This window comes from Diplotaxodon limnothrissa, linkage group LG10 (genome assembly GCF_057381915.1).
Source record: "Diplotaxodon limnothrissa isolate DT_005_m linkage group LG10, D_limnothrissa_male_GT1.1, whole genome shotgun sequence".
In the NCBI taxonomy this organism is placed as follows: Eukaryota; Metazoa; Chordata; class Actinopteri; order Cichliformes; family Cichlidae; genus Diplotaxodon; species Diplotaxodon limnothrissa.
Genome location: NC_140605.1, coordinates 4,112,340 through 4,184,428, shown reverse-complemented (window position 1 = coordinate 4,184,428; position 72,089 = coordinate 4,112,340). Strand labels below are relative to the sequence as shown.

General features: G+C 40.2%; 4 protein-coding genes and 1 pseudogene across 5 annotated transcripts in view; all 5 read left to right on the top strand.

Moving 5' to 3' along the window:
- Nucleotides 1–12,638, top strand: part of LOC146623759 (RNA-binding protein Nova-1-like) — a 20,302-nt gene extending 7,664 nt beyond the window's left edge. Inside the window, exons 3-4 of one of the 2 annotated variants that reach the window (XM_085363344.1) lie at nt 11,080–11,246; nt 11,619–12,638. In XM_085363344.1, coding sequence (XP_085219470.1) covers nt 11,080–11,246; nt 11,619–12,638 — 1,187 coding nt within the window. Of the gene's footprint in view, nt 1–11,079; nt 11,247–11,528 lie in introns of both variants that reach the window. The other variant, XM_085363343.1, reaches the window with a different exon arrangement.
- A 24,273-nt stretch (nt 12,639–36,911) lies between these two features.
- Nucleotides 36,912–43,951, top strand: capns1a (calpain, small subunit 1 a). The gene is made up of 11 exons (XM_085363342.1): nt 36,912–37,002; nt 37,969–38,025; nt 38,124–38,160; nt 38,260–38,352; nt 39,684–39,741; nt 39,875–39,939; nt 40,971–41,039; nt 41,486–41,564; nt 42,585–42,701; nt 42,800–42,858; nt 42,967–43,951. The coding sequence occupies exons 2-11, from the start codon at nt 37,979–37,981 to the stop codon at nt 42,991–42,993; spliced, it is 651 nt and encodes a 216-aa protein (XP_085219468.1). The 5' UTR covers nt 36,912–37,002; nt 37,969–37,978; the 3' UTR covers nt 42,994–43,951.
- Nucleotides 43,952–49,285: 5,334 nt separating this feature from the next.
- LOC146623757 (uncharacterized) lies at nt 49,286–50,448 on the top strand (annotated as a pseudogene).
- Nucleotides 50,449–53,902: 3,454 nt separating this feature from the next.
- LOC146623756 (uncharacterized) lies at nt 53,903–56,352 on the top strand. The gene is made up of 5 exons (XM_085363341.1): nt 53,903–53,967; nt 54,556–54,773; nt 55,032–55,460; nt 55,646–55,699; nt 55,774–56,352. The coding sequence occupies exons 2-5, from the start codon at nt 54,647–54,649 to the stop codon at nt 56,214–56,216; spliced, it is 1,053 nt and encodes a 350-aa protein (XP_085219467.1). The 5' UTR covers nt 53,903–53,967; nt 54,556–54,646; the 3' UTR covers nt 56,217–56,352.
- A 10,835-nt stretch (nt 56,353–67,187) lies between these two features.
- On the top strand, nt 67,188–70,847 carry dlb (deltaB). Its single transcript, XM_085363340.1, has 7 exons — nt 67,188–67,238; nt 67,325–67,564; nt 67,712–67,769; nt 67,862–68,119; nt 68,982–69,343; nt 69,736–69,952; nt 70,150–70,847. The coding sequence occupies exons 1-7, from the start codon at nt 67,188–67,190 to the stop codon at nt 70,845–70,847; spliced, it is 1,884 nt and encodes a 627-aa protein (XP_085219466.1).
- The last annotated feature ends 1,242 nt before the right edge of the window (nt 70,848–72,089 follow it).

Sequence of the window (72,089 nt, the reverse complement as noted above, 5' to 3'; positions counted from 1 at the left end):
GAAACCGTTTTGTAAAATCATTTTCCATATTTCTTCTTGATATTCAAAATCTACCAGGTCACCAGCAGCTCATATGATTAGGGTTTGTTGAATGCTGACTCCTTTCTATAGATAATCTGCTTATTTGAACACCCAAGAGGAAAAAGATTTTAACAAACAACCCGCAGTGCCAAAATGATTTTATAAGACTTTGTTAACGTCTGCAAATATTGGAATATTTGCTTATTTAGCATGTGGCAAAAACACAAATCAAACATAACCCTAGCTTGATTGCAGGTGACTTAATGGATGTTTAGAGGATATATTTTTAATTGTCTAAACTGTTTTCACTCAGTCAGGCACGGCTCTGTTTCTTTTAAGTGGGGCTGTATGAGATTCTGGTGCACAGTCAGTGTGTCGATGGCAGGGGCATGGACTCGAACAGGAGCTAAATCTTTGCTACAGATACTGCTTTAGTCTATTAATAGAATCAATAACAGTTTCAGTGTATGTCTAGAAAAGCTTCACAGTTTTACCTACTGTCAGCTGCTTTCCATGAAGAGGTTAAGGTTAGATGCATAAAACATGGGAGTTGATTGTTTGCTGTTGTCTCACCTTGTGTGACTTCGGTGTTTTAAATGGTTCGTTTGTATCCAAATGCATGAAAAACACAAGTCACACCAGCAGCCCCTGTTTTCTGTGAGGTAAGAATAGTTATTTATTCTTCAGCGATGTCCACTGGCTACTAGCTTCTTGTTTTTGTTCACATTAACCCACGGCATCAAACTTTGAGTTATTTCTTATTGTCGGAGCGGCGCTGTGTGTGTGTCCCTGATTGCTACAGGAGAACTTTGTCAGTGAAGTTAAAGCAAAGAGATACTGAAGAGGGCAGTGAGACGAGAGCTTTACTGTAGAAAACGTTTTATGTAATGTAACATAAAATCTCTAATATTGTCCCATACAGGCAGATTTTAAAAGTCTCGGGTGTCCCCAGAATAAAATTCAAATATCAGCCCAACATACTACACAGATGGTCGTTTTTTTTTAGTCTTTTTTTTTAAAATAGCTGTTTCAGTTTCTGTAGACTCAAATTGTACTGGAACAGCTGCTGCACCTGTCCGTTTCAGGAAGATGTCTGTGAATGACAGAGAGGAGCAGACAATAGGAGCAGTGCAGTCGGTTAGTAGACGACATGGCTGCCGATACAATCCTGAATAAAAACTGTCCACGGCTTCTTTCTCTCTGAACGATAACTTAACATGTAAATAGAGCCACATTCTTAGCGCAGTCTTTTTCTTGTATGTGAATAAGTAGCTTGTCAGATAGTGTTACAGTTACAAAAATCCAGATTTTAGCAGTGCAGAGCAGCACGTCTGTGTCTTGAGTGTGTTAGGTTCCGGGCCACATTTGATTCAATATTTCATAGTAGTTAAGAAAAAAAATGTGGCCATGAAAGTAGACTTTGAAAGTAGACTGACGCACATAAAGTACCATCACAGATAGTAACACACACTCACTAGTTCACTATTTGTTGTAAATTGTTCCTTAAACTTTGTACAGGTCAGGGTCTTCCTTCATCATTTCATTTTCCCTAGAGCGCTAACCTGTGTGCATACAGTCAAAGCTAATAATTACATTAAACACGCAAGCCACATTAGACCCATGAATCAACAACGGGATTGTCGTGGTCCACTGGAGACAGGTGTTCAGGTGATGGGAAAACATGAAAGTGTCTACTTATTGGCTATTTTAATTTTCATTACTTTATTTGCTGTCACAGATCCTCAAATCTCGGGGTCAAGCCCCAGATGCCACACATGACTCTGTGGCTTATCTCATGCTATACTTAAAAATGTATCAGAAATCTTTTCATATAAACACGGACAGTATTGCATGTAGGGCCTTTGGGTTTGTGCTACGTAAGTACAATTTTGCTTTCAGCAGCATCTGGTTGCTTTAACCAGCTAGAATGGCTTCAGGTCCTGGTATAACAAAAACACAAGCCCCCAAAACACTGTAAGTACACCCTACAGTTAAACTGATAGTGATCTTTGTTGATAAAAATTTGCTTTGTTGCATATCTAGCCAATCCCTGTTAGCAGCAGGCTATGATCCTCCACTTTCACTGACCTCAGAAAAAGTAAAGAGTGAGTGGGCAGGACTATGAACGAATTTTAGCTCAGCTGCTATTGGTTACTTAATCTCTTTATAGAAAAAAAGAGAAGATTCTTATTGGCTTGTAACACTGGAAGGTGGTTTGTTGCCAGGGTCCCAGACGAATGCTGACATTAGATGATTTTAAACTTCAGAAATCTTATAACACCATAAAAACTCATTCTCATGACATTTAACCTTTTTAAAATATCGATATCTCGCCCAGCTCTATTATTGCAGGGAACAAAAGTCCCGTTGCTGGGAGGTGAACCAGGTTCAAGAAATGCCAAGCTTTCTCGTATTCAGCGCGGTTACATAGCTAGCAGGTTGCGCATTTATTTGTTATATGTATTTATATCATTGCAATACATCAACTGTCTCACACTTCTGGAAAAATTATGCAGGGCTGCCATCTTGTTCGCCTCCTCTGAAATGCAAGTGCAAATGCTGTGCTGCAGAGGAGATGCATCCAAAGCATTAGCTGTGTTGGAGGGTGTCACTCAGACCAGGAGACGGATGTCCGTGCAGCTCACTGACCCCTATCATACGGAGGTCAAAGCTGAACCATCTTATCCTCCAAACACAAAACGCCTGAGTTGTAGAGGAGTCTGGCTGTTTGTCCTTCATACCTCAGAGGACACTTCAACCTGCTGAAAAATAACAGGTGCTTAGCGTCTTGCTGCTCATTAGGTCCAGATGTTTTCTGTGATATCTGATGCAAGCAAATAATCCCTGTGTAGGAGTGTACTTTTAGTTTAGATGTATTGAAGAGCAAATTACCTCTTTTGATGGGAAATGTAGGTGTGTAGATTTGTGAGAAAGTCTCCAGATGTGTTCACATTGGACTTACAGACAGTTCTCAAATTGCTTTTAGCAGCTGCTACATGCTATCCTCAAATTTTTTTTTGGAAGTTTTGAACACTGAACACTTTGTATTAGGTTATTTGCTTGGTGACAGCAGGATCATCCCAAGGTTCCTTTAATTTAACTACACGGTATCGTTTGAATGTGGCCTGTTCCTTTGGGACCTGGATGTGATATACAGACCCTGTGCACGAGAAAATGCTAACTTCCTGGTTTGAGACCGGATGTGGGGTTGTACATTTCCGGTAGCTTTACTTTGCGGTCAATCGCTACTGCGAAGATATACTCCAAAATCATGTCCAAAACTCGGAAACGGAAAGATCGCGTTAAGTTACAAAGAGCAGAAGGTGGGAACACTCACCACTGTTGTGTCATAAAAAAATCTAATGATCAATTTTGACATTTAAAGAGTTTAGATCGATCAGTTGTTTACATCACTCAACACAAGCAGAACTGCATTACTGCAGCAGAAGACACATCGTCCACATTCAGAAGCACATCTCTGTATAGTGACTGGTCTTATGATTTAAACAGGCAAATGTTCAGCATTCAAACTACAGGTGAAGAATAGTCAAACCAGATGTTTCCCCGTTATGTCGATATCAGCTAGTCAAGTACACACCTACACAGCATGTTAACAAACCGTGAAAAAAAGCCACACAAAAAATGAACGAATGCTGGTAACGGTTTCTATACATTAGTATGTACGAAGGGTATGTTGTGATTTGCCTTCAAAATTACAGTGGTCCCTCGCTATAACGCGGTTCACCTTTCACCTCGCTGTTTCGCGGATTTTTTAGTGCAAGTTTGCATGCTTATTTTCACGTCACATTGTGTCCTGCGTCCTGATCGCTGCAGACGATCTCCTCCGTGACGTCTCTCCTGTACAGTACAGAATCGCTGCATCAATCGTTAGCAGTGTGACTCTGAAGTGCAGTGCTGTATATCCACGATGTCCACGAAACGTTTTGCACCGTCAAAAAATAAAGTTGTCTACTTGATTTCACCCATCGCTGGTTATTTTTAGAACACAACACCCGCGATAAACGAGGGACCGCTGTTTACAGATACTGAGAAATATAACATTTGAATCCATTTTCTCTTTTGCTCTGAGGCGCGGGGGAAAAAAATATCGACAAGTCGATGAACATCATTTACAGATATATTGGGTAAATGCCCAAGACATCTATAGAAATGTAAATCGCCGCTTGATTTATTCATTTGCTTAACTTGTTTTGGACCGTAAACAAGGCGCGAATAGGACACCGGAAACAAAGCTCCCCACAGGAGTTTCCGCACCGGAAGTAGCATATGCTAACGTGCACATAGTCTATTGGATGTACTGGACTGCGGCAAAGAATTACTGAACGCTGGGGGAGAGGAGAATGAGGATGTGTTGGGAAATATTTTTCCACCGTGTTTCTGTTAACCACGGTGAGAGGATACATGTTTGGAGGGCATGGCTTGAAATTCTCAACAAAGGAGGCCAGCCATTTTGAGGGAATGGATTACAGCTACTACTCAAGCACTGGAACAAATGAAAGGAGTGATATGTATATCCTTATTTCCCGCTTGGTCTCTGGATGTGCTCATAGGCCACCACCTGCTCTGCCCATCCCCCTACTCATCATCGTGTTGAGTGAGAAGAAGAGTTCAGGGAGAGGGAGCTGGCAAGAATTTGATTGGGTGGTTGTTCTGGCCCACACAAGTCAAATTAGGACTGCTACTGTACAACAGTTGAGAGCGCTGCTTTATGAAGTAGCCTGTGGAGACTAAACGATGCTGATTTAATTCTTCTGGATTCCTAAACTTACGTGCCACATCTGTGTGACCTTCAGTGATGAATCTGCTGCATTTTGGGTTAGCGTAGCATGCTAATGCCATTGCACACAGTTCACACCATCGTTGCTCACCCACCAGCAGACTGAGCTCGCTCACAACGCTCAAAATTGCATCCTAAAGAAACCAGTGCAGCCATTTTCTTTTGCAGTTTTCTCTGTAGTGGTTTTCACCCTCCCCACATCACCCACCCATCAGTGGACAGCTTCAAACTGTGAATTCAGTAGTCTTGGAGGGGATCTGTACAACCGGGCCCTGCTGCGGCCGACTGTGATGGATGACCGGAGATAGTGAAGGGAGTGGATGATGCATGATTGTATGTGAGCGTGGGGACAGCAGGGCAGGCCCAGAAATAGCCTATTTCAATCTCTCTCTGTGGACTTGACCCCTCCCAGCTGCACCCGAGCTTCTCCAGCACGCGCCAAGTTTCCCCTTCCCTCCTCTCCACACACTGTTTTGTTCAGATTTGGTTCCTGGTAGTCAGGAGAGTTCGGGCCAGATACCATGACATAATTCTTTAGCTAAACTTTAGTTTGCGTGCTCACTTTTTAACACATGAATGCTGACTCTTTAATGACCTGCCAGCCTCATCTGAGATGTTCCTTGATTGTATTACTGAAGCCTGTATAAATGCTGTACACTATGCATTAAGCACATATACATCTCTGCTTGCACCTTCTTTTACACACACACACACACACACACACACACACACACACACACACACACACACACACACAAGCAGCTGCAAAGAGACCCGTGGGAGTTTGGGATTTGAACATAAACTTAGAGCCAGATTTCAACCCTTTACTTTGTGCAGTTGGCCTTCAGCCAGCATCTTAATTTGTACAGCACAGAACAGATGAGGTTGTCGTGACGTCGCTGAAGTATGTTTTTCATTGTCTAATCATAAAGAAATCATGACATCATGCTGGAAACCACCACTATTCCACAGAGTATAAGATGAGGTCTTTTCTTCAAAGAAGAGCAGAAAAAGAAACTGTGTTAAAGTAAACTTTCTGTTTTACTATCTATGTGCATCACATACTCATGCACCCATATGGACAGTGTCACTATAGGTGAGGATTTCAAACTGATTAAAACTGGAACTTTTCCCAGGTTTATGGCTGTGCCTCCAGTGACTCATAATTGTGTGCTATTGTGTCTGTGCTGTTCTACTTTCTGGTGCTAATATGATGCAGAGAGCAAGATGACCTGAGCTGCACGTACAATACAGGATGTATCATTGCATTAAAAAAAACAACACAATCACTGCTGTTCTTGGTGATTGACAAAGGTCAGCTGATTAAAAGGACACCAGTTTTACACTCAGAGGTCAGTTTACTACAGACCCCCACCCCCCTGTTGGGTTTTGTCGAGGGAAAAAGAGCTGTGTGTAAATTTGCACACATGGCTTAATAAACCGTGAATAGAAATTTCCATGCACAGAGTTGCAGTCTGCACACAGATTTACAAATGACGTTGTCCTTCACAGGACTTCTGTGCAAGCCTCAAACTGAAAGGTTGGTTTTGGAATGAAGAGTAAAGTAAATATAATGTTACACCATGAAAGCTGTGAAATGCCCCGTGCAAAACTAATACTAAATGTTATAACTTAGTATTAAACCCAACGAAATAGACATTTTTAATCAATGTCAGTCAGTGCAGCGCTGGTTCCAAACTGGTTCTGTCTTTTGAGTAACACCCTACATTACAGCAGTGGTTTAACAATTAAAAATTATGTAGCACTACAAGCAGCAGTTAAGGTAATGGATGCATACAATCTGCCTCTCTATGTCAACCACTGCAGAATTTATTTTTTGTTGTAGCCCCTCCCATACCCACTAGTCACTGGTTCGAAGCTTGGGCCCTCCAGGTTTTTTGGCACCAGTCTTTTTTTTTTCCTGGGTGGAAGTATGTGGAACTGGCCGTGGATTGGAGACTGGTACAACTGAAGGATCTTGTTATATTGTAAGGTCAGGTATTGTTAGACCTCGACTTGGCTGTAACACACTACCTTTTGTGCTACATTAGCAGTTGGTCTAGTCACTTGTTAGTGACCTTATTTATTTGACAGTACGCTGAAAGGTAATTTCTTTTTGAACCTCCATCTGAGGTTCTGCTACCTGCAAATACTTTATTTCTTAACTTTTGTACTTTTATTTTTTGAGTCATAAATGTCATGTAGCATAAAACTATTATTCTCATTTTCAGCTTGGATTCTATTAGAATAATTTGCATAATGTACAGTTTGAACAAAAAACATGAAAACAAACTCTCCCTTTAAGGTAGTGGTTCATAAACAGTGTGGGCACCACTGGTTTGGTGGGGAACTGCTGGAGATATGCAGTAAAACTAAGGCAAATGAATGTGATCTGTTTAGGGAACAAGAGTTTTCTGTTGTTATCTACTAACCTCAATTTCAGTAAAAGACAACTTGATCCTTTTTAAATAATTGAGAAGACATTTTCAGTGTTAGGTGTTTAAAAAAAATGCCACTGCTTTAAGCCAGCTTCCTCCTGATTAGCTTTCCATTGCAAACAAAAGGGTGGGGCAGCAGGTGTGTGGGGTTCCTGTTCTCACAGCTAGTGTTGATATGACCATATTTGGAATAGCTGCTCTTCATGAAATCAGACAGAATCTTTTTCTTACAGAAATCCCATTAGTGCCGACAGTGAGAAAGAGGGACTACTTGTCTCATAGTGTCCTAGAACCCAGTGCATTGGTGTCTAATTTAGTGGCTTATTTTGTTGTGCTGGATGTGTTTACTGTGTTTTTTAAAAGATTGACAGTGGGATTGGCTGAAACTTTTGGTCAGGCAAAAATGGAATATTTGTGGATATCAATGGCGGATTACAAAAAGATCCCCGCATTTAAAATCAGTGTTTACATTTTGGAGAGGCATGCCATGTTGCAACAACATGGCATGAATATATTCAGAATGGAGCTTTCCAACAAAGAATTTTCGGCTCAATTTGTAGTGTGAATAATTACTTGGAAAATCTGCTGATGTGATGACAGTAATTATGGGTGATATTTTTTGTGTGGCAGGCAAAGAGTCTAAATAAATCAGGCAAACGATTTGGACCGGCTAATGCAGATGTGTATTTTCTGTCAACTAGAGAGAAACTTTGAAACTTTCTTACTTTAGGATGGAGATAGAAGACCTAAGTCACTGGTCTCGTGGGGAAAGCTGAAGACTGAGATGTTTGATCTCAGGGGCACTGACACATTTCTCTCTGTTGCTGCCGGTCTTACTCTGTGACTCGAGTGGAGCTTTTCTTACAACACTGTCATCTGATGCACACAATCGAGGATGTGAAAAGGGTGGGGGGGAAAATTCAGATAGTTTCACATCCTCTGTATAGTGACTCATTAGTGACAAAAGTTATAGTAACACATCATGAGATGTGCTCTTAGCAAAAACAACCGTATTGATACGGGAGCAGAATTGTCAGTCTGTGAAAACCTTTGCAGAAGCAGAGACGTTTAACTGATAACTACTGTAGCAAGCAAAGCAGAAGGACCTCTTCAGCATTTAATGCAGAAACAACAAAGACTCGGGGCAACGTATCTTCTAAGGATGCGTTACATCACTTAAGATGGCCTAGTTTATGGGGCTTTTTCAAGGAATGAGGTTGCTCAGTCTAAAAAATTATAGTAAGTCAGGCTAAGGTGAATTTATTGAAGTCGCAGTTCTGTGTGGGTGTGATTCAATTTTGCAAACAGACTGGTTCCTGGGATTTTGTCCTTGTTGTTCGTATCCTGACTGCATATTAAAGTTCAATTCATACACAAGAATTAATCTTTTTACCATTTCCTCCAGCATACTTGCTATTAATAAACGTGATAGAGAAATGGAAGCAATTAGGCTTAATAGGGAATAACACCCACTGTTCAGTCACAGATTCATTTTCTAATGGCTGGGCTTTTCCCCCAATGCAGCATATATCTAGAAAGTATTGTGTGTTTTATATAATGAATGATATCCATTATCATTATGAAATATTGCTAATAGTGTTCTGTGATACATGTGCTGACATAAGAGTCTGCAGCCAGTGAAGCACTTGCACGCACAAGCTGCAGTCTGTCACTTTGTTATTTCATGAAGGACAGGCAGGTGCAGCAAAACACTAAGAGATGCCAAATGAGCTTTTGTTGCCACTGGTGCTAATATACTATAACTGTGTGAAAAAGTATGGTGGGAGTTAAAAGAGTAAGAGTACAATGATTGTGAAATTTAGCTTATTCCTGTTTTTGTGTGTGGAGAACAAAAACAACAAAAATCTTCATTAGACATAAGTAGGGCTGCAGGGTGCAATTTATGTGACGAGTGTGTGCGTTACCGCTAGGTTAACACTGTACTTATTAGCATCTTGAGCTTAATTCTTGCTGTTTTAAACAGAAAGTGTAACATATTCTGATTTTTCTCCACTTACATGAGTGAGCAGGCTTGTTTTAGGTTTAGCTGCTGTTGCTGACAGATGCAGATGGCAGTGAAGTTGTAAAAAGCATCTGCTTGTTATAAAACTTTTATTCAACCCAAAATGTTTAAATATACTAGTTTTGATATGTTCAGAATGGAAGCTTAAAGCTTGGAAGATTACATTTGGTGGGATATGATAAATGGAGTTGTACTTGCATAGTGCTTTTCTACTCCAATTGAGCCCTCATATTTTTCTTTACCACTTTTCCCTCCAGTGACACAGTACCTTTATTCTATGCTTAAGTGCTTTGCCTAACTGTCAAACACACATTCATGATCTGTTAGACGTGTCGGGGGAAACTCGGAGTTCAACATGTTGCCCAAGTGTACTTTGACGTGCAGACTGGAGGATCCAAGGATCAAATCACCAATCTTCTGATTAGCAGACAACCTGCTCTACCTTCTGAGCAACAGTCGCCTCATTTGACAGACATGGTAACTTAATGTTTTTAGATATGACTTGTTGGTTGATGAGCTGTGATATGGAAACTGCTGCACACTTTATCTGCCTTTTGGACTTCTGTCAAAATCCAGACACACCTGTGATTTCATTGACATGGTGTCAGTTAGTTTGGAGCTGACTCAAGAGTAGAATTTCAGTCAATCTCTGGATGGGTTAAGTGATTGCCTTTCTCCTGATGAGAATAACACTGTCAACTGTCTGACCAATAAGAATTTAGTTGGATGAGATGATATCAACAATCCAGTCGATTCTGAGACGTAAATTAACTCTGATGTGACGTGGGCTGATATAGGTGGTTGATCGATGTATACACACCTAATAAAATGTAAAAGGACCAGTCTCCAGCCGTTTCATTTATTGTTCTGCTTACATGATGCAATACTGAATGTCTGTTATCAGGAACCCAAAAGAAACAAAGGAAATAAAGTCTAGTGCAGTACATGTGAACTTTTGTCCAATTAGATTTTCTTGATATGCTTGGACTGACCTATTGACTGTCTAAATACATTATTTGACATGTCTGTGGCATGAAGCTGATAACATGTGACATATTTTCACTAAGTATTTCCTAAATTGCTGCAGGACAGATGCAGATATATGTATAAAATATTGAAATTTAATTAAAGATGGAAATGCCAACAATGAGGCTCTTCAGCTGTTCTTATCATTGGTCATGTTGCTTTCATTGTTTACTCAAATGTAATCCGTGTGTCACGCCGGCAAAGGAAATCGAGAGACATTTCAATTTCAGCCAGAAAACAGAAAAGCAGAGCAGGAAGCTTGATACAAAAGGAAGAGTGTTTTAAAAATCGTGCAAGCGAGTATAAAGGACTCACTGTTGCATCACCTGTTTCCATGGCTCAGCCCCTTTACCATGGCAACAGAATGCCGGTTGGGTCATCAATGTGGGTGTAGAAAAAAGTCCAGAGGAAGGACAACTGTGTGTTTAGTCTATTAGAGCTGCAAGGCAAGGACAAGCTGAGTGTTACAGCACTGAAAGTATTACATCATTCAAGAGGAATCCTTCTCCCCCCCCATGGCTTGCTAACCAAGCATGGCTCAGTCTTTCAGCTGTTTCTCTATTGATTGGATAAATGGAGGAAGCGAGCAATAGCTTAGTAATTGGGTGTCTTTGTGATATGTCAAAGAGCAGTCTTCATTGCCAAGACATCTTAACATAAATGTAGATTTTAGTTCAGTCCAAATCCCTTAAATCTGCTTGCCAAGTACCCGCTCAGAGCACGTTAGAGTAACCATTCTGCTGTGTTTGTCCTATCCTGCTCCCTCGTAACAGGAACAACAGAACGAGTCTGTCTGATACAGGGTACGGTCGAAGCCCTCAATGGTGTCCACAACTTCATTGCGGAGAAAGTTCGCGAGATGCCCCAGAGCGCCCAGAAACCAGAACCAGTCAGCATACTGCAGCCACAGACCACAGTCAACCCTGACCGAGTCAAACAGGTGAGATCCTAGGCAGTTAGTGGGGTCATCAGGGTGTGCATTCACTGTGTGATAGTAACACTTCATTTCCACAACACCTCGTTTATTAGTTGTGAGTAATAGTTGTGCTCTGGGCCATGACCCACAGTCTGGTAGGGTCAGGAAAATGTGAGGGTATATGGTTATTTTTACCTCCAGTTTTTCATAGCTAGACAGAGCCGTGTGGCAGCTGCAGCTTAAACCCCTGGGATTAACAAATCGCTGAGTAAAGCGGGGGCTGGTATAGTACTCTGACTCACTGAGAGACATCCCTCTTTCTGTCAGCCATTTGAGGCATGGTATATTCCTCATGTTATCTTTTATTGCTACCAAAGTGTTTCTGTTTCTCTACAGGCTAAATTGATTGTGCCCAATAGCACAGCTGGGCTGATCATTGGCAAGGGTGGAGCCACAGTGAAAGCGGTGATGGAGCAGTCAGGGGCTTGGGTGCAGCTCTCACAGAAACCAGAAGGCATCAACCTGCAGGAGCGAGTAGTAACCATCAGCGGGGAGCCCGAACAGAACCGAAAGGCCGTGGAAATCATAGTGCAGAAAATTCAGGAGGACCCTCAGAGCAGCAGCTGCCTCAACATAAGTTACTCCAATGTTTCAGGCCCAGTTGCCAATTCCAACCCCACTGGCTCCCCCTATGCTAATACAGGCGAAGTGCTGCCCAATGCAGCTGCAGCGGCTGCCACTGCCTCTAGCCTTCTGGGTCAGGCCGGATTGACAGGAATGGGCGCCTTCCCTGCCGCCATGTCCAGCTTATCCGGTAATGATCTGCTGGCCATCACCTCAGCTCTCAACACACTGGCCAGCTACGGCTACAACACTAACACCCTCGGCCTGGGCCTCAACCCAGCAGCTGCTTCAGGGGTCCTTGCTGCAGTAGCAGCTAGTGCTAACCCGGCTGCTGCTGCTGCAGCTAACCTTCTGGCCTCCTATGCTAGCGATGCCTCCAGCAGTGCGGGCCACCCTGCTACAGGTCTCGGTGGGTTTTCCTTGGGGTCTCTAGCAGCTGCTACTGGGGCTTCCAACGGTTACCTAAATGCTTCATCCCCACTGATGGCCTCCTCCCTATTGGCAACAGAGAAGCTGGCAGATGGTGCCAAGGACGTGGTTGAGATTGCTGTGCCCGAGAATCTGGTGGGTGCCATCTTAGGGAAAGGAGGGAAAACGCTGGTAGAGTACCAGGAGCTAACGGGAGCCCGCATCCAGATCTCCAAAAAAGGAGAGTTCATTCCTGGTACTCGGAACCGTAAAGTTACCATAACAGGGTCGCCAGCCGCTACGCAAGCAGCACAGTATCTGATCAGCCAGCGGATCACCTACGAGCAGGGCGTGCGCGCTACCAACCCACAAAAAGTGGGCTAAAAGGAAAAAGAAGAGGAAAGAAGGAAAGGATGAAGACAGAGATAGAAGGGAATTGAGAGAGAGTCATAATGGATAAGGAAGAAAAGAAACGTCCAAATATCTGTTCAATATTTCAGTATCAAATGAGAGAATCACAAAGGAGGAGGTGGGGGAGACAACCAAGATAAGTGTGTGTGATATGTGAATGTGTTTTTAGGACTGACGTCCTGATGTTTTTTAAAAGTTTGTGTCGAGTCCTTTTGATGATGGTGATCAGAGTAAGCTGAACTGGTCCACTGCCAAGCTGCAGATTCAAGGGTGAGGCCAAAGGGTTTCACCCTCCTCCAAAACCTCATAGCTTTTATTTTATTTCTTGTGTTTGGTTTTGTTGGTTTTAATTTCATTGCAAACCTCGGCTCCCGGTGAGTTGAGTGTGTCAGATGAAGTTCCAGCCAGCTAATAGAGCTGTTTTACAAACCTTGCTTGTTGTATACAATGCAGAAGGCATTGTGAACAGGGGTGTGGTTTTATGACACGCACCTGAGGTCATCTCAGTTTATGGGGAAGCAATCTGAGAATAATTTCTAAAAAAAAAAACAAAAAAAACATCTTTGTTGACATATGTTCAATTCTGGCTCATATCATAATTGAAGTTTCTAAATCTGGGTATTTTATATTTTCATCCTTTATTTATTGACATGGTCTCATTCAAACACAAATAGATTATTTAAACCTGTGACTGCAGGTTGATCTGAATGTAAAAACATTATTAGACTATTGCTATTTTTTATTTACAGGGATCAAATATTGTGTTGCAGTGAAAGAAATGTATAACTCAAACCCAGTCTGAACTTCACTGTTGCTGTTCGCAAGTATAGTTCAGGGGTTAAATAATCAATGTGAGAGGATAGAGGAGACACACAGGAATGTATAAATATATTTTACACGAACACACATAGACGATGCTCCCACAAACGCACAAACACTGAAACATAGTTGCATATTCAGTCACAAAACATGCAGAAATATGTCATTTAACCCATTTTTGGTGCTATAGAATTAAGTTGATATCTCCTTTACCATGGAATCAGAATCTCTCTGTGGCGACTAACCTTGCGACTTATTTTAAAAAGAGCTGCTGTCTCGTCCAGCCATTAGTAGCCCATTGGATCTGACGCAGCCTCTCACGTAATGACAAACGATCGATTTCAGGATCAAAGATGAAGAAAGCAATCCAGTCTTAATAATTAAATCCATTCAATGCAAATCTTTTGTTCTACCTTAGACATTTGTAACTCCCTAGATTTAACTGAAAGCTCAGACTACCTTCAAGCAGTGTGTCTAACCAGTTCAGTTCGCAAAAGGAACAAAGCACTACAAAAGCATTTTGATAAGTAAAGCTGTATGAACCAATGTCTGTGAACAAAGAAACTATTGCCTTTACATTAAGGGTACCAAATAGTCAAGAGACATACACTAATGAAAGGGAAGTAAAACGACACTTGAAATAAAAAAAAAAAAAGAGGCTTGGATTCACTTTTTGTGTGAGCCGTCCTTGCCAATTTGCATTAAGACAAAAAAGGGAAAAAAGGATGATTCTGCAGTTCATCCAGGCAGCCTTTTATTGTTCCCAAAACATGTTAACGCTCACTAACCTTAAGTGAAGCACATATTACAACATAAAATGTTTTGGCATTGTTGTCTTTTATGGGCAATTGTTTGTCTGAGGCAGGCAGGCTAATTGTCTTGAGTATTTCCAAGCACTCGAAGATTACCTTGGCTTCCTTCTGTGCTGCTATCCATAGTGTTCATCCTGAGTACACTGGGTCTCTGAAGACTGCACTGTGAGACATTAAGAACACAATGTAAGGTGTGTCTATCCCTGCTTGGGACATAAGTATATTTTAATGTGCACATGTATGTCACATACACAAAAACTACCAATACTGACAGAAGGGATATTGCCACAAGAGCATTTATACTCAAGCATCTTGTGACGTTTCTGTTTACCAATGCACTGCACTTAAATTAGCAGACATTTTTTCCCAACGACAAATTATTCCCATCGCATTTTCTTGCACAGTCCTGTTATGTCCACACCCCCCCACCACCCAGCTCTAAAGGCATCTTTCAATTGTTGTCCCCATCAACCCAAGCTCTATGATCAGCTTTCTGAATACACAGCTGTGAGGGTTGGTGCTGAGTTATGTCCAAGAAAACCAGAACCACACCCATGTTTTGGAAAAATTTAATGAAGAGCCTTTTCATTATCACGAATCATGTTTGAAAGTCAAATGGCTATGAAAGCATTCGAAATAACTCTTTGTGTCTGAACATTGTGCGTGACAACTGCAACAGCTGTGAGCCTTCTTAAATCCTCCTGTGTCTGGAGGGCTTCGCAGTCATCCATTAATCCAATCTGGCCACCAGTGAATTCACAGCATAGGCTAACCTTTTACTGCCCAAAATTTTAGCATGTAATAAGATACAAGCACAAAACAAGGATATGTTCTATCAATGCAACTGGACTGCTTGACTGCAGAGAGCTGTCCTTCGACGGCTCTCTGATCGATACATCGTGCCAAACGCTATTTCTCTCTGCCCCTCATTAACTTTCCTCTTTCTCTCAACATTTTATTCCCCTGCATGCTGTCGTTTCTCACTGTTCTGAGATTCCTCCTGTGTCCTACTCCCTGTCCGTGCTTCTTCCTATACTGTGCTCTCCCCCTCTTTCTCCTTCCTCCTGTCTTGTCTTCTCATGGGTGGTGTGTTGGATGTGCTGCTGGTGGGCAAGTTATGCACTGTAGGTCATGAGGGTATGAAAATATTTCTGCGGGCCGCAAAGTTCACAAGGCTAACATGCATAGAAAACACCTGCCTCCAAAAACTGTGACACCCACCAAGACCAACCAGCAGCGTCAGCTCAAAGTATCAGATTTCCTCTCTAAGAAGAACAAGCAGACAGGTTTAGATAGTGAACTATGGCCTTTCAAGGGAAGAGGAAGCGTTGTTTTTTTCCCAAAAGAAAGCGAGTCAAGGTCGAATAAATATTCATACACTGGCTGAGCTCAAGTTACAGCCTCCAAAAGAAAGCATAGTACGGACAGAGCGCATAGGTTAGCGAGAATAAGGTGGGAACTCGTTTGTGACCTCAAGCCGAAACAATGACATCCTTTATGCATATCCTCTTATCTGAAAATGACTAGACTTCATTTCTGTGGAATACAATATGTCATGTCATATGATCTATATGTACTTTATTGTAGCTATTCTAGTTTGTAGTCCAAATGCAGTCCAGCGTTGTCGATACAATGTGAAACTATGTTATATTTGTGTGGATGATGAGAGTGCCAACTAAGCCTGATTAAGATTAGCTTCGCGATTTGTTTGTGCATTACGATGACTCATCATCGACCGGTGGTGTCCATATTTCTGTCATTGATGATTTAGTTTGACAGTAAGAAAATGTAAAGAATATTGGAAGCAATATAGTAGCATGTTGTCCTGTTTTGTGTTTTATGTCTGTTGTATGAACCTTTGAAATTACTAAGATTTTGAATGAATAGGTTTACATGTACTTTTTGTAAGTTATGAAAATGCTGCTATTTGATAAGTAAACTATACAAAATATTTTAGTTGAAAAGATGTCTGGTCTGTTGATTAGAAACATGCTCTAAAAGGCTGGAGCATAAAACGAGGTGTATAGAATACTATACAGTATTGGTAAGATAGCAAAAGTAATAATAGACTCCATAGTACAACCTGTGCCAAACTAGACCTCTGCAGCTTCTGAAATTGTAGATGTGCGATCAAATGTTAGATATCAATAACTTGTTTAGAAGTGCTGATCAAGTGCCAATCAAACACTGTCTTTTAAGTTAAGAAAAGATAATCAAATACATGACTTAAGAAAACAAAGGACAAAGAACTTTTTGTGCGTTGTTTTATCCCATAGGTACATAGAGTAAGAGTTAAAGATTGTGATTTTTATGGATCCATGTTGTTTTACACTCCATGCATCCCTTGTGTGTTTGTTTGACCTGTGGCTTAAGTACTGCTGTTTTCTCACAAATGTCTCTATAGGCCAGCATGGACTAAGCATAACATGTTATAAGCATTCATAACATAGCCATTAACAATCAAAAATGTGTTTGTGGAGTTAGGTGTTATCTTTTTGCACGTCTTCTATTGCATGGTATCAAAGTAAATTATGGAGGAAAAAAAAACGTACAAAAGTTTGCGAGGTGTCTCGCAAACGTTCAAAGACATAACGCTGCATGCAGTCAAATGTAAAGCACTTCAGTTTTACTCGCCTCATGTTTAGAAAACAAAAAAAAGAAAGTTGTTTTTTTTTATTTTATGTTGTGAGTTGGGAGGGAGCTCATTATTGTCATGTTGGCCCGAAAAAAACAAAACAAAAAAAACCCACACACACGAAAACACATCTGAGATCAAAATTCCTCGTCAGTCGTCTTTGAACGCATCGTTAGATTTTTAGGTACAGTGAGGAGTATTACAAATGTGAAACAAGCAAACGTGAAAATGTTACTCAGTGCATTGGCTCCTTGTGTTTATAGGATATCAGGCATTCGTTTCTTTTACAAACAGGTTGAACCTCACGTCCCATAATCTCTTTATGTCACAGCTTGAAAGCCCAGATCTAATCTATGAATGTAACCATTTCCTGTTTCTTTTATTTTACGTTCTGTCAAATGGTCTTTAATGTAAATTCAGGGCAGGAATGTCAAATACATGTAGAGAATATCTATGTCAATAACAGATTTCAGCTACAGTCAGGTAGGCCTAACATGGCCACAGTCATGAATCAGATATGTTTTAACACAACTTCCGATTCGCTGTCAACATTATCTTGTTTGTTTGGTGTTGCATAAATGCACTTTACTGATCAGTGGGTCATACTGGGTGTGAAATGAAGCAAACCAGTTTAGTCGATTTGATTTGGTTTCCATTCTTTGCTGTTGCTATGATGTGACTTTATTTATTCCCTGATCCTGTCGGGTCTCATGAATGATGGAAAGGGCTGGAGTCTCAGACAAAATCGAAAAGTAGCATCTGTTTCCTCACGCGAAGGCTTCTCCTTCACATTTCCTTCAGCAGAGGTCTGTGTCAATCACTGTGTGCATTGTTTGGCACTAGAATGTGAAACCACAAAGGATCTGTATGCCTTTTTATCCCTCTTTTGCTTTGAAATTCCAAAATTTGAAAGCGGTTTTAACGCATCCAGCACACTGGCATCGAAACACTGGACTGAAGGATGCAAGCTCGAGGTCCGGCTGACACAAAGGCCGGGTCTGAGAGACTTAATCGGCACCAGCAAACACGAAGATTGCCTCTGCCACCTCAACGTAATGAAAATCAGAGGAAACGTTCGAACGGTTAAGGTCTAGTTACGCGAGTGATGTTCCTGTCTCATTCTGTGTTGCAAATCCCCTGTTGTTGCATTGACTGCTTCCCATCCGAGCGCTATCCGAGCTGCGGTATCATTCCAAAAGCTGTGATGTTTGTTTTTGATTTTCAGTCCAAATGTATTCGGGACATCCATCCAGCCCCACGGAGCCCTTTCACAAAGAAGGCTAGGACTGGTTTTAAATGTTACAAACTGGCTAAGGCTGGTCGCTCCTCTCTTTAAACCTCTTCTACTTGAGTCTCACACTCTCAGCCAACACAATATCACAATTTGTTTCATTACACGGAGCACCTGCTACCGTGTCCACCCTTTAAATGGTTTTTAGGTATTTCTGAGCCCTTTCGTCTGAGGAAAATACAGGATTCTTTGCCAACCACACATGAGGCCATTATTGTGTTTGACCCTCTGAACCTCCCATGAACTTTGTTGACCTTTTCCATCCTCGAGAACTCGTATATATGTGTTGGATATTTTACGCCACTTTAACTGTCAAACTCTGCCAGACTGTTCTTTCATTTCCAGTTATTTGGACTACTCTGCGGGGTTGACTGCTTGCTTAAGTGTAAAGCATGCCGTACCTTGCAAACATTTTCATGCCATTGTAAATTTTCTTTCTGGGGTTCGGTTTTAATGTTGTTTAACCTCTGTTCTTTACATCTCAGAAGAAAAAAAATGGACTGACAGCATAAGATCAAATATTCCAACCTAAGCAAAGTGATGTTTTGTTGATTGGGTTCTCTTTGATATTAGCGACGACAGTTCTGTCTTTCATCTGTGACGAGCGCGGAGAATCTGTGAAAGTCCACAGTGTTACCTACTTAAAGGGCTTTCTAGGACAGCATTTAAAGTCCTCTGAATATATTCAGAAAGGAAAATGCCTTCTTGTGCCATTTTAGAAAAAGTGCGAAAGCTTTTTATGGCAAATGTTTGTCAGCAAGAGTGCCAAATAATTCCATACTGAGCCAAAAGGCCGCCAGCCTACATTCTAAATGTGAGATCACTGGAATGGTTCCGTCCCATTTCCACTCCCCTTGAAAAACATCACCCTAATTGTACAATGTTTGAGCTCATGTACCATTATTGTTATGCTGCCAGTCTGTTTTCTGCTTTTGTTAAAGGAACATCTCAGAAGCAGTATATTTTCTAAATGATACACCGTTAATAAAAAGAAAACAGCTACTATGGTGAGGGAATGAGAGGATTTTAAAAGTGTCATTGATTTTATTATTTAGTTAATTTGAACATTATTCATTAATAGATTTAACGGTAATGACTATTTAATGTAACTGTAGTACTGTGTTTGTAAAAGAAAATTCAGTGAGTTGTGTTTTATGACTCGTGGACTACCAGTGAAGTCAGCATTTCAGTGTTAATAATTGAATTGTTTTTTAAAGATTATTTTTGCGACGGCAACAAAGAGTCATTATAAATGTTCATTTTAACATCACTTGTCTTCCGTTGCTTTTATTCTCCACCCCGTCCCTCTGCTCTGTCTCACTTGAGTGAAAGGTTGAGTGTTTACATAATTGCAACCAACACGTTCTATGAATAGATCGATTTCTGAAGAGCCGAATCTGAGCACGCACTAAACGTGAACAGCGAGTATGTTTACATAGACGCAGTGCTCACACGAGGAATCGGACTGGTTACGTGAGGGAAAGCGGCATCAATTTCACACCATGGATTTATCTAATAGCTGGGTTTATTTACTGAAGACAGAGTTTTAGACAGTCGATACTATATTTACATCATTATGTTGCTCGGCGTGTTGTGTTTCCTTGCATTGAGTGACTTTGATCAGACCTCACATACAAATATAAACATTTTATTTCATTTAGTTAAGCATTCAAGGGAAACATTGAAATGTTTGACTTTTCTGTGATCACAGTCAAAACGGGGGATTTTATAGGTGGAGGCCAGTCCACAGTTTTTACCCTGGTATTTTTCTTTTACCCTACTGGGTTGATTAAAATGGGTGAATTTATGCTACGATGACCTGATCAATAACTATACTCACTGACCTGTCAGGATGACACACTATACAAAAAATAACTGCAGTGAAAACACTTTGGTAAGTGAATGTAAGCGTGACACAGTGTGAAGATAGACATCCTGCGCTAGTTTTACTAATTTTAATCAAAATGTGCTCAGTAATCACTGGTGAGGGAGGGCGGGTGCACTGTGAAAGTCCTCGATCCTGATGGTGCTTTCCTGAATAAGGTGTAATTTGAATATGGAATGTCCCCTCAACTTGGATTTTTCACTTGGAAAATTGGAGCAGCTCCTGCAACCGCAAGCTAACAATCCAAGATAGTGGCACTAAACATAAACTGTAGTAAAACTGTAAGCATTTTAATCTACTGCCACTGTTTTGTGTATTTGTGAGTCAGTAATTACGCTCTCACCAGGCTCTATCCATGAATGTAAGTGACTCTGACTTGGCAAATGATTTGTCGATCACAAACCGTTAGACAGTGAACATGCCACACATAACCCCACTTTTTAAAATGCAGCATGACCAATATTTACACAACAGACTTAAGCTTTTATTTAGCGTGACACAAAATGCACCCTGGGGCAATAAACCCATCAGGAACATGTTTATTAAGATCAGGTCAGAAAGTCATTTTCCCATAGACTTCTTTAGGACCAGAAATCTTTTTGTAATCACAGTTTTTGCCATCTGGTGGCCTTCAGATAAAACGATGGATTCATTTCTCAGAATCAGAATTTACACCAGTGTTTTATAATGTCTGTGGTTTTTATATTATCATTTGCCAAATAAAAAATCATTAGCAGCTACTAACTGTCTGGCTAGATAGTTAATGGTGTTTGGAACAGAGTACCTGGGCTAACAATGGTTCTCAGATATTTTATTTAGCTTGTTCACGTCATGCTATAGCTGGAAAAAGTTTAGCTTCTACACTTTATAATTTCTTGTTGGACATTAACAAATTAAACAACAACAGGCTTGGTCTCACCTTCTCCACCTTGTTTATGGTGTTGCTCCCTTTTTTAGAGGTACCATGTGGCAAACGCTAGCTTGCTGTTGATGCAGCCTTTCCAAGAAGGTGTGATTCTGTTTTGGTGAGTACAATGCTAGTATTTTATTAGCATGTAACCTAGGACTGTTTAGTATGTTTGTTTATCTGATGAACATGTACAGCTTTCTAAAAATGTTTGCTACTGTTGGCTGATTACTCAGCATGTCAACCTCTTATTAAAATTTAACGACTTTGGCTTGATGAACTGGCATGAATGCCAAAATAAAATGCTAAATCTTAAAAATGCAGTCTTAAACTAATAAATGACATCATTGTCACTGCTACACTGCTCAACAAAATTAAATGAACACATATCAGATCTCAATGGGAAAGAAAATCATGTGGGGTATCTATATACTGACAAGGACCGGGTAATCTGTTAGGAAAGAAAAGACAAAAAAAAAAGAAAATGATCAACCTACAGAGCACTGAATTCCAAAATACTCGGAAAATCAAAGTGAACAAAAAATGATGTGGCAGACTATTTTACTGAAATGTTATTGTAGTAACTCAAAATGGTATCAGTAGTTTGTATGGCCCCCAAGTGCTTTCAGGCATGCCTGACAACGTCCGGGCATGCTCATAATGAGACGACATCATTTCCTGGGGGATCTCATCCTAGACCTAGAGAAAAGGCATCACTGAGCTCATGGACATTCTAAGGTGCAGCCTGGTGGTGTTGGATGGACAAAAACATAATGTCCCAGAGGTGTTCTATTGGATTTGGGTCAGGTGATTTTGGGGGCCAGTGTTTAATTTAATTTAATTTATTTAGGACAGTACATGTTAATGAACATAAATGTAAAAAAATTACATGAATGTAAACATACCAGATTATAGCCAAGGGCTAATTTCCATCTGTTGTCCTTAAACATAAAAAAAATAGACAAAATAATTTATAAAAATTCATCGATCATTCATAATAAAAACTCCATCACCAAACTTACACATACACACCATTCTGTTCCCAAATAAAACATTAAAACTATACAACTTATACATGATCACACACTTGATTTGTGTGATTTGTTATCAATTACTTCATCCTCTAGGAAGAGGAAGTCAGGTCCTCATTGCACAAAGGAGCAAATACCATTCCTGCTAAAGGTTAAGGACCTTCTACGGCCTTGTCCAGCTCTCCGACAGTAACTGGCTGTTTCCTGGAATCTCTTCCATGCAAGGGGCAATGATATGCCATCATGGAGGAGTTGGACAACCTGTGCAACCTCTGTAGAATCCAGGTATTGCCTCATGCTAGTAAAAGCACAAAGTTATACCAAGACTGGCTCAATAGTGGACTGGCCTTATCAAACTAGTGACAAAGCAGTCAAAAAAGATGAGGAAGGAAAACATTGTCAGTGGCCTCCACTTGTAAAACCATGATTATTTTTAGGGTTGTCTCATTGTTTCCCTCTTGTGCACCTGTTGCTTATTTAATTAACACCAAAGCAGCTGAAACTGATTAACTCTGCTACTTAGCTAGCCGGATCATAATCTCAGAAGTTAAATTGATTTGATGCTATACTCTGATTAACAAGTGTTCCTTTTATTTATTTTTTGAGCACTGTATAATGTTTATGTTTACGCCTTACTATTTTTAACTAAAGTAATCTATTATTAGTCAAACAATCATGTAGGGTACTGTGCAAAAGTCCTGATCTAGCCCTTGCTTCTTTATATATTATTAGGAAAATGGAAAATAGGTGCAACAATACTGTACATGGAAATACAGTATATAAGGTGCTAACAGAGTTTATACAATTACAAGTGCTTTAAAAGCGTGGCGGTCCAGGCTCTGTGGAGGCCATGTTTGTGTTCCATTCTGTGTTCACCTGTCTACGTATACTTTTACTATATTGGTGTGTTTGGAATTGTCACACTGAAAACTTAAACTGTTGCCAATCAAGTGCTTTCTAGATGATTTTGCATCATAATCACACCAACTTTGACAAGCTTCCCAACAGCACTGGTTTAAATGCAGCCCCAAACCACGATAAGCTCCACTGTGTTTTACAGATAGCCACTCACTGTTGCGCCTCTCTCCTCCTGAACTCCTCCATACATATTGAGAATTTGAACCAGAGGGTTAAGATTTTGACTCATCACTCCATTTTAACTGTTGCCACTAATTTACTGTCTAGTTCTATCGTCTTTATTAAAAATGCCTTCTTGGTAGCCACCCTTCCACTCTAGTGGTGAGGCTTCAGTAAACTGAAAGACCAGCTTAAGGACATGACTGTCAGATACTGTCCATCTGCTATAGAGTTTTTTTTAGGCTTGCCACTTCTTCTTTTTCCCTCTACCCTCCCAGTTTCCTTAAGTTATTTAAAAACACATTAGACTCATTTTTCAGCTAGTTATCTCAGTTATGTGAGTTAGCTTCATGCTTGAATAATTCATAGGCCAGTGTTAAGTTTTTTTTCTTTTCTTTTTTAACAAACAAACAACCAAAAAACATTCCTCTGAAAATGGTCTGGTATAAAAACTAAACTCAAAATGAGTGAAAGAGCAGCCAGTGTCCAAAGGAAACTTTGAAAGTTTGAAAGACCTTTAAAAAGCCCAGAGAACTATTTTAAGTCTGGAAGCAAAATATAAAGAAACAAGGGATGGCTCCATACTTTTGCACAGCACTGCAGCTACTTGCATTATATGTTCTTCAGTTATTTTCAGGAATTTCAAACGCCATAAATAAATAATAAGCAATCTTCAAGCATGCCTTTTCATCAGCTCTTGAAAGTCATTCACCTCACATCAGTTTGTGCAGTGATAGGTTAAAAAATACACTTGTAAGTAATTCATTTTTTTCTAAAACTGGAAAGGGATTCTGTGGTAAGATATTGTATATCTGTCATATCAACCAATAGTCATATAAATCCAGTCCTGCTAAAAATGTGCATTTTATCTCTTTTCTCATGTGATAAAAATGATAAATGTTTATTGCTAATTTGATTTAGATGCCTTTGGGAAATCTTCCTGAATGCTTGTGGAATTCTGTGAAAAAGAAACAACAGCAGATGGGCTCTCCTTGTGAAAAGCTCTCGTGGAGCTTACATAAGAAATATCAGAATTACTGACTTGTGAATATGGCCTGACAGTTACGCATGAATAAGTCAAGTGAAATGCTAAACATCATGAGGTCACTTGTATTTTGGGAAATTACATGTTGCCACTTTGAACTGATGAACTCATCTGTCCAATCCCCCTGTAGTTATCATAGTGCCACGTATAGCACGTACCCCAAAAGCTTAAAATATTTCATGTGGTATTTCTTGGAGAACAAAATCATTTCAAGTCCTTATAACCTTACCTTCTGCTGTCTGCCTTACCTGCTTTCTGTTAAGCCCTATAGAATAAACCATCTTTCAAATCCTGTAAATTTAAGAAATGGCAAATCTGATATTGCACACGGTGCAGTGATGGAGTGAAATCATAATTCTGCACATCTTAACCCATTTAATTTTTCATTTCTACCTTGAATTGAGGTGTAAAACCCTGCAGCACTATACGTTTAAGGCACATTTGATTCCTGCTGTAAGAGAAGGTAGCAATGGGCTTGAATGATAAAATTGCGTTGTCAAGGTAACAGGTTGTTCTGAAGACTGCAAATATGTCGTACTGGGGATGCTCCCATACAATATTTCATCCTGCAGCCTGTGTAGCACTGAACTACACAAGCTATGCGTTTCCCTCCCTCAGAGTCAAGCAGGTTAACTGCAGATGTAATATGCCTCGCATTCATAATTCAGAGACATTTAATAGTCAGTTTATCTTCATCAATATTATTGAGATTAGTCACTGCAAATCCCATTTGCAAAACCAAATTGTAACTGTCAGAAACCTTGAGGTGGCACAATGATTTCTTTCAAATGATGAATGAGAGAAAAAGGTGGAAACTGTGCAGAGATACACTCAGCACCCTATAACATGGCTCCTGAAGTAACCATGGATACCTCTATTTCATGGATGGAGTAATTTTAGCTGGAGTGGGATCTGAAGGATACATAACACTGTTCCTGCACTAAATATCAGATATTATCACATCGTAAATAGAAAGTTAAAGAGCATATATGCTGAAGGTCACGCAATCAGAAAGTCCTGGAAATGTGTATGCTTTGTACTCTTGCATACTCCATAGAAAACTACTGACATATGGGATGTGTTGTTTGCGGCATTAAAAGTATATTCACAATATGCAGGCAGGTGTTACTGATGCAATATGTGACGGCACTCTATTTATTTTATTGAACTATAGTAAACAGCAGGTGTCATAGCCAAGCTTACAGATGATATTCCAGCAAGAGAAAAAAATTACAGAGTTGATTTCAGGAAGAAAAAAATTATAATAATGACATCATCGATACTAACAAATCATTTTTGTACTACTTGAGTTTGTGAGGAACACAAACAGGAGGGATATTGTATGTTACTGCTGGTAGCAGCAGTTATTAACACTTCTGAAACACTTTTTCATGGACACGTTGCTGTTTCTTTGTGCTGTGGGAATAGACGATAGTAGAGCTGAGACAAAGTAGCTGCAGAGAACGTGAGTGAACTGTCTCCACTGTCAAGGCAACCATGATAGCGCTGGGCATGAGGGATTAAGAGGAGATGTAGCCATGATAAAAACACAGCATTCAGAGACAAACTCGGTTTCTTGAAGTAAAGACGCAGTGTCAACATGTCATGGAGCTATAACACTTATCTAGGATAAATGCATGAAAAATACATTAAAATGTTTTCTTTGTCCACAGTTCTTTCATTTAACAATGAAGGAAACATAAAATGTGACGATTACAAAGAAGTATTAAGTCAGGAAGTAAAGAAGTAGCGTTAGCATTGTACCAGGAAAGCTGATTGTTTTTTCTTATTTCATTTCAAGAAATCCATCACAAACCTTGTAGCTATAAAAAGGTAATTATGCCCCAAAGCTCTATATTTTATACAAAGCTTTACCAGCCTAGTTGATAAGTAGCAATGGAAACTGAGAGATAAACAATAGTGAAAGAAAACTGTGATCTCAGCCATGAAAAAGTTTCCATATTTAGATGATTAATGGCTGAGCTACATTTGGGTAAATGGCTCATACCTGGATGCAAAAATACAGTTGTGTGTTCGTTGTCATTCACCTCATTCAAATGCTCTTTGACTCCACTTAGTGGTTTTATTCTGCATTTACAGGCACACACACACACACACACACACTGTCATATTAGTCCTCACACAAAAAGGCTCTACAGTCATAACGTGACGGGTTGCTACTTTGCAGGTGGTAGATAAACATAAACTGGTATCCCATGTGGAGCTAATTGAACCTAAGGAGGATGCAGCTTGGCCTGTGTACAGCCGTGACAGGAAACGCCTAATTAAAGCCAGTGATGATCTTTGATCTTTGTACCCTTATTCAAATTATTTATGTTTAACCTTTCCATAAGTAATTTATATAAGTACCAGGTGTATTTGGCTTCATGGTCAGCATCTCCAGGCCAGTGGAGGAATAGTAGCTTCTAACTTGGCAGCTGTAGCTATGATTGCTTGCAGAAATTATACATAGTTGTTCCCAGACAACAACAAAAATGGTATAATTTATTACGAGTAAAGAGTAATCACTGCTTATACAATCCAATTATCAGAGAATAGGATTTTGTTAAAATAAACGAAGACACAATTTTCTCTCCACTATCATTAAGCTCTGTTTAATGATTCAATGTGGTGTGCTGCCATTTTCAAACACGCCTGAAGTCCATTGGCAAATCTTCAGAGGAATTGTTAAGAGCTTTAAACAGTGCTCCAGTTCCTCTTTGAAACTGTCATAAATTTCTATAAAATCATTTATTTATACATATAACAAAGTGAAGTGAAAGGATTTATGGCAAGGAATATCTGTCCTTCTATCCATCTATACACCATTAAGTGCACTGCAGAGCTTAATCATTAAACATTGCTTATTAATTCTTTGTCTATTAAATGACCAAATGTGAATGCTTAAAGATGCACCAACATGAATCTTATGAATACGGAATAGGATAATGTAACCTAAGCAATAACAGTCTGAGTAGTTTTTAAGCCCAACAGTTAACTGTACATGACCATGAAGGCCTGTTCATGTTCATGGACAGATTCGAATGTTGATTCGCCACAAAACAAAAGGCACAGGAGAGAAATAGCACACCATGAATAACAGGAAATAATAGATGACAACAGAAGCCTTTGATTGGCTTAATACCTTTAGTTCTGACAAATATCATTACCTAGACTTGTCGTACATATACTAAAGAATATCAGTTTGTTGTTATCTGGTGGTATAAGTCACTATAGCAATTGACATCCACAATTAATTGACTAACAATTAGTTTGCCCAAGAAATACTACATTTAGTTAATTATTACAAAATATTATAATGGATAATAATATAGATAGAATTAAATGCTAATAGATTATAATATAATGGGAAAGGCTACATCTTGTGAAACTAAAAATCTTGCAGTATTTTAATCTTGAACATGAAGAAATGGCTATATGTAGGCTATACAGTCCTGTTACTATAATTAGACAATAGTTTGTGTTTCTCCTTGAACATGGTTCAAGCAGCGCACCATTATGCATTTCATCTCAATTTTAAAATAATTGCTACACTTTTTCTATATTGTTAGGCACAGTTCTTGAATGGCAGTTGTCAAAGCAATATGTGATATCTGTCACAACAACCCGGTTAGCATTTGTAAATATTTGAGCACATTAGGGCAAATGAGAAGGCAAACATGCTTACTGATACTGTTCTGAATGTAATTCTGTGAAGGTAATTTTTGATTTTATCCAGTGTAGTTGCTATAACTGCCACTAGGAGTGATCACTGATTATGAATGAGAGAGGGACTGGTGCAGGTGAGCATGGTGCAAAAAGCTTTTGGGTCAGGCACATCAAGATTCAAATGTTGTTCAAAATACAGCTATGAATAAAACTCAGATCATCTGATCTATGTTACATTGATCTGAATCTGAATAGTACAATATCTAATACTGACACCCATCTAATTCAATATTATAACTTTTCTGAAAGTGTCTTTAACCTCTAAAGACCTGAACTCTTCCACGGCATGCATTTTTAATTTCTCTTTGATATTTGGGCTGTTTGGGACCTGATGAATGTAAAAACAAAGAATTACCAGATTTTTTTTTCCACCTAATTTTTGTTTCTAAGAAAAAAGAGAGCCACATATTCGTCAAAAAATTCGATAGAACAGTAGCAGTATAATGTCTTGTATATCAGGCCCTTGTAGAGCAAAATTGAGTGTTTTGGTCTAAATAGCCCAAAATGTGATGTCCACATATGTGGATGCCAGGTCCTAGGAGGTTAAAGGAAAGATGTTTCCAGTGTCCCAAAACACACCCACATCATGCCTGCTCCTTTTTGACCTGCTCATTTACAATGAACAGAAATATCAGCCACCTATGACAACTGAAATTTTTAAAGTACATATTTTAATTTGCACACAGAAACAAAATTTTTTCAGAAAAAACAAAAACTACAAGGTTCAAAATTATGATCCCTTTTGTCACGGTTTGCCGGGGCAAGCCGTGTGGAGGTGGAGAAAGGACCCAAAAGGCGGCAGCTCTGGTGCAGGTGAGTGTTTATTTACAGCAGTGGGTACAAACAGCAACGGGGTGTGAACATGAAACCGAAAACCTAAACTGGGTAAACTAACAACACAAACCAGGGGCCCGTTCTTCGTACCTCGCTAAGTAAGTTAGCCGGATTTGACTGTTGACGATTTCGCGTGATCCTGGATCGTTCGGTTCTTCGAAGCCCATCCGGGACTTGCTGTCATAGCAACAGAGCCGTAAGCGTAAACCTGCTCGGGAGCAGGTTTACTTTATGTAAACAGGATTAGATCGCGGCCACTCAGGTATTTCCGCTTCATGTATACGAAAGCAACAGCGATATTTTACCACTGTTGTACCATAAATAAATAACATCAATGTAACTAAAGATAATGCAGCACTTGATCCTTTTATTGATGTCACACAGATACATACAGGTCATTTCCTAAAAAAGGGAAATGTACTATTAACATTCTATTACATGTATGTGATTATTACAGATGTAATTCATATTTCAGAGTAGTAATTGCAATTTACTTCGTGTAATCAAGATGGGAGACCACGGCTATAAAAGCGAAGGTGGATTTGGGAAGCCTGTTGCAGCCATGTCCTGTCCGTATACGCGAGCCACCCATTGCGGAAGGTGCAAGATTGATAAGGAGAGTCCTCAGAATCCAGCGTATATTGCGGGACAGACAGGATCCTTTAGCTCAGCGCGACAGTGTGCTCATAGAGAGATATCGATTTTCCCGTGAGGGTATTATTCACTTAACCAACTTGTTGACGAGGGGGTGCAGGACCACCACCTGTCTTTTTTTGCGCTGCCCCTTTTCTTGGTTGCTGTTATAAACAAACAAACAGATTATTTCAGGGTCTCTGTCCAAGAGACGAAAAGCAATATAAGTGATCAATATTACCATTCTGTAGAATATTCTTATATTTCACTTTTACTTGTTCCCATGTTCTAGTGGGTCCTGTTGTGGCTCTAATGTGAAAGGGGATATAATATAACATAATGTAATATAATATAATGTAATATAATATTGGATAATATAGTGTGATATGATAAATCTACCCTACCACCTACTGGTGTTGGCCAGAGGGGCCGATGGCGCGATATGGCAGCCTGGCTTCTGTCAGTCTGCCCCAGGGCAGCTGTGGCTACAACCGTAGCTGCCTCCACCAGTGTGTGAATGTGAGAGTGACTGAATAGTGGCATTGTAAAACGCTTTGGGTGCCTTGAAGAGCGCTATATAGATCCACTCCATTATTATTGTTATTATTAAATTACTTACGAGTTTAATTTGTCAGCAACTTTCTGCCAGCCCTCTCTCCTTGCTTTTGCAGCCTTTGCAGTGTTCCCTTGCGTTTTAATTAGACTCTGAAACTCCTAAAATCCCTCACTCAAGAGTTCTTGCTCTGCTGCCGAAGAATACCGAGCGCGCTCCTTCGACATTTTCGCCGACCAATCAAAGGGTTGCCGATCAATGTTTCTACTATCGATGCGTAGCCCCTGTTGGGCCACCCAGTGATCTCACATTACTTCATCCAGCTATACTAATCGTCAACAACAGGTGTGTTCGGGGAACCGGAATAGCGAGCTCAGAGTTAGCGCGATGATTTGATCTTGGATGTGTCATTTGATCTTGGATGTAGTAAGCGACGTACGAAGAACAGGCCCCAGGAATGACGGTGCAGGGAGATCCGGGGAAATACACATGAAGAGACGCAGGGAGACCGAGAGGAAACAACACAGACGAACCAGCAACTACTATGACAGAAGACACAACTTAAATACACTCAGAGAACACAGGGGGATTACATACAGGTGGGAACACAGCTGGGAGTAATTAACATGACGAGACTAGGGAGGCAAACTGAAAACACTCACATAAGACACAGACCTTCACAATAAAACAGGAACTTACACATGAAAGGACACAAACTAAGAAACGCGGACTAGATACAGGAACACACGGGCAGAACAGAGTAAACACTAACCAGAGGAAGAACAGAACCAAAATCACGAAGAGAAAACACAAAACGCTGGGTCAAAAGGACCCAGGATCATGACACCTTTATGCTAAAAGTCAATTGTGTATCCCTTTGCTGGATATCAGCCTGTTGTTGTTTGTTATTTTCAACAAATCTCACACATATGTCCTGACAATCTCAGCTCATTCTTCTTTGGTCGATCTCTCAAACTCAAACAAGATTTGAAGAATGAGATCACGGATATAAGAAGTGGAAATGAGCTTCCTCTTAAGGGTGGCTGACGTCTCCCATAGAGATGGGGTGAGGAGCTCACCCATCTGGGAGGGACTTAGACTAGAGCTGCTACTCCTCCACATTTTTTATATAGCCCAAAATCACAATATCAGTTGCCTCAAGGTGCTTGATTTTGTAAGGTGAAGACCCTACAACATAGGTGTCAAACTCTGGCCCGCGGGCCAGATTTGACCCGCAGCCTAATTACATTTGGCCCGCGAAGCCATACCAAATTATTATTAGAGCTGGCCTACTGGTATTATACAGCTAATATATATATTGTTTAGTATTAAGCTTTGCTTGTTCCATAATCAGTTTTTCAGCAAAACTTGTTTGAGTCCACAAGAAAAGATTCATTCTTAAATCTGGAGGAAGATTTTTTTTCTCCATAAATATTAATGCTAGCCCGCGACCTTGTTCCAGTTTTGAATTTTGGCCCACTGTGTATTTGAGGTAAAATAATTTCTTTCTCATCACACAAAAAGAAAGAAGAAAACAAAAAGAAAACAAAAATATTCACTAGAAGAAGCCTACGCGTGCGACCAAGATCAGGAAACATTGAACAAAATACGCAAGACAAAACTAGAATTAAATGAAACTATTAATAAAAAAACACAATTCCTTATACAAAGACTTCGCTTGCAGAATTTTGAACACAGTAACAAATCAGGTCGATTTCTAGCTAACCAGTTAAAAATAAAGAAAGAAAAAACAACTATATGTGCTGCTAAAGATTTATCGGGGAACACAATATATGACCCTGGAAGAATAAACAACATTTTTAGGGATTTCTATGAAACTTTATATTCACCACAAATAAACCCATCTAAAAATGAAATTGATCTGTTTCTTGACAACGTAACTCTTCCAAAATTACTAGACAGTCAAGCAATGGAACTGGATTCGCCACTGACGCCAAGTGAACTCCAGCAAGCCCTGATAAGTATGCCCAATAATAAGGCTCCAGGTCCAGACGGCTTCCCTGCAGAATTCTACAAAGAATTCTGGACAATTTTGGCACCAGTATTCCACGACATGTTGCAGGAAATCGAGGAAAATGGCAGACTACCACCAAATATGAATTCTGCCAACATTAGTCTCCTGCTAAAACCAGGCAAAGACCCTTTATTTCCCTCAAGCTATCGTCCAATTTCTCTTTTAAATGTAGACCTTAAAATAATCTGCAAAGCTCTCTCAAAGAGATTAGAGAAAATGACCCCCCTCTTAATTCATCCTGACCAAACTGGTTTCATAAAAGGTCGGCACTCCTCAACAAACACTCGTAGATTACTTAATTTAATAGACTACTCATACGATAAAAACATCGAAACCATAATATTATCTCTAGATGCAGAAAAAGCATTTGACAGAGTTAACTGGAAATTTTTATTCGCAACTTTACAAAAATTTGGTTTTGGAAACTCTTTCATAAACTGGATAAGAATATTATACAATTCCCCAACAGCTTGTATCAGAACAAATGACCAGACATCCTCCAGCTTCTGTCTCCTGAGGGGCACCAGACAGGGATGCCCACTCTCCCCTTCACTTTTTGCAATTTTTATCGAACCTCTAGCAGCAGCATTTAGACAGGCTACAACAATTAAGGGCATAAAATGTAAGAACATAGAACATAAAATCAGTCTCTATGCGGATGATGTGTTGCTTTTTCTGCAAAACACACAAACCAACCTCTCTGAGGTAATTACTCTAATAAACTGGTTTTCAAGAGTTTCAGATTATTCAATTAACTGGCCAAAATCTACAGTTCTCCCCATTAACTGCTCCTTCCATAATTCTTCCTCTGCCCCACTGCAATCCGGAAATATTAAATATTTAGGTATTAATGTTTCTCCTAAGCTTTCAGACTTAACTAAATTAAACCACATCCCACTTCTAAAGAAAGTAGAAGGCGATCTGACTAGATGGAAATCTTTACCCATATCACTCATGGGAAGGGTCACCACTATAAAAATGATGATCTTGCCAAAAATAAATTACTTATTTTTGATGATCCCTAACAAACCATCACAAGATTGGTTCAGATCTCTGGATTCATATATTTCCAAATTCCTTTGGAAAGATAAACCCCCGCGTATCAGCTTAAAAACGCTACAAAGAACCAAGGATAGAGGAGGATTAGATCTGCCTAATTTTCACCAATACTTCTTAGCCAACAGGCTTCAGTTCATCTCAGAATGGTTAAAACATACCTTCTTAGATGAGCCCTGGCTAGATGTTGAACAGGCACTATGTAAGGATCTAGAGATTTCAGACCTACCATTTATCAGCTCAAACATCAAGAGACATGAATACTTTAAAAGTATCAACATCAGCTTCTCTCTGACAGCATGGTGGGAGTTTCTAAAAATAACGGAGTCTTCATTAATCCCATGCAAACGTACACCTATCTGGAATAACCCTGACATATTACAAAACAATAATATGATTAATTTCCCAGAATGGAGTTGTAAAGGAATTAAATACTTAGTACATATATTAGAGGGAACAGAATTTATTCCATTTGACAGACTAGTTGCACAATATGGGATCAACAAGACAAGATTTTTAGAATATCAACAAATTAAATCCATAGTAAAAAAGAAATTTAACCTCAGTCAAGTTGAATTACAAACACCACCAAGTGCGGCACATTTCCTTACTCTTAAATCCCCCAAATTATTATCTAAAATATACAGAACACTTTCTAAATTAGATGAATCAATATCCCTTCCTATTGCAAAGTGGGAAGCAGATTTATCAGTCAGCTTAGACCAAAACTTCTGGTCTCAGGTATGCTTAAAAACCTTTAAATTGATTAAAAATCGCGATGCGCGTATCGAGGCTTGCTTCATTTATGGGAGGAGCTGAAAATGATGACGTCCGAAGCCTCGCTGCCCGGCTGTACCACGTGACTGGTTCATGAAGTGGTTCGAACTTTGCCGCGAGATATGACAGCGATATAAACCCCTCAGACTTCAATCAAAAATGTGGGTGTTTGATGGAGAGTTGCGGTTAGTGAGAGTTTGGAGACCGTTTGGAGGTTTATGAGAGTGAGGAGAGAAAGTCAGGAGAGAATGGAGCCGGCTAAGAAGAGGAGGATGTCCTCCCCTGTGTGGGAACATTTTGATCTTATTCCTCCCAACAAGGTATGTAAATTTCTACAGAAGATGTATTTTCATAATACTGATGGTGCAATACAATTTATGTTAAGCGGCTTTACTTTTGTACAAGGTGAAGTGTTTGCTATGTGCCAGGGAGCTGGGATATAACAACAACACCTCATCCATGCTTAGGCACTACAGAGCTTTGCATGAGAATAAGGGGGACACCGATTGTGGAGCAAGACCAGGTGAGCCATCAAATGCCATGATAATATAGCATGCTGTAATGTTACTAAATGATATAACAATATTATACAGCTGTTATAAGTTATGTGTGTGATATTTATATTTTTGCTTTGTCTTTATTGTCTTTCCTCAGGAGAACAATCTCAAATAGATGAAGACCTGGTTAGCATGGTGATTGAGGACTCCCAGCCATTTAGCATTGTGGAGGACAAAGGATTTAAAAGATTTGTTAAATCATTAAATCCTAGCTAGGTTCTCCCCACTAAAAAGGTCATAAAAGCAGTGAAAATTTAGTTTTTACAGAATAAAATGTGAACAGGCAGGACTGAGGCTCAAAGCCTCAGTGTGTAGCTGTCCATACCTCAACGTTACAAAAGCACAACTACTGTCCACACCCCAACCACACCTCACCTCACAGTAAATGATCATTTCCATTTTAAGTATTTCCAAATAATCATTTTCCATACTGCCAGTATAAATATACACAGTATACTGCATCACTACAATATAGATGTTTTACACACTCCTTTTGTTGTTGACATTTACAGGCTGTGTGCAAAAGGCCACACTCTTCAAATTCATGCCAACTAATATTTTTACGTCCAGTAGATGTCCTACTACAGCAAATGAAGCTTCAAGAAGCTTTGCACTGGAGTGAACCAATTGGATGAAAAGCTTCAGTGCTTCATGAAGCTTCATCTGCCCATCACTAAGGTGACTCCAGCAACTGCAGCACAAGAGAGTCTTGTTAACAAGCGAAATCACAGCATGTTACCAACATGTGTTGATGACAAACTGGCAGAGAATGAACATCAACTTGTGGCTTAAATTCCTCTGACTTGATGGCTCCAGGCTTGCACGAGCTGGAGGAGTTGGCCCTGCCCAGGGGCGGATCCCAGGTAAGTTCAGGAGCCTTACGGAAATTCCAGCCACCCACCACAGACCATGACAATTGTTACTATTGCTCACTCATAAAAATCAAGCTTTAAGTATTTTTTAAGTACTAAGTACTGTGCATTCACAATTAACAGGTTGCCTTGTCTTTGGCATCTTGTCCTAGATCATTCCCTTTGCCTTTTCCGATTAAATGTTTCAGATCAATAAAAAATGCATTTTGTATTTACTACGATTGTCTAATATGTGTTTGCATAATTTATGTAATACTTATCTGTTCACCGCAACCATTTCCATCCTATCTGACAATCTCCCGACCTCCACAACACTATTCCCATACTCTTTCTTCATTATTTCCCAACTCCATTTTCCTTCCAATGTACACCATGGCAGATCATTTTGAATCTAGCTCCTATATGGCCTTGCTTCCCTTTCACCCGGTGTTCTGCACACACAATAGATCTACCTTTGTTTTGTCCATCATATCAACCAGCTCGCTCGCTTTTCCAGTCATGGGTTTTAGATTTAGTCTCTCCCTGCCATAGCTGGGTTTGAAATAAAACAAAAATAACAAAATACAGAATTATCTCTTCACTTGAAATGAAAGTAGCACAAAGAAAAAACTTACTCAATGGCCCCAACCCTACTGTATATCTGATTCAGTCCTGGTGCCTAAACCAACCATTTATCTATTCTGAGTCATGGGTCAACATACCCCCCAAAACACAATCCAGTGAGGGGCACTGTAGGTCCAGCCATAACCTTGTAGAAATCCCGTAGTCTTTTCAAAGTAAATGCCATCCAGATTGTCAGATAATTATTTGTGCCAAGTTTTACTGTTTTGTTTTTAAAAGAATCAATACAATTACAAGGGCCCAGACCTCAAAAGCTGCCTTTCCTCACTGCCTCACCAGTTCCCTTACCTGTTAAAGTAGGTGAGCATGACATGGGTGCTTCTATTACTGTGTTTTCACAGTACACACCTTTTTTAGGTGTACAATATGTGCCATGTTATGACTCAGAATAGGAAGTGGATTACTACATTAGCAACCACTACAACCAAGTAAGTGTTCCAGTTTCATGAGCAGGAGCTCTAGGTGTATGGGTTTAGAAGGTCACTGGCAAATACCAGTCCTCCAAACTGCAGTTTGGGAACCACATACAACAATAATTACAACAATCTGTTGGAAGTCTTTAGACCTTATAAAAAAAAATACTTCATCAAACCTTTTTCGATTCCCGCCCCACCCACTTCACAAATGAGAAGCGGCAATGTTGATCATGTGATTTTACAGTTAGAGCTTTGCAGGGGGAAAAAAATCCTGGCATTAATGTATCATAGTTTATCTGTCTTAGCGTTGATGCTCAGTGTCTTGAATTCTTTTTGACTGAGATCTAAATTCCATCAACAAGAGTATACAAACAGAGCTAATTTATGGAAAAATGTGTTTCTTTGTAAATACAAGTAGCTAATACAAGGGAAGTGGTATTTTCATGCTTATGATATTATGCGTGTCTGATAACAAACACAAGGTAACGATTTGAAGGTACGTCATAAAACGCTGTTAGTATCACCGAGTAGTATAAAGACAGAAATCATTTGTATTCCATCATACTGAATTTGGTAAAGATAGGAGCCCGGAGCACAGGCGGAAATAAACCACCAGCCCTCCTCCTTCCTCCGATGTGTGGTAGTCAGTTGGGGCGTGTTGAAGAGCTCCTCCTACCAGCTGAGTTAGTGGAAGTCACGCAAGCCTCCCCAAATATCCTGCGGTCAACTTTACAAAGCTTGCTACGTTACAGGTAAATATACATTAAACGTAGCGATTTCATAGAACAAATGAAAACAGTTCGGGTTTAGTTAAGTGTCAAGTTTTACTGAATATGACGGCTATGTTTATTCGTGTAGCTGAATTAGCTCAGAGCTAAGATAGCAAGTGTAAATCAGCTGCTTTCCAGTATATCGTTAGTTTAAGTGCGTGCTGCGACGTTACGAGTTTTTCGTTTTCATACGGTATTTTAACGCCACTGAGCAGCTGCAGGGCGAATAACAAGCTGACCTGAAACAGTGCTAGTTTTGAAGCATAACGCTACATAGCATGCGGATATATATTAAGTTTGCGTCGTTACCTAACCACACAATCTAGCAGTGCTGTTTAGAGGGGGACGTTTTACTGACTAGACCCCCTCATATATGTTCAGAGATGTCATTATCGATTTGCGAAGAACAAAGATAACTTTTCAAATCTCATCCCGTTTCAGTCTGGGTGCGTCATGGATTTTCTTCCATATCAGGAAACATTTTAACAGGGTCTTTTGGGTGTGTCGTTAATTAATGAGTCTATGAAGAAAACAAACAGTGTGTTTAAAAACTACAGTGTTTGTGCGTCTTGATGCATGCTCAATCATTCAGGTAATTCAATCTCCAAACGTTGATTCTGTTCATCTGGACGGGGCGTTTTCAGTGGGAGAAACGTTTCCTCACTTATCCAAGTGACTTCTTCAGTCTCAGCTGACTGCAGGTTTCCCCAATCTTATAAACACTACATTTGCATAATGACTGAAACCAGCCCACTGAAGGAACAATGGGCTGGGAGGTCAGTTCCTTCATCATAATTATGCAAATTCTCATAATCATTGATCAACAACCACTGATCAAGAGTGTGATACGTGTGATTCAGTGTTTGTGAAGGGTGTCACGCATTTTACCGTGTGTTTATATATTTATTCAAGAAAAAACAAATAAATATTTGCATTTTGCATTCACAGTTGACAGAAGATGAATTTTGTCAAAGCGATTATTGGAGGCATCATTGATGCTGCTGGGTGAGATTCTGAAATAAGTACCAAGTACCAGGTAGGCAAAAATTTGGTCGGTCTGTTGGTCTAACATCTGCTTTTGATCTCTGCTCCTGCCTTTGTAGCAACATCGACCCAAACCAGTTTGTGCCTTCTCAACCCGTGAGTTTACATCGTTTCATCACTGCCCATCACTTCTAATTTCTAGATTGGTGATTGGTGATAGCATTTCTAATATTTTCTCGGGCATCTGTCCCACAGCCTCCACCACGCATGCCAGTTACGTATGCAGCACAAAATGAGAGTGAAGAAGAAAAGCAGTTCCGCAGAGTTTTCCAACAGATTGCTGGAGATGTAAGTGCAATGCCTAGTTATGCTTCTCTTTAAATCTGTTGCTTTTTTTTTTTTGCCTTTTTTTTGCAGTGATCTGTTTCATTTTTAATGTGAAAACATACAATTGTAATTTAGTGCTAAGAGGTATGGCCAAGCGATTGTATTATGGTGTTTTGGTTTGGTTTTTCTAACTTCTGGGATTCCCTGTTTGCTTTTTGTTGACATTAATATTAATGTGTCCAGCAGAACTGTCAAATGCAGCTTAAAAAACTCAGTTTGAACTTAGACTATTCCATTTTTCACACCTGTTTTATTTATTTTTCATTGACTGAATAATTACCTTTTCCTCTTCTGACGGGTGTACTATGAAGCTAAGTTTATGGCTTCGCAAACTGAGTTGAGCTTAAAGAGTTTTCTGTGTCCTAAAAGCGGCTCTCTTGTTATCTGGATAATTCACTGTAGTAACTCATGCCAAACACGTAACCTGGCCCACCGTGCATTTTATTGCCACAGGAATGTAAATATATTACTCTGATGCAGAAAAATATATCAATGTTTTTATATGTGACTCTAATCTGCTGCTAAGGACACAAACCAAGAATACTGGTTTAGTTAGAAAAAATGATTTCACTTTGATCTACTGACATAATAAAGCTAAAAAATATAACTCTTTAGGTCACTATCCAATAGGCTAATTAAACTGGATACATTTAAACATTTTTAAGTTGCAGCGCTCTAATGGGCAGCTGGCACTGCAGGCCTTAAAGCTGAAGGCTCTCCCTCCCATTCTACTTTTAAACTCTAGGAACCACAAGTAGTCTGAGAGTGAAGTGCTCTGTTGGGACAGTATGATACTACAATCTCTTTAAGATATGATGGGGCGAGATTATCCAAGACTTTGTATGTGAGGAGACAACTTTAAATTTAATTAAATTCAATCCCCAGCTGGAGTTTTAGGTTTTGCTGGGCCAGCTAAGGCAAAGAAGAAAAAAAAAAAAAAGCCTGACTGTGTTCACAATAAACCCGTCTGTCATTGTGGAGGAGCTGCTTGAGCTCCACCCACAATGCCTGTTAACCTGTTAACTGTTAAACAGTCATGGGTTGTTTTGGAACATCTGTTATACTGTTGCTGAATGTGGCCCCCGAGCCCTTCCCAGTGGTTAAAAGAGTATACCATGTTATGCTTCTTTTGAAAAACTCATCTCATTAAAATAAATAAAATCAAACCTATACATCAGGTGTATGACCCAGCAGTAATATGGATATTGTTTTGATCATTTAGCTAAACCATACAGCTGTGTCTCTGCAGGTTTCTTCATGTTTTTTAATGATGTTCCATATTTTTCATGTAGGATATGGAAGTGAGCCCAAACGAGCTGATGAACATCCTGAACAGAATCATTGCAAAGCGTAAGATGTGTCTGCATTTGTCATACTTATTTTCATTATGCTTATGATTCAATTCTTCAGAATACATATACATTTTAGGGTTTCTTTTCTTTCTTTCTCTTTTTTACTAATAGATTTTTTTGTTATGTTTTAGATCATGATCTGAAGACAGATGGTTTCAGCATTGAGTCTTGCAGGAGCATGGTGGCAGTCATGGATGTATCTTTTCCTTCATTAGTACTCTGTGTGTTTTATATAACCTGGGTGACAGTATTGAACTGTCACTGACAGCAAAAGTTTAAAAAATGATGCAGAACAAATAGAAACAGACAACTAAAGTGGGGATATGTTGGCTTAACAGGCCCATTCATACCTGTGGCTTACTAAAACCTTAAAGCTGCAGTGGACTGAAATCCAGAGAAAACCAAAAACAACTGAAGTCTTCATACACATTTTCTTTTACCCTCTCTGTTCTAGGCTCCTCCCATCACACAGTTCATATCTGGGTAAAAGTAAAAAATGACACTAAGCAATTATATAATTTAGAACGGCGACTTTACAAAATGCAGAAATGGATGTTGCTTTGAACATGTCTAAATATGTCTTTTGAAAACGACTTGAGCACTGTTAAATTGTATATACAGAAGTGTGTTAGTTAAAATCTGAATGGCCTATTGAAAGGCAACGAAACGATTCATTTTAGTTCATTTTTAACAGTTCAAGGTGGTCTGGTAATATAGCACCGTACGTAGCACTATGGGTGACACACTTATAGGCACGTTATAGTTCACTGGGTTGTTGTAGTATGTATATCATCTCTGCTGTCCGCAGTTGGCTGTTTGACAGGGGTATATATTCTGTAATTCTGTTCATTGTCCTAATTGAACAATAACGAAACGCTTTAGCTAGCCCTTCATGTGTTGCTAAGCTGTGGATTTAGAAAACATCTGACGGACTCAAACTTAGACTTTTTTTCTCCTGAGCCAACATAATATTGTAGCAGTGGATGGGGAGGATTAATCACATTAAAATGTTTGGGAAGTTGAACACTGAGAGGACCACAAAGTTTCAGCTGACAGTCTTATTTGCATGTTTATGAAAAGAAAAGTTAAATGAGAAATTTGTAATATGTGGTGGATTCCCTACTGAAAAGGCATGTGAAACCCATTGTGCAAACACTGTGCAAGTAACTTCGCAACTGTTTGCTTAACTAGAGAAGTTGTTGTCTTTTGGCCTTAACGCTTTTTCAGTCTGACAGCACTGGAAAACTTGGCTTTCATGAATTCAAACACCTCTGGGACAATATAAAAAGATGGCAGGCAAGTACAGTTTCATTTTATTTATCCTGCACATCTGTTTCTCTGTTGCATAGTCTAAGGCATTACTGTGGTCAGGCTTAACCATTTACAGCAGGGGGGGGGTCACAGAAGAATAAGTGGCTTAAAGATTTTACAGCATCAGCTGCTTAGGCGGGCTGATTTGAATACACACTGTGCCAAACTTCTCCCTAATTTGGTTAGCCGCCATGTTTTTACAACATAGAAATGTGATCTGTATAATTTTTTTTATTTTTATTTTTTGGCTGAAGGAGATACAAGTTGTAACTTGTATATGGTGGTGATTGAATTTAAACCTTTATGGCTTGGGAGTTGTGAATACAGCTCTTTTTCCTTTTTTCCTTTTACCCTTTTTAGGTTGTCAGTGATCTTACCAGGAAACCTGGGTTGCCACAAATGTTTTAAATGTTTCTATTGTTCTTACTTAGGGAGTGTACAAGGCCCACGACTCCGATCACTCCGGTGTCATTGGAGCAAATGAGCTGCCTGAGGCTTTCAGAGCTGCTGGTGAGAATTTTTTTGTTCTTCTGCATTGTTCAAATGGTTCCACAGCACTTCACAAGAATGAAGGGAAAAGATTTACTTAATCCTCTAAGAAGAGACACTGGAAAAACAATACCTATACATACAATAACTGTTGTATGTACTTGATGTTAAGGTTCGTGTTTAGTTTAATAAGCCAGAAAAAATTTGAGGCTTGGTTTAATAATTAGTCATTTACAACCCCAGGTCTGAAAAATTTAGGACACTGTATGAAATGTAATGAAAAACAGAAAACGGCATGTTCACAATAGAAGATTGAAAATGTCAATGGAATGGATACAGTATGTAGACACATTGTTTCACTTGCAATGCAAACTCAGCAGCCTGCAACAAGTGCTTTAAGGTGATACTGTGCAAAGGAGGTAACTCCTAGAATCTGATGAAACACCTGGCGACGCATAGCGGGTTTATTTTTAAAGCCGAGAAATGCACCGTACCTACTGCGGGTGTGGTGCTTGTTATCGGACCCGGAGTTAGCAACATCCCCCAAGAACCCGAAGAGGAGAGTCCTGGCCCCTAGCCCTGCCAGTGTAGCAGAAATGATGACGGATGATGACGGCAGCAGCAGCCGTTCTTCTCTGCATGAGTAGCTCAATGTTGTTCGTGTGTAATTTACGTTGAGTAGGCTAACCACGTTATTACATCAATGCATGTAAGGTGAACTAGCAAACACCGTCGTAGTTACATGCAGCTGTCTTCTTGTTTGATGGCAGATACTCCCTTCACCCTGGCCAAAAAGGCTAAAATGACCAAAGAAAAATTGGAAAACCGTTAAACATGAGAGGTTTTAGGACAAAGTTTGTGTTCTTGATTCTTTAAGCACCGGCACCGTTTCAAAAGTACAGGTTTGGCACCGGTATCGGATAAAACCTAAACGATACCCATCCCTAGATATAAGCAGCACAGCCTTATCCAGACATAATGCACATGTACCTGTTGTTGTACTGCTTAATTGTAACACACAGTTGTGCGTCTCTTCGTTAGGCTTCCCTCTCAGTGGTCAGCTGTACCAGATGATCATTCGCAGATACAGCGATGAAAGTGGAAACATGGATTTTGACAACTACATTGGCTGTCTCGTAAGGCTGGATGCAATGTGCCGTAAGTTTCATTTTAAAGACCAATCACTAAATTAATTCTTTATAGTTTAGTGTGATAGGAATGATTGACTCGGAAGTTTAATACCTGTTCTGAATCAGGTGCCTTCAAAACCTTGGATAAGGATAACAACGGGACCATCAAAGTTAATGTTCAAGAGGTAAAGTAATCTTTGTTGTTTGTATCAGTGGGTTTTGACTTCAGTTCAGACCGTTTTAAAGTATTTGACTGGTTGTTTTGTTCTTTGCTTTTCTTTGTGTCTTTTCAGTGGCTCCAGCTCACCATGTACTCTTAAGTCCAGATCATGTTTCTCCGGCTTGTTTCATGGAACCACTTTGTTTATATACACAATTCGAGATATTTTAATCATCATCCCAATAACTTCCTGTGTTAGCAAATCCCTTGTGTGTGCAGGCTTATTTTCACAATTGCATGTTAATGGAAACATGTGGTATTCTTCACAGCTCTTAAAACTTACACGAAAGATTGGAAAACACTGTTAACAAAGCTGCATGCAGAATGCTGCCGTAGCTGACGATGATCAAAGGTGAATGCTAATAAACGCTTTGGACAGCTGTGAAATCACATAGTTGTGTAAAAGTGATAGTATGTTGAATTGCTGCCATTTTTTGGCATTTTCTTTTGATCTTCCTCACACCCCAAATTTCTAAATGGCACAAGAAGATCCTGCTTCTGCCGCCCTGGGATTTGTAATTTAAAATCTAATGTGAAAACAGTATTGCTCTTTGTCTGGGGCTGATTTGACAATCACCATGTCTTAGAGAATTGGTAGAAACATGTTTTTGCTCATTGGTTGTTTTTATCCTAAAACCTGATTGTCAGCTGGCTTTTTTTTTTCTTCTTTTTCTGCCTTTTAACTCCAAACTTTGCTGGGAATGCACCTGTGCGCTGCACAAGTGTTGTAAAAGACACACAAACCTCCTTCAGGTGTCACTTTATTAAAGATGTGACTTCTATTCTCTGAGCACAGGTCAGCTGTGATGTGGTAGACTAGGCATCGCACACCTCTTTCCACCCGTTCTACTAGCTTAGATCTTTCTAGGAATTGTGTGGGTGTGTGAGCGCTGATTGCTGTGTTGACAACTCTTTGTGGCTGCTATTAGTTCTGTTACACCTGTTGGGGCAGGTAGCCTATTTCATCAGTAAACATGTAGGTCCTTAGAATTTCATAAATTCTCAGTAGTTCCACCCAGTTTCATCCTGAGCAGAGGACAAAGCATAGTTGCAGCAAACCCCTCCCAAAGGCAGCTCACACCTAACTGAATGATGTGTCACTCTGAATATTCCTTCCAGAAGAAATTATGTAGAGACATTATTATTATTAACAAATAAACACATTTCCATTGACCTCCTCTTATCATGGCTGTCACTCATGCAGTGATACCAAGAGCTGTTTTCAGGTGTTGTGGCTGAAGAGTGAGCCCATACAGTGTAACATGTGGCCACATCTCTTGCAGTTCTAAATGTTATGGGTGTGTCTAAGCAAGCATGAGCAACAGGATAAACAGGCTGTCAGTCTGTGCACACCCATGCAGCTCAGAGGAAGAGGTTTCATTTTATAAAACAGGTATGAGCACCATATCCTTGCTGAGACTCTGCCATGGAAGAGACCGCTGATGTTAAACTTTTCAACCCTATATTCAGCGTTTGTGAAACCAGCCCCAGCTCCTCTGACTGTAGATTTGTGCTCACTGAGACTGTACTGGCTCACAGATTTGTGTTTGCTGGTGAGTTACAGCACTGTAGGAACACACAGCATGAATTATTGATTTCTACACTCCATTCTTTTACATCATAGACTGTTATTGCATCTTATCACTATCAGAATGCCTTTTACGGCCACTAGATGGCTACTTGGTTTTTAAACATATATATCCTGTACTTTCTGGGTCCTGCACTTAATGGTAAGTTGATGCAACGACCCAACATAGCTGACTTTATCTTCCATCTATAGTAGTAATGTACATTAAAGTGTGAAAGGTGTGAGCTTTGCTCGAAAGGCTAATGTGCCATGTTTTCTGTTTGAAGTGAAAGTCTGCCATAGTTTTGTGTGTCTCAGCTTTCTGATCACTTATGCCTCCATTAGATGATGCCAGCATAGTGTGTGAGCTGATGCTGTATGCCACTAATGCATGAAGCCCAAAGTGAAATGCCATAATTAAGGGGTTTTAATCCTGTAACTCTTTATGCCACAGCCATTAAACTGTTATTGGATTTGCTTGATAAATGACCTGTACTGCATTTGGAATAAAAACATCATGTTAAATATGTCAGTCTTATTATTGGTGTACTGCTGACAAATACTCTGCGTGGGTTATTAAAGAGTGACGCCTTGGTCAGTTTAAAGCAGAAGATGATCAGTGATGGATGTTTTGTAAACGGCTTCAATATGATCATAGACTCTGAAAGTTGAAACAAAGTTCTGTAAAAACATCCTTCGGTATACTGTGCGTGGCACATCATCTTCTGGTTTTCATGTGCATCTTATCACTTTTAAACAAAGACGCTTCTTGTTTGGAAAAGTGTTTAAAATGCATTTACTCTAAGGCAGAGCTGTCAGACTCACTCACTTTGATCTTAATGTCTCAGTTTCCTATATGATGAATGCGTAAAATTGCAGAAAACATTCTGGTAAGTTATTGCCCAAACCTTTCTGTAGTTTTTATTGCTTAATGAAAATATCAATTTCTAGTAGATGGTGAAAAAACAGGAACTTTTCTGTCATTTCATTGATTATCTAATAATACTTTGGTATTTTTGAATGGCTATGTGGGAGGTCTTTATCAGCCCAAAAACTTGCACGACTTCTACAGATACAGTTGTAAGTCCAAAAATTGATGTGCTAGTTATTTTCCAAAGCCTTCTATTTGGCTGGATTGAAGTCTTTGCCGGGCTATTTCCAGCCCCTGTGCCTTACGTTTGACACTCCTACTAATACACACACACAAACAGATTTGTCAGACCCATCCTAAATTGATCTTTTTTTTACATTTAAGTAATTAACATGCCACTGAATAAAACATACAAGGGGAATTTGAAAGCTGTTTTGTGTGAATCCACAATATGTGGTCAAAGGAGCTCTTTATGCAGATGAGAGAGGCCATTCCTTAAGCTGCAAAATCAAAACTGTTTAATCAAAGAGAGCATGAGTATTTGGAGTGGTCACATCAGTGGTTTAGGATGTTCTGGGAAGACCAACAATGGTTTTTGGCAATATAAAACAAAACGCTGATATCTTCAAAGACAAGTGTGGTGGGTAATTGCAGGATCGTTTAGTAAATCGGCCCCTTAACATCATTCACTTTCTTCAAGGCTGCCATAAAGACAAAAGACTAACAAGCTGCACACCATCCATCTGCATTTAAAAGAAAAAAGAAGATGAATTAGAATGAAGTAAAAAAAAAAAAAAAAAAAGACAAACCTGTTCTGGAACTGTATTTTTTTGAACACATGAAGATAAAATATATCTGCACGAGAGTTGATACAGAGTAATCCATGAACATGGATGACTTCATTAGCACTTCTCGATAATGTGACAGAGGACAGAAGCAGTTGAAGGAATTCTAAAGCGTATAGTTATGCTATTTACTCATATTCAGTCTCTATTACTGGCTTGGGCCACCTTTTGCCTTTATTCTTAATGGTGCTGAGAATATTTCTGAGAGATTTGACTTGACAGCATCACACATCCCACCACATCCCAAATTGGTTTGAGATCCGGTGTCTGCAGAGGCAGTTAGAAAACAGTGAACTCAATGTCATGTTAAAGCATGGACCAGTATCCTGCTGACAGTGATCAGAAGATGAGCACATCGTGGTCATTTAAGGAACACGAGGCAGGATGGATCTATGCAGTCATTTATGCCAAATTCTGACCCTCTCGTAATTGAGACTCATTAGATCTGACAACGTCTGACAATGGCTGTGTGGAAAAATCTCTGTAGTTAAGAAGTTTCTAAAATACTCAGACCAGCCTGTTTGGCACCAACATTGACAGTCACTTACGTCACCTTTCTTCCACAGTCTGATGTTTGGTTTGGATACAGACCACAAGGATGAAATGTTAGCATGGCAAAAATCTTCTTTATGTAGCTCCTTTTAGATGTTGCCATAGCATACAGTCTGACTCCATCTCACTCTGTCTCCAACATCCTCTTCTGTCACACCAACCCTCTGCATGCTGTACTTTACTGCGTTCATTCATCTATAAACCTCTGAGATCTTACTTTTTCCTCCCTCCTGGCAGCTCTATATTCACCACCTTTTGTTCACTATCTCCACTCTCCTTCTGCACGTGTTTAAACCATCTCAGCATTGCCTCTCTAACTTTGTCTCCAAAGTACTCAACTCGAGCTGTACCTCTGATGTAAAGTACTCATGTCTAATCTTGTTCATCCTAGTCACTCCCAGTGAAAACCTTTACATATTCATCTCTGCCACCTACTGCTCAGCCTCCTTCTCCACCTTCTCAGCAACATCTTATAAACCTTCCTTTTCACTCTTGCACCTGAGCTCCTGTCACACTCATCTCCATCAACTCCATCCTGCCTGTAGTCTAATTTTCACCTCACCTGTGCACTGTCTGTTGCTTTGGATAGTTGACTTCAGGTATTTAAACTCATCTACCTTCACTACCTCTACTCCTTGCATGTTCACATTTCCAGCTGTTTTCTCTCGTTCCCACAAGTATTCTGTCTTGCTTCTACTGACTTTCACTCTTCTTCTTTCCAGGGCATACCTCTGCCTCTTCAGATTCTCTTCCACCTGCTTACTATGCTCATAACAATATTATCTGGAAGCATCAGAGTCCATGGAGATTCCTACCTGACCTCGTCAGAGGTCAATCACCATTGTATACAAGATGGGGCTGAGAGCAGATCCCTGATGAAATCCCACCCCCATCTTGATCCCAGCTCATAATGCACTCAATACTGTTTCACTGACTTCACACATGTCCGTTACTACTACCCTGCCACTGCTGACCTACGTAGTACCACATTTCCTTTCTTGGCATCCTATCATATGCTTTCTCTAGATCAGGGGTGGGCAACTCCAGGCCTCGAGGGCCGGTGTCCCTGCAGGTTTTAGATGTGTCCTTGAACCAACACAGCTGATTTAAATGGCTAAATTAGCTCCTCAACGGCTGTGTCCCAATTCAGGGTCTGCACGCTTGAAGTGCGCATTTTAAGTGCGGTTACGTCACCGCCACGCGACGACGGCTGTCCCAATTCGAAGTGTGCTTCAAATACATACTCCAAATGCGCCGTCGATTTCCCAAAATACCAAGCGTGGTCCGGTGCATGCTTCGTGGTCCCATATATCCCACAATTCATAGCGCGGCGGTGGGTGTGGATAAGTTTGCCGCAGAAAGGAGCTGCTGAAGAGGTTTCTTTTTTCTTTTCTCCAAACTTTATTGAAATTATAAAGCGAACAGTCAGTCATTCCAGTACATACAAGGCAAATAAGAGTAACAATATACAGTACAATGAAATAGGAAGGATAAATAAATAAAGGATAAAAAAAGAAAAAAAGGGGGGGGGGGGGGAATGTGACAGACTTCATAACAACTTTGTACACAGTAAAAAATGGAGTGTCAATATTTCAGAGTAAACCTATTTTAACCTAGATAGAGTATTTACAACTCGATGAGGAGTAAACCAGCTCTAACATCAGAGTTAAAAGTCAGTGTAAAGTTTGTTAGTCACGCAGTGAAGACTTCACTCCACACAGTGTTGATTATTACCAGTCCGCAGGCGTGTGTGGCCTCAGAGCTCTAATGCGCAGGGAATTTTCTCCGAAGAGCTGCCACAGTCAGGTAAGTGAAGTTAACATTCCCATATTGGTAACATTGTTTAAAAGGTATTTTTAAACTAAGTAGCTCTTTGTAGTTTCACTGATGTCGAGTGAGGACATGTTAGCAGCATTTACCCATAGGTTTAATGGCATTCCAGTAGCTACATGCTAGCAGTTGCTAAAAGTTAAGATGTTCGTTATCTTCTCACTGCGTTAATATGAACCTAAAACATTTTAACTATGTATTTCTGCTGTCTAAATAATATCATTGTCACATGTCAAATCGCACAGTTTGAACAACTAAATTACCGTTTATCAGTAAGCTAATAATCGCTAATTAGCTTACATAAGCGAACATACTTTCAGAAAAAGTGGGTAACATTACCATAAAGTTAACTTTACTGGTTTATATTATTTTAAGCAAATGCCAAAGGCATACACTACTTTAGAGTTTTGCTCATTATTTAGTAAGAAATATGTATTTTGTGTAAATTAACTGATAGCAATGTTAATGACATGTTAAGTAATATTAAGTAATGTTCCTATTTTATAGAAAGGTTTAAGAGTATGGAAAAACCAAATCTCTGAGAGATGCAACCAGAAGACGGATGAGAAACATACTTGAGGCTGAGATGACAGAATGACATGGGTAAGAATCAAAAATGTAAGATATAAAGAAACATTTTAAACATTGTATTATTTTTAATTGTGATGTTTAATGCCAATTATTGAATTTATACATTAGGACATCTCCCCCTAAAAGTGTAAGAGTGATGTATGCGCAGGGCATTGTTGCTCTGTCTCCATATCTGGAAGACCCATATTCACAACATGGATATGTAAGTAAAGGGAACTTTTCAACATTACATACATAATTGCCCTCAGAAATGTTGATAACATAGTCCTTCTTCGTTTATTTAATTACATAGAAACATTACTACGATCCAGAGAACAGTTCAGGATACATTGCATGGCGGTTGAAGACCATTCAAAGAAAAGCTGTGGAGGAAAGAAGCGTCTCAGTTTGCAAATCTCCCAAAAGTAAGTTCACTTATCATTTAAATGATACTGATGTAATTTGTAGGCAGGATTCAATCATACACCTCTCTATGTTCTGTATTTTTGCATTACAGATAGAACAAGATTTCTGACTCCTGTTTTGTGAGGTCACTGGGAGCAAATTCTTGGAGAGGTGGCTCACCAATCTCAAAGCAAAGGTTGTAAAGGAAAGTCATGGACTTGTCCCCACCTCAGAGCTCTTGGAGTTAATGTGCAATGCTGAGTCAGGTACTGAAGTTGAGAATGGTATGATTGTGACTGTTTTTATTTGCCATTGTTGGTTATATAGGTAATTCTGTCAATTCAATGTATTTTTGGAATAATTCTTTGTTTATTCGTCTGTAGGCTGGGACAGTGACTTGTCTACTATCTTGCTGCTGCTACATCTGCTACTACCATCTGCACAAGGGCGAAAGAGACCAGGAAAGATGTCTGCATCTCAAGCTGTCAATAACCTCATCAAATTCCCAAAGGTATGTTGTTTAAAATATACTTTCCATCACCTCTATTTTCATGGACAGTGAGTTGAGCTAATCTACTGTCAGAGGATAGTCACTTAATACTGTTGTTTAATGTGTTGTTGTAGGCTGGAACCAGTGTACAGCAGCATCTAGACAACATCACCCGAAGCAGTCAGCCCTACCATCTTACTCAGGGATCCACAAGAAGCAGCATTCACAGCTTCATTGTGATTGAGAAGCATGCACTTCCATGTAATGCGACAGGTTCTGTAGGAGCCCTTGATGAACTCTTTAGGGCCCATTATGTCTTTGGTACATCATACAGTTCATCCCTGACCAACTTTGTTACTTTTCTGCAACTACGACATTGGGGAAATGTCATATTGCTTTCTCTAGTGAGCATCATAGAACTGTGAATTGTAAAGGTTTGTTACGTTAATTAAATGACACTGAATTGAGAAACATAATAAATGCTGTTACTTTAACCTGTATATTTGTTATTTCCATAATGTAGGATAGATCAGTTATTTAGTAATATAGCATCATAAGATGAATATGAAAAGAATCACACTACAGAGAAATAAAAATGATATATTATTACACATCAGAGTGTTATTATTAAACTAAATTTGGAGTAAAAATAGCTCTATAAAGTGTAATCAAATTACTCTGAACAGTGTGAATAACCCTCAGTGTTAAATATTTTTACACATTTTGTTGTTAATTTTGACACTAAATTGAGTACAATTAACACTGAAAAGTTAACACTGGCCATAGAGTAAATTTAACTAATTTTGAGTGGGACCAAATGTTATCTGAAGCAGAGTTAAAATCAACTCTAAGTGTAAAATTGACACTTGGTTTTTTACTGTGTACTTGAAAGTTGTGACAGCTCATTCGTTAAACATTTCTGAATGAATTTCAATCAATGATAAACCTTTTTTATTGGAAGTTAATTTAATAGAGTTTAAGTAATATTCTATTTCAATCAAAAACAAATTAAATGATGGGGTTGAGTTTTGGAATTTACATTTATGTATGTGGAATTTCCCTAATAAGATGGAGCGGCCGAAAAGTGAACTGTCAAAAGTACTGAACATGACGTCACTTATTTATGAATAAGCTTAATAATTAAAGTCAGTCATATATCCACAAACACAACAAGCTGAAAGTCAGTGATTTTATATATATATATATATATATAAAATCACTATCTCATAATAATCTGACAATACTATAAAATTGGCCATATTATATTTACATTACCACAGTGAGATGACTTTAGTCTCATGAACAACTAATTGTTATTTACTAACTAATCTTAAATGACTGTTCAGCACAGAAATGAAGCCCAACAATCATGTTTTACAGTCCCGTGGTCTCAGCCTCAGATACTCAACTAATCAAAGTGATGTCAAAAATGAATGACCAACAAAACATTTTTCTCCTTCATTTCTGTCAAACAAAGCTGTATGTAACGTGTCTCGCGGTTAGTATCATGGTTGCTAGGCAACCTGAACAGCGCGACGAAGCATATACCGTCCCATTTCACAAGCCTCTCACTTCCGCACTTCTCGTACTCATAGTACGCACCGTACGTAGTACCCGTAGTGCGCGTACTTCAAGCGTGCAGACCCTGAATTGGGACACAGCCAACATGTCCCGCAGTTCTCCAGAGGCCTGGTAACGAACTAATCATGTGATTCAGGTGTGTTGACCCAAGGTGAGATCTAAAACCTGCAGGACACCAGCCCTCGAGGCCTGGAATTGCCCACCCCTGTTCTAGATCCACAAGGTTGTCATGGCAAAAACAAACTGGTGAAACTGAGACTTGTCAAATGTTTCCTTGAAGTTTTGTGCAAACCTTATTAAAATTAAAATAAATTAATGATTCTGCAAAGCTCGGAATAAACACTTTGCATGATGGGATGCTTAAGTACTAATGCCGCCTACTTTAAGGAGTCAGAAATATATGATTGAGAAACAGGTGGGAAGTAACAAAGTGCGAATTCTTTCTTGCTGTACAATTTCAAGGTATCTGTACTTTACTTGAGTATTTTTCTGATAACTTTTTACTTTTACTCCCTTCATTTTAACACAAATATCTGTACTTTCAACTACTTCCATTTTCAAAACAGGCTTAGTGCTTTAGGCTCAGTGGTATCATTTACAGTGTTTATACTCGTAGGCCTACTTTAGTAGGCATATGTTGTAGTCAGCTTCTAGCTAGCACTACAGATGAGGAGTAAGCATGAAGGGAGTAGCGTTTCTACTCGACATAACATTTCTATCAGCTCAACAAAATCAGCAAACACACTGCTGAACAATGGGCTGTGAGGTCAGTTTCTTGGTCATTAATATGCAAAATGTCATGACTTGACATAAAGGAGAAGGATGTACACATCCTGGACAGGGAGGAACGCTGGTTTGAGTGGGGAGTCAAGGAGGCCACTTAGGTGAAAAAGGAAAGACCATCTCTGAATCGAGGAGGGGGCCTAAGGGTACATCTTTCACCATCTTACAATGTTGTGATTGCAGCCATTTCCCAACTGCCCATTGATCAAGGGTCATGTCAATTTGCATATTAATGATCAAGAAACTGATCTCATTGTTTGCCCATGGTGCTAGTTTCAGTGAATATGTACTTTTTATAAGGATGGGGAAACCTGCATTGATCTGAGACTCAGGAAGTCACTTGGGTGATTGACTGAAAACATTACAACCAGATGATGTGTTTTATGGGTTACATGAAAATACTCTGTAGTTTGTGAAGGATAAAAAGGTTAGTTTGCATTAAAATGGTAAATTCACAGTAAAACACTGTGTTTGACTGCTACACAGTGGCTGTGGTGGTTAGTGCTGGTTTAAATCAAGTGTGATTAATTTACATTTAAGCTGATGATTCTGAGCTCCATTTACTGAATTCAATTGTTAGACCAACTTTATACCATCTAGTATAAAGACATCATACAGTATGCTGTTGGTGTAGCAAATGGAAGACAGCTCCCAGTGTAACTACTAACTGTACTTATGTTTCTTTTTATGTGTGGAGGCAAAGTCACCCTCTTGTGGTCTAAATAACACATTCAAGCTAAGCACATTCATTAGAATTAGTATTTAGATTCAAATAACATTTGTATTCTCATATGTCTGAATAATTAATATTTTATTCTGACACGGTTGGTGTGAAGCACCCACAATTTCGTTGTCCATATATATTATGACAGTAAAGGGCTATTCTATTGTATTCTATTCTAATATTGTATTTGTATGACATTAATAGAGCAGAGTTACCTGTCCATAAAAATAGATGGTATAATTGTCTTTCAAGGAGCTACTTTTTATTTTCGGACTTTGAGTACATTTCAGAGATTGTGCTTTTTTACTTTCACTTGAGTAAAGAAGTGGAATCAGTACTTCAGCGTTTACTGGAGTATTTTCTAACACAAGTATCTGTACTTCTACTTAAGTACAGACTGTATGTACTTTTGCTACCTCTGCTGAGATCACGTTGCTCTGGGACACACATCCATAGTTCCGCTATCCATCCATGGCAAACGATACCGAAATCCGGCTAGAGCCTTCAAAATAAAAGTCGCACAGCTCTAAAATAGATTATAAAACTCAGCAGTTAAATGGCCAGATAAATGATTGTCGTCGCTATATGTTAGATGTGAACCAAACACTCATAGGTAAGGTTGAATTCCCACTCTAATGCCCCTGTTTTCGTCAACAAGCTTTACTTAGCTATGTAGTTAATATTAACCGGACACAAATTGTGAAGTGATGGCGTCACAGCGGGTAACTTGACAATTGCTATCTTGGCGATAAGGAAGTTTATCTTCACGTTTCCGGACTAAATCCCAATTTATTTAACTCGGGGGTATGTTCATAATCTCATTAGCTATTTCTGCTATCGGCATGTACCTCTTGAGGTGAGGTTGCGTTTTAACAACGTGTTTGTTAGCCAAACAAGCGTAGCGTTAGCTAACGTTGCCTTGGTGCATATAGCTAGCATAGTGGGTATTTTGTAATTTTACTTTAGGCTAGCTAAGTGTTCAGCGTACTGTAATGGGAGATGACAGAGCCATCACTCAATAGAATAACGAGCGATATGTAAAAGTATCCTTAGCAAGTAGCTACGAGTGGCTTCTAAATGTAACAAGCTAACTATGCTATCGCATGTGTGAAGTGAGCACAGCATCCTCCATTGTTCATTCACTCCTCCAGAGCTGATAGTGTAAAGCTGAGCCTGAGCTATTTTCCTGCTTAACCTTGAAAGCTGTGTATGTTACAACTTAAATTTTAATTATATTAGTTTATTATGAGTTTAACTTATCGACTAACTCGAGCTCCAGAGGTGTCCGTGGCTCTTTTAAACATGCAGGAGAATAACAGATTATGAATACTACTAATCTGACGTTTCATCATGCCAGTTGTTTTTGTATAACCGTTAATCTAACATTAAACTCACATCAGAGAGACAAGACACGATTTACCGTCCACACTTTGTTGTTAATCAGACTGTTGAGCCTCCTATCAGACACCTGGAGGAGCTGAAGCACAGCAGAGACCTCAGAGCAGCTTGATACCTACCGACACAGTGTGTGAAGAATGTCTTCACCCATATACTACAATCAAGACAGTGTGACACGCTTCAAGAAAAGAAAGGCTCGTTTCTCTTTCAGTGAAGTCCACATATTGCTGGATGAAGTTAGGAAGCACCGTATGGTTGTTGTGGGTATGTATTAGCTTATCAGTTGCTTACAGCATTTAGGATTTTTATTTTTTTTAATTCAGCTCTTTCTGAAAAGATTGTGTCTGGAGAATGAATAAATGAGTGTGATGTGGCTGGTCATGAAAACGTTACCAGCAGAGGTAATTGAAACATTTAAATGTGCAAAGTATGCAAGAACTGAGTGCGAATTTCTGTATTATAATAACTTTAATCTTATGCAGTCACTGACAGTGACAGGATTTCTTTTTTTCATTCCCAAAGGCAAATTCAATCGTGGTGTGCCAACAGACATGAAAAAGCGCACATGGGCAGAGATTACTGCACGGGTCAATGAGATTGGAGAGTGCCAACGTGAGGTCATAGAAGTCATCAAGAAGTGGTCTGACCTAAAGTGTGACACAAAACGGAAAGTGGCTGCTATGAGGTCGGGGACAGTGCCCAACAGAGGCCTCAACTCACGCCTTTCCCGGGATCTTAACCAGACAGAGAAAATAGTCCTCCAGATACTGGAGATGGACGATGAGGAGCAGAGCTCCGGTGACTTCGGCCTGCTGGGGGAAGACGACGATGTGCCAGAGGAGGAAGAAGAATTGGACGAGGATGATATGATTGCAATGCAGAGCTCTCCTAATGGCGGGTTGGACATGACACCTATGCCTCCACCTTCTTCCTACAAGATAGGACAGTCAGGTAGCAAAGGGGGTCACATATTGACCTCATTTCAGTCTAAACATGAGTGCATTGTGAACACACACACATGTCCTATAAATTATTGCATGCAGTGTCTTTTTTCACATTCCTGCAATTAGTTTTATATGAACTGTAAAAGTGACAATAAAAGTGATTTGATTTGATTTGAACTGTTAATGTTGCAGGGGACTCATCACAGCCATCTTTTGATGTGCAATATGAGGTGCCTCCAGCAGAAGGTGAGCTGTCAAGAAATTGCTTTTCTGGTTTATGTTAGTACTTAGAAAATGCTGATGTGTCTTATTTTTCTCAGATACTGAAAATGCATTTGGAGACTCGGACGATGAACAAAGAGACGATATGCTTCCTTCAACTCAGACAGCAAAGCCAAAAGATGATCACCAAGCTAACAGCAGCACCCAGAAACAAGCGCAACCTCACACGTCTACTGGACTGCCGGCATCTGCGGCTGCGTTTCCGTCGCCCGGTCAGTCCTCGCAGAGCACGAGAGACAGCATGCTGCACAGTGCATCGCTGAGCCTTCAGGAGCAGCACGCCACCAACATCCTGCTGGAGACTGTGTCGCGCTCCCTGGAGCTTCTGTCGGAGTCAGTGCAGCAGCTGGCAGAGACTCAGCAGGAGTTTGTGCGCGAGTCGCTGCAGCTCCAGCGGGAGACGGTGCAGGTGCTCAGAGACTTCACAGGTGGAGCCATCGCACTCATGCATGACAAACTGAATGGACGGCCGGCATTATAACAGCAGTGACACATGGAGGTGTGAGGGTCTGTTATCTCACTGACGTCACACATGACCTTCAGGTGCAGGAACTTCTCGGTTCTTTTGGACTTCACCTGTGGTTTTTAAATCAGCAGATTTTCTGTGGTTATATTTTAAAACTATTGGTAGACTCATTGTATCGTTGGAATTACTGTTTGTGTGGTTACATGAAAGTGGATTGCAAAAACAACCAATATTAGCCATAAAGAAAGAACCTGGAGAGTTTTTCGTTTTGCTACTGACAGTGAGACTCCACCACATTTTCTATTGATAAAACAACTTGTTTAAAGCCTCTGAAAAGTTCTCAGAATGCGTTTGTGTCCTTATGTTGTACGTTTCCCTTACTTTATGTCTGGAGATTATCACGTGTACTGTAATGGTGAGTGGATGTCTGCACTTGACCATTATATGGTCTTTATGTCTGAGCGCTAACTGTGGTGTGTGTTAGATACTTTTAAAATACAAGTAAGTATATTATTTGTGATTGATTTTGGTTTTTTACATTGCAAACATGAACACTTGAATATGAAAATTTCACTAAGTTCTTTTAAAAATATAATAAACTGGTGTATTTAAACAGAACATAAGCCAACCTCTGAGCTGTGATCTATAACATGCAAACACTCTACAATTTCCAAGTGTCCTTTTGTGCAGGAACTAAGTGCTTCCGGTGAAGCTACCATCTTTAAATTACACCCTGAAAGTCCTATTCTGATGACTAGCACATCTGAGATGCTTGGTTGATCTCTTGCAGTGTGTCAAATGGGAAACGTCATGTTGTGTTTGACTTTGAGAAAGAAGGTTAAGTCAGAGAGGCACATCTAGCGAATATGGGTCATTTCTACTGAATGTGCTTCCCTCAGGAGATTACAGTAGTGCTGTTGCACATAGTAGCTTAAATATCTTAGAAATACATTTAAAGATTTATCATTTATGTGTAATATTTTATCACCCAAGATTGTGTTATCTTTAAATAGCTCTCACTAAATCCTGACAGTGCAGACCAGCGGTGTCAACAGAAACACCCAGCAAGTGTTGCAGGAGTACAGATGTAGCAGCAGGGGGCTCTGCTGCACTGATTGTCCAGGATGGTCTGTGCTGAGATGATGACAATTTGCTTTTTTTGTATAAGCATTCTCTACATCAATGTGCAAATGCATCTTATATGGAAACAACTGTGTGAAGCTATCAGAATAGCTTGTTAGTTTGTGGATCATTCCAACAACAATAAGAAGAATGTTAACTTTATGTACACGACACCTCTTGAAACCTTTACAGAAGACAAGATAGAACACAAACAGTTTATAAGTCAGTGCACATGTACTGCATTGTTGTGGCTGTGCTCCAAACTCTCTTTTGGGATTGACAGAAATAAACTGAATGTATCCCAATAAATCCACGCTCTGTTGTTTACTGTAGACTAAAACATGAATTTCCGTCTCTCCGCTGACAGATTTAATGAGCGTAATGAAGTTTCTGTCTTTTGGCATAAATATGCAGCCTAGCATTGTCAGATGTTGGGGTGGTGGTAGCCTCATTTATAGAGAGCTTCTCCTAATTAAATGCAGTGACAGATACTGACACACACATAGAGAGAGAAAGAGGAATGGTTAAGTCGAACTGCATTGTTCTCCTGCAGCCCTTCTGCCTCAGTTGGTTAAACAGCTGCCAGGGCTGGGCCGGCGTGCCGCAGCAGGGAGGGGAGGAGGGCGGGATCCAGCAGGAGTTCAACAATCTGATGCCGTTTCCTCCATCGCTGAGTGGTAGGGGGCAGCATTATTGTGTCTGGATGGGGGCTGGGGTCCTGAATAGGCAGCTGTATTCACATTGTGAGCGGGTCTTTCACCTTCAGTTCCTTACGGAGCCCTTAAAACTGAGACTTAAGCCTTTCTGAAAAGACCTTATTCACTTTGAGTGCCTATAAAACTGTATTCTGCCAGATTCCAACCCCCCCTCTTCTTCTTTGAGAATAAAGTATGACTTATTGGAGGGTACACTAAATCTACACACGATTCCATTCAGTTGTTAAATACCTTCATAGGCTGGATTTCTCTGTACTATTCCACACGACATGGTGCATTATGGTCAGAAGAATGAATGTCAAAGGTAAAAAATGCTGTGACCCATATAATAAAAAAGGTAGATTAAAACAAACAAGGTTGGATCAAATAATATACTAGACTTTATATTTTAGAATATGAGAACTACTTGCTTTGAACAGTATAGCTGCTGAAACACTGTAACAGTCTTTAGTTAAAATAGTTAGTGAAACACACTCTTTCTAGCTATAGTGTAAATGTTCACATTTCTGCAGAGCCGCTCACCATTTGGCAAGACAACAGATTTCAAGAGGCACATTGAAAAGGGTAAAAAGAAAAAAATCGATCCATCGATCTGTCCGTCTGCAAGTCTATATGTAAGTTTCCTCCCCCTTTCTAATGCCCCAGTTGACCCCTTGGCCTTTCCTTTTCTTCAGTTTTCACCAACACCTGTTTTCATTCCCTCGTTCATCCAGCTCCCCCTTTCATCTCCCATCTGCCACTGAAGCTGCTGCAGGGCTAAGTATGGAAAGGTAGGACTGGAGGAAGCCAGAGCTGCTGCTCAGCTTGGACGGGTTTAGATAATTATCATGATTTCTTTTGTGCCCTAACAAAAGCATAATTATGCATCTGCTGCTAAGCCAAAGACTTCACTTTTATTTACTTCATCGCGGCCGTTGTTTCGGGAAGGATTTGGGACTTGATCGGAGACACAGATTTCTTCCTTCCATAAAGCAATTTTTAAAAATTTCTTTAAAACCATATAAAAGGTTTATAGTCATAAACTGGATCTGTGAAGTTATACAAAGACAATAACAGGTTGCACCCATTAAAAGGAACTCGGGCAGTTTTTTATCTGCTTCCCTTTTTTTGATCAAACTCTTCATTTTTCTCACAGAGTGGGCAGATTTCTTTCTAGAAGAACTTTGAAGACAGTCATCCTCATATTAACCTGTTTAGCCTGCATGTCCCCAGGACTTAATTTACCAGCATTATGAACACTACCATGGACACACAACCTGCAGAGGAGGGAACAAGTGTCAGTAAATACTAGCTGCTGCAGTATTATTGCTGTTGTTGTCTGTGGAATTGTGAAAGTGTTAGAAAGATGAATATGAATAAGATGTTATTAATAAAAAGAACGAGAATAAAATAAATGATCAGAGAGAAATTATAGAATACAGTGGGGCAAAAAAGTATTTAGTCAGCCACCGATTGTGCAAGTTCCCCCACCTAAAATGATGACAGAGGTCAGTAATTTGCACCAGAGGTACACTTCAACTGTGAGAGACAGAATGTGAAAAAAAAAAATCCATGAATTCACATGGTAGGATTTGTAAAGAATTTATTCGTAAATCAGGGTGGAAAATAAGTATTTGGTCAATAACAAAAATACAACTCAATACTTTGTAACATAACCTTTGTTGGCAATAACAGAGGTCAAACGTTTACTATAGGTCTTTACCAGGTTTGCACACACAGTAGCTGGTATTTTGGCCCATTCCTCCATGCAGATCTTCTCGAGAGCAGTGATGTTTTGGGGCTGTCGCCGAGCAACACGGACTTTCAACTCCCGCCACAGATTTTCTATGGGGTTGAGGTCTGGAGACTGGCTAGGCCACTCCAGGACTTTCAAATGCTTCTTACGGAGCCACTCCTTTGTTGCCCGGGCGGTGTGTTTTGGATCATTGTCATGTTGGAAGACCCAGCCTCGTTTCATCTTCAAAGTTCTCACTGATGGAAGGAGGTTTTGGCTCAAAATCTCACGATACATGGCCCCATTCATTCTGTCCTTAAGACGGATCAGTCGTCCTGTCCCTTGGCAGAAAAACAGCCCCATAGCATGATGTTTCCACCCCCATGCTTCACAGTAGGTATGGTGTTCTTGGGATGCAACTCAGTATTCTTCTTCCTCCAAACACGACGAGTTGAGTTTATACCAAAAAGTTCTACCTTGGTTTCATCTGACCACATGACATTCTCCCAATCCTCTGCTGTATCATCCATGTGCTCTCTGGCAAACTTCAGACGGGCCTGGACATGCACTGGCTTCAGCAGCGGAACACGTCTGGCACTGCGGGATTTGATTCCCTGCCGTTGTAGTGTGTTACTGATGGTGACCTTTGTTACTTTGGTCCCAGCTCTCTGCAGGTCATTCACCAGGTCCCCCCGTGTGGTTCTGGGATCTTTGCTCACCGTTCTCATGATCATTTTGACCCCACGGGATGAGATCTTGCGTGGAGCCCCAGATCGAGGGAGATTATCAGTGGTCTTGTATGTCTTCCATTTTCTGATGATTGCTCCCACAGTTGATTTTTTCACACCAAGCTGCTTGCCTATTGTAGATTCACTCTTCCCAGTCTGGTGCAGGTCTACAATACTTTTCCTGGTGTCCTTCGAAAGCTCTTTGGTCTTGGCCATGGCGGCGTTTGGAGTCTGACTGTTTGAGGCTGTGGACAGGTGTCTTTTATACAGATGATGAGTTCAAACAGGTGCCATTCATACAGGTAACGAGTGGGGGACAGAAAAGCTTCTCACAGAAGACGTTACAGGTCTGTGAGAGCCAGAGATTTTCCTTGTTTGAGGTGACCAAATACTTATTTTCCACCCTAATTTACGAATAAATTCTTTACAAATCCTACCATGTGGATTCATGGATTTTTTTTTCACATTCTGTCTCTCACAGTTGAAGTGTACCTCTGGTGCAAATTACTGACCTCTGTCATCATTTTAAGTGGGGGAACTTGCACAATCGGTGGCTGACTAAATACTTTTTTGCCCCACTGTATAAGAGAAGAGAGTCTACTCTTGTGTGATATTACTTCAGTATCAAATTATTCCATATTATGGGTGAAGGATTTGGTTTTAACATTGCAGTTGCACCCAGGTCCCTAGCATTCTCCTCTGTCACACCAACCATCTGCATACCCTCCTTTATTACATCTATGAACCCACTCTGTGGTCTTCCTGCTTGGCAGCTCCATATTCAACATCCTTTGTCCAATATATCAACTTTAACTTCTCTGTACATGTAGAAACCACCTAAACTTGCTTCTACTATAACTTAGCCTCCAAACCTCTCATCCCAGCCTGTTGCTCTGATATGTCTATCCTGTCCATTGTAGTCACTCCCAATGAAAAACATTCATTACTCACCTTTAGCTGAGGTAACTGCTGTACCTCTTGAGCCACACCCAACTCCTATAGCACCTGGTACCCCCATCCAAGTACTAACCAGGCCTGACCCTGCTTGGCTTCTGAGATTAGATGTGATTGGGTGTAATCAAGGTAGTATGACCGTAGCCTCAACCAGTGGTCATTTTGTGAGGACAAGCTGATATCAATTAGACCAAAGTGAAACCATTCTGTCATAATTCTTCCCATCTATTCTTTATATTACTTTCATCCTTTGGAAATTAGGCATTATCAGAGGAAACAGGCTTGCCTTTAATTCCACTCAATTCTCAATTTCATGGACGTGTCTGTGTCCTATTAGAAAAGGCTTGAGCTTGTCAGGCTGAGAAAGCAGCAGCTTTGCTTCAGGTTTGTGCATGCTCATTGTGGATAAACTTCAGGTCCTTGATGGGAGACTGGTTAGAGATCAGGGTGCTGGACAAGCTGCTGCTGGCTCCAATTTCCCTGCTCTGAGATTAACAGTTGCTCGTTTTTGAACAGAAATAGCATCATTAAGCAGAAAAGTTTTCTCTTGCTGACCATATTGGGCAACATGTTTGATGTAGAGGAGCTAGAGTGCAGTGTGAAGAAATTCTTAATAACTGCTTTAGCACGTTAGCAAAGAAAACCCTGATGATAGAGTGCAGAGGTCGGCTCCTGCCACGTGCACTTTCATGAAACAGGCAAGATGAACCGGAGCACACTCGGACTGCATTTTCACATTAGCATCTCTTAGAAATAAATGGGTGGAATGAATGTACAACGTTTAACCAAATGTTAAACTATTTTCATAATCTCTTTCTGATTATGTCTATTCCTTCCTCCGCTGCTGCTCTGTTTCCTCCCTCCTGAACTGAAGTCCGGGCTCTAACACATGAAAACGTGCATAAACATGCTTTGTTCCTGATATTGCCACAAGTACTTATCATCAGCATATTAAACCCTAACCAACAATTTACTGCAATATTTCTATTTAGAAAACTTCGTAACAGACGGTAACTTATTCTTATTCTTGTACTTTTACATCTATTTTGTGCTTCTTTAGTTCTATATTTGATAAATTCTCCACATAAGGTATTTTTCTTTTTACAGACAATATTTACAGCTGACCTTGTGATGGATTATCTATATAATCTGTTTTTTTTATTTTGCTGTATTTTTTTATAATGTAATAATTTAAATATACTTTGTTTTGTTTAAATATTTTCTCAGTGAATCTTTCTCAGTTTTGCACATACATATATTTTTAAAAAGCACTCACTGAGTCTTCCATTTCTCTTCCAGCTGTTTGTAGAAATATTTTATTATTATTTGCAATTACATGAAGGCCCACAGCAGACCATATGAACTGGATGAGTAACCAACTTTCACAGGAGGGCATTCAACTCAAGTCACTGTGCTACTCAGGAAAACCAAAAAACTGAAAATGAACCAAAATCAAAAACCCTTTACAAATAGTATACTCATGGAGAAAACAGGAGAGATTTTTTTTTCTGGGTGCAGAAGTGGATTGATCAACTCACCACACACTAGGACAGAATATCCTGTTTTCATTTGTTTTGCAATTTTGAAGCAGGGTTATGCTTTAAAGCTGCATGAGCTGATGAATGACCTCTTTTAGTTTCAAGGAGACATGAGCTGCACTTCCCAAAGTCTGACCTGCATAGAGCCACCTGCTCAGGGTCCTCCTCACTCAGGATGGTCACCGTGATTGCTGCAGAAGCAGAACTAAACTACTGTGAACCAAATAATTAAACTGAGCGTGCACTGCAAATACCCATTCAAACAAGTGTTTTTCATTACCAAACTGTATGAATTAATGTAACTATGCCAGCCCTTTCCATTTTTATTTTAAACATCTAAATGATTATGAAGTATTTTTGTAAAAATAAATAAATAAATAAAAATCTTTGTTTAATATGACTTGCCTGGAATGATATTAAGAAATGTAGATCAGCACAAAGGAAATAATTGAATGTTGTGGCAGCTTTGAAAGGAGAAGTTTGGGGCCTAGAAGGATTACAAGCACAGCCTGGAGGAAGTAAGCAGATACAGATGTCCTGAGCAGATGAGAAGTAAATTTCCTAAAAAACTTTAAAAAGCTCATTTCATGACATGTGGCTGGAGGCTGTAAAGATGAGAAGATACTGTATATTTGTTAGTTTTAGCCAGTGACTTGCCTCATAATACACTTCCAGCTATCTCACACCTCTTTGACTCATAAATTTATTCAGTGGGGAGGTGGCAAGGCTTTTCTGGTACCCAGCAGTGCATCCAGCATCTTAATGAGATAAACCAATAAGTCACATGGCATGCATAAAATTAGAGGCTGCCTGCATATGGGCGCACACAAACAGAACATCACAACCCAGTACACATCCATCCCGTACCTCCCATTGTTGTGCAGTCAGACAACAGGACGGGACTCCAGAAGTGGCCACAACCGGCTGACTTCTCCCCTGAGAGCCTGCGCGAGTCAGATTTGCAGCAGCTACCCTCCCTTCAAGAGTCCTCAGGGAGAAGGATCTCCAAGCTGCTGCGGGGCCATAGACGAAGCAGATGCCGACCACTCAAACTAATGGGAGGTCCGCGGCGGCCGGGGTGGGGGCTTACATAACTCTTCTTTGGTTCCCATGCCCTGTGGCACGTTCATGTCACACCCTCGCAAGTAATACAGATGACAACAGCAGTGAGGGTGCACTGTCCATCTGCTCCCCACACAAAGACACAGGCATCCTCCTGCAGATGCTGCAGGAGGATGCAGATACTGTATACGCTCAGAGTGCACACATTAAAGAACATTGCTGTCTCACCCAGAGGAACAACAGATTAAGGTAATTGTCATGTCTGTGTGACACGAGGGCTGTAGGATGGACATATGATCTGATGTACAGGAACAGGTGTTCCACACATCCTTTGCTTCATGACATAAAACCACACAGAGCATCTGATACGTGCACAAAAACAAACAACTGCAGCTCTGATGTTTTGCATTATTTATGGGCTCTAACTTCTAACACACATCAGCAGACGGATGGCTATTTTTTTTTTCAGTTAACCAGTTGAAGCACAGATATTTGATAATTTTCTCTGCCGTTTTGTATTCTCACATCATGGTAAAAAAATAAAAAACAAAATAATTGCTATATCAATGGGGATTTTTTGAAAGTATCAAGAAGTTAAACTGATTTCAAACTTTATTGTCTCTCCTTTTTGGGCAAATGAATTCGACCTAAAATAAAAGTTTATACAAAAAGAACAATTACAAAATTGTTAACAGCACGAGTCAAAATCAACACCCGCAGGTCAAATCTGGTCTCTACCCACAGTCCACAAACATGAGTGTTTGGTCCTGATGATTCTACAATTTAGGTAGCAAACATGTGCAGAACCAAGGATTTATATGGATTTGTACTTTTCAGTGATCAGTAAAATATATATAACATACAGGTGACTGCATTACACTGAGTCTGATCTCAAAGTGATGGGGCTGAAAGGACATTTCTATGTGCAGCCAGGTCCACAGCAGAAGTTTCCACTGTGTGGTACATGATGTTTTTCTCAATGTATCATAAATACATTGTTATTCTCACCATAAATGTGTTTATTTTTTGTGTTAGAAACAAAACAAAACAAACAGTTGAAAAGTTTGTAATGAGGTGATAGCTGGCAATCAGGGCCAAGTCGGGAGAGCACATAGTGCCAACTTTAAAAACAACACAGATTACAAAAACGATAAACCTACAAACCTCCTCCTCATGGGTACTCCTCAGTTAACTGAAACGAGATTTTTTTCCCCCATAAAACTCAGATGGTTTAAGTTGATGGATGGATGCAACAGATAACAATTCAAACAGACAAGAAAGTTAAAGAAGACACAACAACTCCTCTCCTGTCCAAGCAGGATTTATTTGGCCTACAGGCATACGGTTACACCTGCCCAATCAAACTATTGCTAAATCGTCCTTTTTTCCAAGGCTGTCGATATTTTAAAGGAGGACTTTTGTTGCGCTTTTAGAATGTTTCCTTTCCGTATTGTGCTCGTTATCTGCAGAGAAGCGTGCCAGGATATTCAGGGGGCCACTTCAGGCACGCGTTCCCCTTTCTCATTTTAATATCAATAGGTATCCACCCGTCGTCCAGCCCCCGTCACAGCACACATATACCAACTGACATGTCTGTAAAATGAAAAAAATAATGAACGTAGCTGAAATGCCTTGGGGTTACCATGGTGGAATCATGTGTCAGATTTTATATATTATATTATTTATTCAGTATTAATATTGTTAATTTGTGCTACAGTGACTCATCAATCCACTGTAGTGACAGGGATTTTGGAACTGAAGCACTGGGATGAAGAATTGGTTAACTCACCTTCAAACAAGTATTTATATTAATAAACAGTCAAGCTGCCACATTTTTATTTTGTGCTTCTCTACAGCTTCGATAGCATTAACACTTACTTGAACTAAAACATTAACTGGCTACTAAAATGGATAACAACAAAGGTCGGTGGCAATGGTAGGATCAGTTCAAGGTCTAAAGCTAACAGTTTAGGTGTGTTTACTCTCCTGCGACAGGTGCGGGACTCGGCAACAGACCGGAGTTTTTTCTTAAATCAATAAGGGGTTAGTGGTTTGTGCGCGCCCGCGCAGTGGAAGAAGACGCTTTGAGGAGACAATAGCCGGGTTTGGAACCCCCCAAGGCGGATCATGTGCCGCTGATTATCATACAGCTGTTCGGATGAGGTTCAGACAAAGGCAACAGAGAGTCTCAACGACTCCCTGGTTACGCCTGCACACACACGCGTGCGCGCGCGCCGCCTTCTTTCTTGTGACACAAGAGCACAACAGAAGTCTGAATGACCGCTACACACACAATGCGCGCTTATCCGGAACCTGCCCACTCTTTGTCACCTCACACGCGCCACAGCAATTAGAAGGTTGAATACTATTCTTTGCTCCCTTCTGATCTTTAGTGTATGTATAAAACACTTTCTAAACTATGATATACAGCTAGGAAAATGGCGAAGAGCCCACTGTCATGATTCATGTGGGAGGTCTTGAATGCTTTGGAGTGCGTTTGATTAAAACTGCAACAAAATTCTAAATACAGAAGAAAAAAATCCTTTCAGAGAGAAAAGAAGTTCTGATTTAAAACTAACTCCAAACACGCTTCAACGCCCATCAATAAAAGTTGGATCGTTTACTATCAAACTGACTTTATTGTCTATTTGTGACAATCTAGTCCCATCACCTGCATCGGCTTGCTTTTTTTCCTGGCTGATCAAGAATCGTACAAACTTGATAAACGTATCTTCATGTACCAGCTTCTAATGCATATTCCAAAGAACTTTGTCCAGATGTAACGAGTGTTCCCTAAATCCCTAAGCAGGCCCCTTGTGTCTGGATGCAAATCTACTCCCCTGAGGTCTGCCACGGCTCCACCTCTTTGCCTGTGACGCGCAGATCAGAGGGTATAAAACCGCTCTGCGCCTTTACGCACCAGAACCCAAACAAGACGAGTGCCAATAAGAGGTGAGAGGACAAAGGAGAGGACTACCAAGAGGTCTCAGGATACCCTGAAAAGATAACAGACTTAAGAGTGATGAAAAATATTTGAGAGATTTCCCCTCCACTGTGACAGCATCCTGAAGTGACCTATCTGTCTGGCATTGTGACGCACGGCGAATGAGGAGCTCCAAGCTTTAAACTTGGAAAAGCAAACTTCAGGAAAAATGGCACATTTGCATCTGAGATGCCTATTGGCTCTGGCCTTAGTGCACGTTGTAAGTTGTCTTCAGTTTATGCTCAAATAACACCCCGAAGACGTCTTTACGCCGTGATATCTTATTTTATTTATTTCTCATTACAGGTTTTGTCCTCTGGTGTGTTTGAGCTGAAGATTCATTCCTTCCACACCGCGCAGCGGATCTGTCGAAGACACAGGGACTGTCACATTTTTTTCAGAATTTGCCTGAAACACCCGGAGGATGTCATCTCCGCAGAGCCGCCCTGCACCTTTGGTACCGGACAGACCAACGTCATCAGAGCCGATCACACCTCGATCTCCAGCAGCGCTCCCATCAGGGTGCCTTTCCACTTCAAGTGGCCGGTAAATAAATAAAAAAGAATATCAGTTACACAAACAGTGGTGCTGGAGTTCATATACCCGTTTAAAATATTCATAGTTTACGTCCGCTACACATCCCTGATCTCGAACTTACCAAGTACTGATGCGCTTTCCCCCTCCTGTTTTTAGGGAACATTTTCGTTGATCATTGAAGCCTGGAACGCTGAATCTCCCACTGAATACACAGGTAGGTTGTTTTAAATAACTGACCCTATTTAAGCCAAACCAACATATCTTGCGGAAGGGTATTTGTTTTACAACTTTCTGTAACCCTTGCAGACAACCAGAACAACCTCGTGAGCCGTTTGGCGACCAGAAGGAGACTTGCCATTGGAGAAGACTGGTCCCAGGACGTGCATTTTGGAGAACAGAGCGAGCTGCGCTACTCCTACCACGTCTTCTGTGACGAGTACTACTTTGGAGACGGCTGCGCTGACTATTGCAGGCCGAGGGATGACACGCTGGGCCACTACACCTGCGACGAGGAGGGCAACCGCATCTGCCTGGAGGGCTGGAAAGGAAACTACTGCTCTGAGCGTAAGCGTTCATGATTGATGACTTGAAGTGTCCATGAGAAAGGCACTTGAGTTTGCCATACTCTTTTATGTTGCGGTGGCTTTATCATATAGTGTATAACAAATACGTCTACTTAAGTTAGTTCACCTATTTATACAATATAGCATCTTTTAAAACAAACTTACAACGCTGATAAAACGGAAATTCAAATTTTCTCACTATAGTTTGATCAAAAATGTTAAATAAATGTAGAGAAAACAATTAAATAGAATTAAATCAAATAAAAAATGTTCCTAAAAAATCAATAAAAACGTTGAATAAATGCACAAATATAAGAAATGTAAGGACTGAGATAGATAGATAGATAGATAGATAGATAGATAGATAGATAGATAGATAGATAGATAGATAGATAGATAGATAGATAGATAGATAGATAGATAGATAGATAGATATGTATAAAAAAATATGATGAGCAAGATTTATAAAAACATTACACAGATGCTCATCAGCAGATATCCTGTAGAGTTTTTTTTTTTTTAATAAGGCGGGGTTTGGTATTCCATCTACCTTTTGTTGTGTTACAATGTGACAAAGAGCTGTGACCATTGTTAGACATACACATTTTTCAAGGTGATCAGGCTACGTGTGTGTGTGTGTGTGCACGTGTGTGTGTACTTGTGTGCATGTAATCGGGAAGAGATAAAAGAAAGCATTTTCTCCGGCAGTGTGCCTACCAGCTGCTTGGCTTAATGCTTAACCAATAGTGAAGTCTGGAACAGGGCTGGGGTCAGACATGGGGCCCTGTATGTGTTTGTGTGTGAGATGTATGAGAAGGGGTGCCCATTGTAATCACACACCCTCCCCTCCCTCTCCCCCCCAGCCATCTGCTCGGCGGAATGCAGTGAGAGGCATGGCTACTGCGAGGCCCCAGGGGGCTGTACGTGCCGCATGGGCTGGCAGGGCCCTTCCTGCAATGAATGCGTCCGCTACCCAGGCTGCCTCCATGGGACATGCAGCCAGCCGTGGCAGTGTAACTGTCAGGAGGGTTGGGGGGGCCTCTTCTGCGACCAGGACCTGAACTATTGTACTAACCACAAGCCATGCACCAATGGTGCCACTTGCACCAACACAGGCCAGGGCAGCTACACCTGCAACTGCCGGCCCGGCTTTGGAGGTACCAACTGCGAGCTGGAGACCAACGAGTGTGACAGCAACCCCTGCAAGAACGGAGGCAGCTGCAATGTGAGTCAACAATCAGTTTGTCTGCTTATTATAACGATGCAATAAGAGCAAGATAAGATAAGAAAAACTGATCCCATGCAGGCAAGTTTAAGTTTCACAACAGCAGGAGATAGGATAGGCCATGTGCAGCAATATACTGCAAACAACAGAAGAAAATGAATGGATGGATTATAAACTGTGCTAACAAAAAAAGAAAGAAAGAAAGAAAGAAATAAAAGAAAAGTCAAAATTGCACTTGAGGGAGTAGAACTAGATGATTGCTCTCTACTGGTCTACAGAAGATTTGACACAATGCATACAGAATAGTTCTTGGCAGCGAAATAGATCGGCTGCTTACGTCTTATTTTCTAGATCTTTGCTCTGTGAGCTGAAGGTTTTCTTTCCTTCCACAGGACCTGGAGAACGACTACTCCTGCACCTGTCCTCAGGGATTCTATGGGAAGAACTGTGAGATCATTGCCATGACTTGTGCAGATGGTCCCTGCTTCAATGGCGGCACCTGTGTGGAGACAATGACCGGAGGCTACACCTGCCGCTGCCCTCCCAGCTACACTGGCTCCAACTGTGAGAAGAAGCTGGACCGCTGCAGCAACAGGCCCTGTCTAAATGGTGAGTGTACGGCGACATCTTGTGGCTGAAGTACAAATCAACCAACCTTGGCTCTTCGTCAGTGGTGAAGTGTGACTCTCAGCACTTCTGCATGAATGCACTTGTACCAAATGTAATCCAATTAACACTCCTTCTTTAAACGACTGGCCACCTTCTGATTTAATGGATGCTGAACAGAGTGTTTCTCTCTTCTGCAGGCGGTGAGTGTCTGGATCTCGGCCAGAGCATCTTGTGTCGTTGTCAGGCAGGCTTCACAGGTGCCAACTGCCAGGTTAACATTGACGACTGTGCCTCAAGTCCCTGCCAGAATGCTGGAACCTGCCAAGATGGTGTAAATGACTACACCTGCTCCTGTACTCTGGGATACACTGGCAAGAACTGCAGTGTGCGCTCAGATGCCTGTGGTGCCCATCCCTGTCAGAACGGTGGCACTTGTTTCACCCACTTCACTGGGCCCGTGTGCCAGTGCCCCAAGGGCTTTATGGGTCCCAGTTGTGAGTTCACGCTTCAGCCCAGTTTCAAGCCAGCTTTGCGCCAAACCTCCCAACCCTCATCTACTACCCTCACCCTCTCCTGCGCTCTGGCTATTCTGGTACTAGTCCTGGTTGCAGGGATCCTCTACTTGAGGAGGAGGAGGAGAATGCAGGGAAGGAAGCAGCTAAGAGACACTGCAGTTTATAACGACTTGGAGACAGTCAACAACCTGGGTGGAAGCGAAAGAGACGCCTTCCTCGGCCCCAATGGCCTCTTCAAGATCAGCAACAGCACAGCCCGTCTCAGCCTCTCCCTCTGCCCAGATGGCAGACCGGGCTACAGGCACAACCCTGTGGAGAACAGCCTTTCCAGAGGGGAGCGTCAGGACTTCATGTGGAGAGATGAGGCAGGACTGAGATGAAAAGCGACAAAGCACAGATTTGAAAAACAGGGAAAGAAACACATTAGCACTTGTTGCTCCTCTTTCGATATGTACAGTGAGGGAAGGAGTAAATCCACGAGGTGGAAACCACTCGTGCTCACAAACCAATATAAACATCACTGAAAAAAGCAAAATTGTGACAAATAAACTATTCTGATATAGATGATTTATTACTGAGAAGGTATCCGGGGCCAAGCTCTTCCATGTGTAAGACCCAAAGAGACAAATAATATGATCCACTGTTCATAGGACCTAAAACACAAAACCAAATACAGGAAGATCCGATATCCAGGCCTCTTTTGGAAAACTGGCCCAGATGTGTTTTGCTGGGTTATTCTTTTGAATATGTTCACTTGTTGTTGTTTTTTAACACTCAAATTTTCTTTTGCTTTTCAATCTTCCTTTTGCCATTATTTCCTTGTTGTGCGTACCATCATTTTTTTTTATCCTTTTATTATTAATTATTATTTATTTATTTGAAAACTCGTGTTTATGGTTTCACTTTGTCACAGATGTAGAGATATATTTATATGATGCTAAATGAAGACCGATGCTTGATGCTGTGCATGGATGTTTTGTAGGCTGTGTGAGATATCCCAAAGATATGATGGGCAGGGATATAATGAGAATGTGCTTTTTCACATAACGTCAGCCATCACTGTAATTTATATAAATATATATAATATAGTACTGCTGTTCATGTGCCATTTTGAGTTCATGCCAAAGTTTGTTTTATGTTGCATCTTTTCATTCATATTATTTATTTGTAAGTTCATTATGTCATGGTTGTGATGTGAAATAAAACTTTGCTTTAAAGCGATCCGAGATTTTAGGATTCTGTTCCACAGGCTTGAACAGTCCTGTTTTACATGGTATCAGTGGTGATTTATATTCTGGTTGATCTAGGAGGCAATGACTTCAGAGCTCAAATATATATTTTTAAATAAACTAGTTTAACTATTTACTAATTCGCTCAAAAAAAAAGGTCAAGATGCTGAAAAATGCATCTTCATTGCACTCACACACGGAAATTTCGAACCAGTGACTATCAGTCCGGTTCTTGTGTACTTTGGCTGACCTCAGATCTTTCTCCCTGTTTCTCTTCCTTAAGAATGGCTTCTTAGCAGCCACCCTACCGCTGTGACCATTCCTGATGAGGCTTCTGTTAACTGAACAGATGCTGTTCAGTTTATTAAACCTATTTTGCCTTCCAATTTTTCT

Excerpts from the sequence above, each read along its gene's own strand:
- capns1a (XM_085363342.1), top strand. The coding sequence starts at position 37,979 with ATGAATTTTGTCAAAGCGATTATTGGAGGCATCATTGATGCTGCTGG. Across the intron at positions 39,940-40,970 it reads GCATGGTGGCAGTCATGGAT|TCTGACAGCACTGGAAAACT; the intron begins GTATCTTTTCCT and ends ACGCTTTTTCAG. Across the intron at positions 42,702-42,799 it reads AAGGCTGGATGCAATGTGCC|GTGCCTTCAAAACCTTGGAT; the intron begins GTAAGTTTCATT and ends GTTCTGAATCAG.
- LOC146623756 (XM_085363341.1), top strand. The coding sequence starts at position 54,647 with ATGTCTTCACCCATATACTACAATCAAGACAGTGTGACACGCTTCAAG. Across the intron at positions 55,461-55,645 it reads CTACAAGATAGGACAGTCAG|GGGACTCATCACAGCCATCT; the intron begins GTAGCAAAGGGG and ends TTAATGTTGCAG. Across the intron at positions 55,700-55,773 it reads TGAGGTGCCTCCAGCAGAAG|ATACTGAAAATGCATTTGGA; the intron begins GTGAGCTGTCAA and ends TATTTTTCTCAG.
- dlb (XM_085363340.1), top strand. The coding sequence starts at position 67,188 with ATGGCACATTTGCATCTGAGATGCCTATTGGCTCTGGCCTTAGTGCAC. Across the intron at positions 67,239-67,324 it reads CTCTGGCCTTAGTGCACGTT|GTTTTGTCCTCTGGTGTGTT; the intron begins GTAAGTTGTCTT and ends TTCTCATTACAG. Across the intron at positions 68,120-68,981 it reads AGGAAACTACTGCTCTGAGC|CCATCTGCTCGGCGGAATGC; the intron begins GTAAGCGTTCAT and ends TCTCCCCCCCAG.